Genomic DNA, 70,103 nt, shown 5'->3' with positions numbered 1-70,103 from the left:
GTCTGGTGGGGCTGGACCCACCCCCAGCACCAGGAGTGATCATATGTCTGGGGCCTGGCCAATGAGCACATTCCATCCTTTCTGGCCACAGCGATTGGTTTCTGAATGACATGTGACCCAGAGTCTGTCCAATGAGAGGTAGCCACCAGAGTTTTGCTAGCACTCTTGGCCAAGTGGCTTCTCTTTTTTCCCTGGAGTTTTCTGGCTGATCAAATAGAAGCCAGGGATTGCTAGGGCCATTTTATCCCCGTGGGAAATCGTTGCCTGAGAGTAAAGCTCCCCAGAGGAAAGCTTAGTCGGCAGGGGGACCTTACTTTGCTTGAGAGCCTGGATCCAGCTATTCCTGAAGCCAACATTCCTTAGACTTTTCAGTTACATGAAGAAATAAATTCTTTTTGTCTTAAGCCAGTTTGGGTTTGGATTTTTCCTGGCAACTGAAATACTCCTGTTCAATTCTTTCCTTCCTTCCTAACTTCCTTCTCTCCTTCCATCCTTCTCTCCCTCTTCTCCCTCTTTCTCTTCCCCTCCCTCCCTGTCTTCCTCTCTCATCCACCCCCCCCCTTCCTACACATCCTCCTTCCCTCCCTTTTGCCACCCTTCTGTCTCTAATTTAATTCTTATTCCGTCCTGGCCTCAACCCCACCCTGACAACACAGCTGAGTCAAAACTCTTCAACTTTCCTCCAAACAGCCCTCCTGCATGGCTCCTTCTCCTTACCTCCCCAGGCTACTCCTCTCCCATCCCATGTGGGGACTCTGCCAAATGGGGCTGTGAGTCCTGGCTCCCCCACCAGAAGGCTATGTGCCCTTGGTAAGTGCCTTCACCTCTTCCGTGAAACAGTGGCCTAACCGCCTGACCACGGGTCCCGGGTAGGCCTTCTCTCTAGCCTGTTCTGACCGACTGGGCCTCGGAGCCTCCCTTGCCTGCTCTGGTCCAGCTCACCAGTCCTCGAGCTTTTCTCAGAATCCCCTGGGTCTATCCTGTGACCTGCAGAAAGTCCTAGTGCATCTGGGGCCACCACAGTCAGCGGCCAGGACTCTGAGGGGACCACAGATATCAGGCCCATTTTACAGATGAGGAAACTGAGACTCCAGACAGGCTCCCTAGGCCTGGAGCTGTCAGCTCCAGCTTCTCCAGGAACAGCAGAGTTCTGGGTAGGACAGAATCTTAGGAGCCCTGGACCCACGGGGGATCAGGGCCCTTAAGACCAGCCCTCAGTCTCCTCCTCTAGGAAGTCCTCCCAGCTTTTTCTGGCCAGGGCCTTCCCTTCTCTGAATTCAGCTCTTGCCTGTGTCGAGCTCGGCAAGTGGGCTCTTTGAGGGCAGACTGGTGGTTTCTGGTTTTCCCAACTCTGCCCAGCTCACCACACACTTCCATACAGAGAAACTGAGAAGATCCAAAGTGGGGGCTGGAGGGACGAGAGTGGTGGAGGGACTGGGGGGCTGGCAGCTTCTGGGAGGGGAAATATTTTGGTTCTCAGAAGGCTCGAGAATTGCCTGATTCCCAACAGATTAGGGGTAATTAACCCTTCGAAAGGCAGTAATTAAGTCTGTGCCTCTGAAACCATAATTAGAGGCTCCAGGAGGCTCCGCCCCCTCCCCAAGAGACAGGCAGTCCCCAAAGCAGAAACCAGCCAGGACTGGGGGACGGGGGACGGAATCTGTTCCCCTCATGGTGCTGAGTGAGCCCCACAGCTTCCGTCATGGCACTCAAGGCAGGGATCCGGGGAATGGCATTCGTGGAACCCCAGCTTTTCCATGCACAGTCATTTGGGGGGTTGTCCGGCAACACGGGGGCGCACTTTGCTCTTGGAGGGCACGAAGGCAGGGGAACTGGGCTCAGCTGGGATCTGGGGCATGGGACTGGTGACAACCCTTGAGAACTTTGGTCCTGGTTGAGGGGAGCTGAAACAGAGACCCCAGCCTCAAAAGGGGTTGAGGATGTCAGGGACACAGGGATGGGACAGTCTGGGGGCTCCGAGAGGACAGAGGATGCCCTCTAGTGGGGGTGCTCACCTCATCCAAGGGGGCACTGGCACCAGGAGGCAGGCTGGCTCTGTGGTTCCTGGGTCTCCCATTCAAGCAGCCAGGGGGCGAGGTGGGGGCTTTGCCAGAAGCGCTGACCCCCTACCCCTGTGCCCATGAATGCCTGGCATGGGGCAGCTGGCATAAAAAGAATCCTGAAACATACTGGGCCACGTTTTGCCCTTATCCCAACAATCTAGCCCCTGGCATCCCCCAAGGAGACATTTGAAGGCAACTTTGGGTCCCCCACCAAGGCCTAGGCCACTCACCGAGCCCCATTTCTGTCCTCTGCACATGCCCCTTGGTGGTGTGACTGGAATGACTGTCATCAGAGGCAAAAGCCCAGGGGAGTGAGATGTGGTGTGGGGACGGGGCTTTTCCCTGCGGGGGCCACCTGGTTCTGGGCTGGCATTGTGGGTGGGGAGGGGGTGGCTGGAGGGGATCCGCGTGGAGAGGCTTGGTGAAGGATGGCTTTCGGCTCAGAGTGAGATTTATCCTTCTCCACTCAGTAGAGTGGGGGCAGATTTGCTTCCAAAAGGGGCCCTGCCCTCCTTCCCCACCTGTCCCTCTCTGCTCTGGCCACCCTGACATCCTTTCTTGTCCAATACACCGAACTCCTTGCTGCCCCAGGGTCTTTGCACTTACTGTGCCCTCCACTGGACGGCCTTGCCCCCCTGACTCGGCATGGCAGGGGCCATATCCCTCTCAGGCCTGCGTGCAAACATTGTGGCCTCAGAGAATCTCGTCGCTCACCTTATGCAGAGCGGACTCCCCTTCCTCAACCCCTAGTTCCATCCCTCTGTTTACTTCCTCCTTTAAAACACTTAACCAGCCATGATCTTGTAAGTTGCTGTCCCCTTCCTTTTCTGTCTTTGCCGCTGACGGTTAAGCTCCAGAAGTGCAGGGAGGTTTCAAGTTCTGTCTCTTCTGTGTCCCTGAATGCCCGGACACAGTAGTAGGTGCTCAATAAATGTTTATTGGTGGTGGTGGGGTTGAAGCGTGGGAACAGCGCCTGGGTAAACGGTACGTAGAGGAGAATTCCATGGGCGGGGGCTGTTTCCAATGCTGCTCCGGGAGGGGCGGGGGCCGGGTTCCCTGGGTGGGGAGAAACCGAGAGGCGACCCACTTTCCCGGAGTCGCACGCACCTCTCCTTGGTGACCCACAGGTGGCGCTCGCTCCCCGCGCTGCGGCGGCGGGAAGCAGAGGTGGGAAAATCCAAGCGGTGGTGGGGGGCGGGAGGCACCCCCGGATCTAGCCCGCTCCCCTGTCCGCCTCCTGGTGCCAGGCCCTGACCCCGAATTTGGACGCCAAGCCGTGGGACGCAGCACGGGTCCCAGCTCCTGGGGCCTGAGACGCACAGGGATGGTGTGCTGGGGGCGGGGGTGGGGGGGGGGGCGGGAGTGAGGGCTCCCCACAAAACTAGTTAAGCAGCCCCACGCTTGGGAGAAGGTGGAGGGCAGAGGGCGCTTACGACGACGTGTCCCTCCCGCCTTAATCCTGTATAGGCTGGAGCTGGGCAGGGGGCTGGGTCCTCAGCGGGGGCCCTTGAAGCACCCTCGTGCGGAATAGTGAGTGGGCGGACCCCCGCTTTACAGATGGGGAAACTGAGGCTCAGGGAGGCTACATGGCTGGCCCAGGATCACAGAGCCAGAACACGGTGAGTGAGGCAGGGGGTGGAGTCCCAAGGTTTGTCCGACTCGCGGGTCCGCTGGTGTAAAAAAAACAAACAAACACAAAAACGTTTAAACGTGGATGTTTTAGTTACCCAAGGGCTGCAGAATCCCTTGGGAAAGCTAAAGCCTTCCCTGAGCCTCCTCACCTCAGCCCCCAGGCGGCAGGCAGGGTCCCCTTGCAGCCTGCTTTCCCTGCCTTCACACACATGTGACATATCCTGCCCCCCGTGTCTGGATTTCTAGCTGGGTCACTGGGCATGCGCTTCCCCCCTCTGGGCCTCAGTTTCCTCATCTGTAAAATGTGCCTAACCGTCACTGAACCATCTCGGGGTGGGGGGGGGGGGGCGGTGGCTGGGCGGACTGAATGAGTTATTCTCACAAGAAGCCGTTGGAGCAGAACCTGGCGTGGGGCAGCGCCCCCCTGGCGGTCTACACATCCTTGTGGGGACCGTCCCAGGCTCGCACGTTCCCGCGGGTTCCCTGGTACGAGGGCCTGGCGCACAGAGCGTCGGTGCGGTCCGAGGCCGCCTGCGGATCCCTGTGCGTGTCTGCATTGGGCGGCCGCGCGAGCCCTCAGCTCCTTCCGCGTGGGGCTCGGCGAGGCGGGCGGCCCACGGGGTTCCTGCCGGCCAGGGTTTCTCAGCCGCAGCCCTTGACGTCGCAGGCCGGATCGGTCTCCGCGGGGTGGCGGGGCGGGGGCTGTTCTGGGCCCTGTAGGGTTTTTGGCGGCCTCCCCCCGAGGTGCCAGCGGCCTCCCCCGACCTCAACTGCGACGACTAGACATGTCTGCAGAACTCGTCAAACATCTAGCGCTGGGAACCTTCTGGCCAGCGTGCACGTGCACGCCGTGAGGCGGCTACAGTGTCGGTCTTGAACTTCCCAGGCTCCAGAACTGGGAGAGGTCCGTGTTTGTCGTCCCCAGGCCCACCCGGTCTGTGGCTGCGGCGGCCCGAGCGGGGACTAAAGCGGGAGGCCCTGGCAGGGAACTTGGGGAGGGGGCGAAGGAAGGAGGCTGAGGGCCTCTGGGAGACCATGTGGACCACGTGGGCCGTGCACCTGCCGGAAGAAGGAGTAGGGATATTTTTCCACCAGGTTCCTTCTGTCGTGGGCCGAGGGCTGCTCGGACGGGGGTAGGGGGGCACCCACGCCCGCGCTTGTGGCTTCTGGCCATGTGCACTGCGGGGGTGGGGGTGGGGAGCAGGGCCCAGATGTGGCTGGGGCTCAGCAGCATCCGGACGGGAGGTGGGGGGGGGGGGGGGGGGCGGGGGGTGTCGCCGTCTTTCAGGTGGCTGTTGCCGGGGGTCCTCCGGGCTGCCTGAGCTGGGCTGTGCCGGCCCACCCCGATCTCCGCAGCCGGCTGTGTGTGGATCTGGTGTGCCAGTGTGTGTTTATCTGCCGTGCGTGTGTTTGAGTCTGTATTTATCTGGCGCGAGTGTGCGCGTCTTTGTTTTCCCTTCTGCTCCGTCTCCGCAAACGTGGGGGAAACTTCTGTTTTTAATCAGGGGCCAGGGAACTGTCTCGTCGCCGTGCTAGCAATGGTGTGATTAATTAGGCCCTTTGGAAGTGATCTTCACGAGCGTTCCCTGAGATTGGGCCTGAGGTGCCCTGCCCCCTCCTCGTGTGCCTGAAAAGGGAAACTGAGGCACGCGGGGGCGGGGGGAGCTGCGCGAGGCCTCTCTGTGGGCAGCCAGGGAAAGGAAGTTTTACATGCAAAGCATTTTATACGCATGAAAGCTTGATGGGTCCCCTCACACATTGAAGAAAACGAATTCCCATCCCGTGCACAGAGGAGGAAACTGAGGCACGGAGGCGGGACCCGGAGCTCGTGGGTCTCCAAGGCTGGTCTCCTTGTCCTTTCAAGTGGCAAGCAGTTTTTTGAAGCTGTCCAGGGCTGCTTGGACCTCACCCGTGTCTCAGTTTCCCCTTCAGTCACTTCCCCTGCCCCACTAGCCAGCTTGTGCCAGTCTGAATAATCCATGTTTCTTGGCCGGGTGCCAGCGTTCTCATAGTTTCCGTTCTCGGATGCTCCAGGCCCAGGGGCCTGGCTGGCTCTGTGAACACAGATATTAATTAGCATTAATTAATAACCCCTGAGGGGTGAGGGAGCTGCCTGTAAATCCCCAAGCTCCGAAGGGCCTAGAGGCTGACTTGGGTCCTTGGTGTGTGGCTGTTGGAGCCTGAGTTGGGCCCTGAGGTGGGCAAGGTCGGCTGTGCCCTGGCTGCGGGATCCCGGCATGCTCTGAGAGCGGGACCCATGGATGGTACCACTTGTGCCCCCTTAACGGGTCAGGGCTGCTGCTCCCAGGCCCAACCCCCAGAGGCAGGAGGCCCTGTGTGGCCCCATGGAGGCAGAGCAGCGCCTGGGCCGGAGGGGACCCTCACCCCGTCTGCCAGGGGTTGGAGTCCATGGTTCCCCGAAAGGCCGCACGTTCAGCTCACATCTGCTCACCTACCGTGTGCCCTTGGCCAAGTTACTTACCCTTGGTCTCCTCGTTCATGACATGAGTGTGATTTCCAACGGCTGATGGAAAAAATAAATGGCCGTGTGTGCATTTCATGGCAGGTGCACACTGTCACCATGGTTACGGGAGTCATAACCAGGAGCCACAGTTGTGACAAAAGGCCCCGGGGGCCAGCTCTGCCGCTTACCAGCCGAGTGACCTGGAATTGGGATTCGGTGTACCTGGGTATCAGTCTCCACATCTGTCAAACGGGACCGACACGGTATGGACTTCACAGAATTGTTGTGAAAGCTGAATAAGATAATGCCCCTAAAATGCTCAGGACAGGGCTGAACACGCTGTGAGGTCGTGACGACTGGTGGCTGAAACGCAGAGAAAGGACGCCTTCTGTGGCTGCGTTAGAGCGTGGGGGTGTGGGGTTGAGGGCGGGAGGCCAAGTCTGGTCACCTTAAGGGAATGATTAGTGCCGGGGCACTGGGGCGGGCTGACTTACATCTCCACGAAAAATATGCTCAGGTCCTCACCTCCGGTACCTGGGAAGGTGACCTTATCTGGAAATAGGGTCTCTGCAGGTATAGTTAGTTAAGTCAGAGGTAGGTCATCCTGGATTAGGGTGGGCCCTGAATCCAGTACAGCTGGTGTCCTGGTTGGAAGAAGACAAGGGCACTTGGGTGGCTCAGTGGGTTAAGTGTTTGATTTCAGCTCAGGTCGTGATCTCGAGGTGCGTGGGGTCGAGCCCCGCCTCGGGCTCTGCGCTGACGGCTCAGAGCCTGGAGCCTGCTTTGGATTCTGTGTCTCCCTCCCTCTCTCTCTCTGCCCCTCCCCTGCCTACACTCTGTCTCTGTCTCTCAAAATTGAATAAACGTTAAAAAAATGTATTAAAAAGGAAAAAAAAAAAAAAAGAGGAGACAGGAACACAGAGAAGGCCGCGCGAAGACAGAGGCTGAGAGAGGAGAGATGTGGCCAGAGGCCAAGGAACACCCGGGCTGCAGCCCCTGGCCGGGAGGGAGGGAGGCCTGGGACCGATTCTCCCTCTGAGCCAGCCCGGCCCACATCCGGTTCCAGACTTCTGGCCTCCAGAACTGTGGGAGAATCGATTTCTCTTGTATGCAGCCACCCGGTTTTATGGCACTTCGCTTGGTCAGCCCTAAAATCCTACAGCAGGCATCTGTCCCGTTTTCCAAAGCTGCGTGGTGCCCCCGGCACCGTGGCTAAGATTTCCTCATCCTTTGTCCGTGGACCACGGGTCGTTTCCCGCTCCGCACGGTGGCCAACAAGCCTGCCAGAAACATCCCGGCTCCCACCTTCATGCTCGAGAGCAGCTTCTGCCAGAAAGGGAGCGGATGGGAGAGAGGGCCGGTGCACTAAATGGGGCGAAGCAGCCCCCCAGAAGTGCCAGGAAGTTTACCACCCCTCCGAAAGGGAGCACCCCAAGAGCCTGTTTCACATGTGGGTCACAGCTGCCCAGGGAGGCTGCGGCCTGGTTAAAATGACTCTTCCGTGGACCCCAGGAAGCACGGGAAGGGGAGAGAGGGGGAGGGAAGGGAGGGCTGTCGGGGAAGGCGTGCTCACAAGTCTCTACTGCTGACAGGTGGGGCTCAGTCCCCCGCTGGGGACTGGGGACACTGAGACACCAGGGTGAGCACACCCTCAGAGTTTTCCCACCAGGGGGCGAGGGAGCTGGGGTATTTATCCAGCACTCCCATCAGTCTCATCAGCGGGCAAGGGCCGCTCCGACACTGCGTTTGTTCTCCAGAACTTTCCACTGGCCCTGGGAACGGTCCGGCTGTGGGGGTTTGGGGTGGGGGCTGGCTGTTGGAGGAAGGGGGTCTGCTCCCAGGAGTGCCGTGGGGATATGGGCGGATGCTGACATTCTGGGAGAGTGAAGGTAGGTGATAAACAGACCAAATAAATCACAGGGTGTACCCGGAGGGGTGTGTGTGGAAGGAAAAAGATGAGTTAGAGCGGCCAGGGGTAAGGTGACAGTGCAGTAGGTCAAGGTCCCTGACACCCAGCTCAGCACCCAGTAGGAGACTCATGAATAAACCATGCTAGTCTCTAGTGAAGAGAGGGAGGGAGGGTGGGAGGAGAGAGAGAGGAGAGAGAGTGAGGGAAAGGGGAGGGAGAGAGGGAGAAGACAGAGAAAGAGGGAGGAAGGAGAGAGAGAGGGAGGAGAGAGAGAGGAGAGAGAGAGGGAAAGGGGGAGAGAGAGAGGGAGAAGACAGAGAAAGAGGGAAAGAGGGAGGAGAGAGAGAGGGAGGGAGAAGAGAGAGAGGGAGGGAGGAGAGAGAGAAGGAGGGGGGGAGGAATGAGAGAGGAGGAGAGAGAGAGGGGGAGAGAGAGAGGGAGGAGAGAGAGAGGGAGATATGGAGGCTGGCCGGTGTGGAAGGAACATGCACCTGGGCAGGGTGGGGAGGGAGGGAGAGGCTGGTAATGATGCTGAAAAGTAATCGGCCCTTCTCTCTGGGAGGCAGTGAAACTCTAATTAGAATGAAAATGTGGTTTAATGAGGATGAAAACGGTAATTGTGCTGGGCAGCAGTCCCCACGGTGCCACTTTCCCAGGGGGCCCCTCTGGGCCTTGGAGGGGCTGGGGTAGGGATTTGGGTGAGGACAAGGAGGGTCATTGGTGGGGCCTCATTTCCCCCCCTCCCAGGGTCCACCCAGATGGTGCCAGGTAAAGACGGGTTCCAGGTACCCCAGGGCCCTGTGTTTCCATCCCACACCTAATCCTCAATAATTATTACAATAAACAGGGGCGCCAGTGGTTTGAGGGTCCGACTCTTGACTTCAGCTCAGGTCGTGATCTCAGGGTCGTGAGTTCAACCCCCACATCGGGCTACATGCTGAGTGGGGAGGCTGCTTAAGATTCTCTCTCTCCCTCGGCCCCCCTCCCCTGCTTGCACTCTCTCTCTCTCTCTCTCTCTCTCTCTAAAATAAAAAGAAATAATAGTACAGCAAACAGTGACACTAAAACAGTGATATTGTTTACTGAGCACCTACTATGTGCCAGGCACCATTCCAACCCCTTTACAGAGGCTGACTCTTGTGATCATTCACATTGTCGCCACTTTGCAGATAATAAAACTGGGCACAGAGAAGCCAGATATAAGAGTATATGAAGAAGTGGGTGAGGGGCGCCCGGGTGGCTCGGTCAGTTGGGCATCCGACTCTTAACCTGGCTCAGGTCACGATCTCATGGGTTTGTGGGTTTAAGCCCCTCATCAGGCTCCGCACTGAGGGTGCGGAGTCTGCTTGGGATTCTGTCTCTCTCCCTCTCTGGGGTCCTCCCCCACTCGTTTTTCCCTCTCTCACTCAAAATAAATAAATAAACTTTAGAAACAAAATAGGGACGCCTGGGTGGCTCAGTCGGTTGAGCGTTCGACTTCGGCTCAGGTCATGATCTCAAGGTTCGTGAGTTCAAGCCCCACATTGGGCTCTGGGCTGACTGCTCAGAGCCTGGAGCCTGCTTAGGATTCTGTGTCTCCCTCTCTTTTTCTGCCCCTCCCCTGCTTGCACTCTGTCTCTCTCACTCTCCCCAAAATAAGTAAACATTAAAAATAAAATAAAATAAAATACACCGACACCTTGGTCCCACTCCCACCCAAATTGTCAAAAAAAAAAAAAAAAGTGGGTGAGAAAAGTAGGCAGGCCCAAGGAGGCGGGGCCTTCTTTCCTTTATCTGGAGGGTGCTGGGGGCACCAAGGGGTTGCCAGCCATGGAGGCCGGGGACCCCTCCTGCCTGCCTGCCCCTCACACAGTCTCCCAGACCATGCTGGAGATGCCACTCATACCTCTTCTGTCTGCCACTTCCGCTCTACTCTAGGAGGTGGGCGTGGCTTGGAGGAGGTGGGCGCGGCTGGACCGCCCTGGGTGGGACAGAATTCGCAACACCTCTGACCGAACCTGGAGGAAGCAGCTCAGTCCGTCATTGCAGTTGGGGCAGAAAGTTGGAGCTCCTGACTCCTAGGCTTGAACTTTCTTGCCATGGAAAGCTGAGGTGTTGTTCAAATGTCAGTTTGGATAAGACTGAGGTTTATAAGACCTCAGGGTCTCCCCTTTTGCTTCTGGAGGCACCAGTAAAATACAGCCTGCAGCAAAGACACGTCAGAACAAAAACATTCATTGAGGCCAGATGGGTAATCAAAGCAGACCTGTGTGGCCTTCAAAGTGGTCCCAGGTCAAGTGGTCCTAGAGTAGATTCTTGGCCACGTATATGGCAGACAAAGCGCTAAGAACCTTAATATACAAAGAGCACTTATGAATCAATAGGAAAAAGACAAATATCCCACGGGTGAAATGGGCACAGGTCATAAATAAAAGGCTCACAGAAGAATAATACAAAGTCAACAAACCCCTTGCAAGGATGCACAATCTGACAATTTATCCGCTAAAGACTCATTTTTATTTGTCAAGCTTATCAGCATGTGTGAAGTTTGGGGGATGCACACCTGCGCACCCTTATGGGAGTGTAGAATGATACAACCCTCATGGAGGGCGGTCCAGATGTTTGTGTTAAACATTTAATTGTGTGAACTCTCTGACCCAGCAGGTCCATTTCTGGGAACATGCAAAGATCTAAGTGTCATGCAGGCTGGTTAAGAGCCCCATAATCAGACGGCTGGGGTTCCAATCCTGCTGCTGCCATCTGTGAGCTGTGTGCTCTCAGGCACGTAAATTAATGCCACAGAGCCCCCATGTTCTCACCTGTGCATTGGGCACATCGTGAGGACTCCATGAAATGCTCAGCGCCTCGCTCTTATTACACCACGATGAAAACCCTTAAGGAAAGCTGGAAGACAAGGAAAGTGACCGTCTCTACGAGGTTGATTAAATAAATAGCAGAAAATGAAAATGAGCAAACGTACATTCGTCAATATCGTGTGACCTCACACCCCACGCGGCAAACGAAATAACAGCCGTATATTTTTAAAAATTATTTGTTAGTGTTTATTGTTGAGAGAGAGAGACACACACAGAGTGTGAGTGGGGGAGGGGCAGAGAGAGAGGGAGACACAGAATCGGAAGCAGGCTGCAGGCTCCGAGCTGTCGGCACAGAGCCCGACGCGGGGCTGGAACCCACGAACTGCGAGATCGTGACCTGAGCCCAAGTCGGCGCCTAACCGACTGAGCCACCCAGGAGCCCCTATAATGGCTATCTATTTAACACGTAAATGTTGAATACAGATAAATGCGATATGTGATATTCAAGGTTTACATAAGACATCTTTAAATTAAATGTAGGTGCTATAACAGATATGCGTGAAAATATCAATTGTTTGAACATTGTACGAATTTAGATTTACTTCATATAAAACCTAAACACAGGCTTCTCAAATACCAAGTGACTGCTGAATTTCTTCCAAACAGATATTCAGGGACCCAGCCGGGTTCAGTTTTGGGATATGCCGTAATAAACATGGGACTTCAAAAAAAGAAGAGAAAGGAACAAAAAGAACAAAGGTTTCAAACGTCATATGTAGCCACATATTTCAAGCATTTTGACCATGCCTCAGAGCGCTAATTTTTCACAACGCAAGGCAGTCTTACCCCGGTTCAGAACTGAAGAAAAGTTTCCCGGAGTATATTTATCCTATTTCTGTGCACTGAGTTCTGATATTTTCTATTCTCTTCTGTTCCATTTTGAAAGGCAGGTCGTTCTCACAAATACAGTATTTTTCTCTTCAAGGCTCTGGTTGATGTCACTGGACTCCTATGTAGCGACTGGGAGAAAGGACTGGGGGGGGGGGCAGGGTGACTGATGGTTCTGACCAACTGGTTCGACTTCACACCCGTTAGTGGGTTGTGGCGTGTGTGTGTGAACCCGTGCACATGTGTGCATAAGCGTGTGCATACAGGCGTGTGCACGCAGGTATGTGAGTGTGTACACGTGTGTGTGCACACCAGGGTTGAGATGAAGGAGTGGCAAGTGAGGAGCAAAGTCTAAGGGGGTGTCAGAAAACTCCACCATCAAGATAAATTTTAAAAAAATTAAAAAAAAAATTAAAAAAAATTTTTTTAACGTTTATTTATTTTTGACACAGAGAGAGACAGAGCATGAACGGGGGAGGGTCAGAGAGAGGGAGACACAGAATCCGAAACAGGCTCCAGGCTCTGAGCCGTCAGCACAGAGCCCGACGCGGGGCTCGAACTCACGGACCGTGAGATCATGACCCGAGCCGAAGTCGGCCGCTTAACCGACTGAGCCCCCCAGGCGCCCCCCAAAAAAATTTTTTTTAACGTTTATTTATTTCTGAGACAGAGAGAGACAGAGCATGAATGGGGGAGGGGCAGAGAGAGAGGGAGACACAGAATCTGAAACAGGCTCCAGGCTCTGAGCCATCAGCACAGAGCCTGATGCGGGGCTCGAACCCAGAAGCCATGAGATCATGACCTGAGCCCAAGTCGGATGCTGAACCGACTGAGCCCCCCAGGCGCCCCAAAGCACCACATTTTCAAATACAGCCAGGACTGGCCCCGGTTTCAAAGATCGGCCTCACTTCACCCTAACCCTGGTCCCGTGTACATGCACGTGTTTGCACATGTGTTTGCATGCACGAGTGCACGGGTCCACAAGCATCTGTGGGTGTGAATGCACTCGTGTTTGCATGCTTCTGTGTGTGCATTGTGTATGCATGGCTGCCAGCATGTGCACATATGTAGGCGTCCGTAGGCCTGTGTGCACGTGTGTGTGCATACCTGTGTGTGTGTGTGCACACGCACGCCTGCACGCCCAGAGAAACATCCAGAAAGATGCCCTTTGAGCTAACCATACTTTTCTTCGACGAAGTGAGAACCCAGGTATTTCTCTTTCTTTGTCCCTGGTACGCGTCCTCTTACAACCAGAATAAAAACAGGGAAGCCATTTTTACTACGGAGGGAAGGTCTTGGGCAGAGGTGTTTCCCTCAGGGAAGCGCGCTGAGAAGGAGGGATTCCGAGAGATCCCCAAATATCCTGACCATCAGTAGTTGCTGACATTTACTGAGTATTTCGCCGTCACGGCTCTGTCTGCGGACAGTGAGCAGTGCTGAACACACATTTGTTGGACAGATAAGTGGATGAAAAAATGACTGAGTCCATCATCCCAGCCTTGGAACCAAGACTGCCATCGTTGGCCTTTCCCTCTGCCTGGAATGCCCTTCCCGATGGTTCTCACATAGCCAGCTCCTTCTTGTCATTTAGACTCCAGTTAATATCACCTCCTCCGGGAAGCCCTCTCTTCTGACCTGTTTACAGCAACCCATCAGCTCATTTAAATTCTCTAAATAGCACAGTTCTTGTTTTTATCACTCAGCTCCCCGCTGAGGACAGACCTCGTCCCTCTTGTTCGACGCTATCCCCACCCTTCACGCTCAGCTCCTGGCATATAGTAGATACTCAATAAATATTTGCTAAGTACATGAACGGCATCCCTCTCCCATTACAAATGAGGAAATTGAAGCTCAGAGGTTCAAAGCCACCTGCCCAAGGTCACCGTGTTTTTCGGGTGGTGAGACCGGGATTTAAACCCTTGTCCTTCCAATGCCAGAGCCTGGGCCATCCACTAGGACGCTGCCCTCTCCTCCAGATGGCACCAGACCCCGTTCCTGATGCTCTGGCAACATGAAGTCTGGCTCCCAGAGGCTGCTTACAAGTGGACCACCTGCCAGGAGAGGCCCTGGGGATGATGGAAACAATAGCTTCTGTTTATTGAGCACCTACTGTGTGCCACTGACACGGGCTCAGAGAGGCTGTGCCACGTGCTGGGGTCCCACGGCTGATTCGTGAGACGTGGCCTCATGGGTTGTGGGTTGAATTGTGCCTCCAAAAAGATATGTCCAAGTCCTAACCCTTGGATCATGTGAATGTGGTCTTTTTTTTTGTTTGTTTATTTATTTACGTTTGAGAGAGAGAGAGAGAGAGAGAAGGCACGGGGCAGAGAGAGAAGGAGAGACAATCCCAAGCAGGCTCCATTCTGTAGTGCAGAGCCCGATGGGGGGCTCGAATTCATGAACTGTGACATCATGACCTGAGCTGAAGTCAGGATTCTGACGCTTAACTGCTTAACCGACTGAGCCACCCAGGCGCCCGGTGAATGTGGTCTTATTTGAAAATAGGGTCTTTGCAGAATTAAGATAGGAACAATATAAGAGCATCCTGGATTATACAGGTGAGCCTAAATCCACTGGCAAGTGTTCTTATAAGAGACAGAAGAAGAAAAGGCCAGGACACCTGGATGGCTCAGTCGGTTGAGCCTCGGATGCCAGTTCACATCATGATCTTGTGGTTCGTGAGTTCGAGCCCCGCGTCGGGCTCTGTGCTGACAGCTCGGATCCTGGAGCCTGTTTCAGTTTCTGTGTCTCCCTCTCTCTCTGCCCCTCCCCTGCTCACGCTCTGTCTCTCTCTCAAGAATAAACGTTAAAAAAAAAATTAAAAAACAAGAGGGGAAAGGCCGTGTGAAGAGAGACAGGCAGAGATCGGGATGATGGGGCCACAAGCCAGGGCACACGGGACCCCCAGGAGCCAGAAGAGGCCTGGAAGGATCCTCCCCTACGGCCTTCGATGGACGTGGCCCCGAAGACACCTTGATTTCAGACTTCTGGCCTCCAGAACTTTGAGAGAATAAGAATCCTGTTGTGGTGAGCCCCCTAGTCTGAGGCCGTTTGTGACAGCAGCCACAGGAAATGAATACACTCTATTCTCCCATGATTTAGCGTAAATGTCAAATGTACAGACAAATGGAAAGAATTGTCTGGTGAACACCCATCACTTGGCGTCTACAGTTGACATCTGGCTTGATTTGTCATTATCTGTCCTTCTCTCCATCTATCCACCCACCTCATTAACATTTTTGTGAATTAAGAATTTAATTGCCTTTAGAGCTGTTTTAGGTTCACAGCGAACTTGCGGCAAAGGCACAGATATTTCCCATGTGCCCTCTGTCCCTGCCGATGCACAGCCTCCCCCGTCATCACCATCCCCACCTGAGGGTACATTTGTTGCAATTGATGAACCCACACTGACCCTTCCTAACCACTCAAGTCCATAACTTACCTTACAGTTCACTCTGGGTGCTGTGCGTTTTGTGGCTTTGGACAAATGGAGAATGACCTCTGTCCACCATTATCGTCACACACACAGGATATTTTCACTGCCCTAAAAATCCTCTGTGCCCCACCTGTTCATCCTTCCCAGCCCCCCCGCCGAACACTGGTGTTTTTACCGTCTCCAGAGTTTTGCCTTTTCCAGAATGTCATAGAGTGGGAATCACATGGTACCTAGGCTTTTCAGATTGGCTTCTTTCACTTAGCAATATACATTTAAGGTTCTGCCCTGTCTTTTCACCTGATAGCTTGTTTCTTTTTGGCGCTAATGAATAGCTTGTTTTATCCGGGCGCCTCATTTCTTAGCGCATTTCAAGGTAAGTCACGGCCTCTTCCCCATTTATTTTAACACAGCAGCCAAAGGGATCTTTCTTAACAGTCAGATCATGCTCCTGCCCCCTGCCATCCTCCTGGCCTGTGCCAGCCCACGTAGTCACCACCGGCTACATGTACCTACTGAGTGCTTCAAAACGACCAGCCCGAATTGAGGGCTGCTCCAAGGGACAACGTACCGGATTTCTAAGACTTAGTACGGACAAAAGGATGTAAAATAGCTCATTACTCATTTTTTTTCTATTGATTTGCATGTTGGATGGGTGATAGTTTGCCTAGATGGGGTTAAATAAAATACAGGATTACAATTAATTGCATCTATTTATTTTCCACTTTTGAAAACGTGGATGCTGGGGAATTTTAAGTTACCCATGTGCCCTTATCTGTGGCTTCGTCGTATCCGTTGTCCCGTGCCGGTCTAGGATGTCCACTCCACTAGGGCAGGGGGGATTAGACGCGCAATAAATATTTGGTGAATGAATGAATGAACCCAAGCCTGAATGGCCCCAAAGACGTGGCTCTAAGTCAAAGATTTATTCGGCCCGGGGCGAGGGAAGACAGCTCCTACCTTTCACGGAGCCATCTGGGCTCCCGGGGCCTCTTCAATGGGGGGAAAAGTGGGCACAGGCAGGGGCGTCCCCCGGCAGCCCCCTGCGGGGATGGCTGGTGCCCCCCACCCCCACCCCCGCCTCCAGCCTCCGGGACAAGGGTAAGTGTCAGGGGTGGAGAAGGAGGGGCGTTCGGGAGGGGGACGAGCGCCAGGCGCGGGGCTCCACCCGGCCGCCCCCACCCCCTTCACCCCCCCCCCCCGGGGGGCTGGGCTGGCGGGAAGGGGCCGGGCTGCCCGGCAGGCGGGACGGAGGGAGCCGGGGTGTCTGCTATCGACCGCCCGGGCCGCTGCAGGGAAGCTTTTAGACCCGCCAGCCAGCGCGTCCCGGCGGGGACTGAGGTCTGGGCTTCCCCCGCCCCGCCCCGCCCCGCCCCGCCCCTACCTGGGGGCGAACAGGGGCTTGCAAGGGGCGCCTGCACGGCCTGTGGACTCTGCCTCAGAGCTGAAATCGGAATCCCACTGCTCACACCGCCGCCTTCACACCGGGGTTGGCATCACCTTCCCTGGCGAGAGACCGTTTACAGCCGCTAGGTTCCCACGCCTGCGCGCCTCGACAGGTGCGTGGGCCCGGCGGCCGCAGGCCACGGAGTCTGCGCCCTTTGCATCCAGAAGGTCCCAGAGGTGTCCCAGCCCTCTCTCTGCGCCGCCCCAATCACTGCTCTGATTTCTATCGCTGCGGCTTAGTCTAGCCTTTTGGAGAACTTCGTGCCCCTGGGACCGCGCAGGGTGGCCTCTTTCGCCGGGCCCGCCGCTTCTCGGCCCCAAACATTGTCAGATTTGCCTCCTTCACTGCTGCCCGGCAGGCCGCGGGGTGAACGGACCTCGGCTTGTTCATCTGTGCCCCCCTGCTGGTGGACCTTTGGGGTGTTTCCAGCGGTTTGGAGATCACAGCGAAGCCGCCGCGAACGTTTGCCAACAGATCTGTCTTTGCGCAGACGTTATGTGTTCGTTCCTCTCGGGTAAACGTCCGGGAGTGGGGTCGCTGGGCTGTGTGTGAAGCGCACGACTTCATGAGACCGAAGGCCTGTGGCAAACTGTTTCACACCCAGCAGCGGCGGATGAGAGAGTTCTAGTCCCTCCACTGTCCTGTCAACACTTGGTGTTGTCAGCATCCAGTTTGGGCCATGTTGAGGGCTTTTAGCCTGGACTCTGGCAGTCACGTCTGGCCCGCTTCCGCCCAGGATCCCCCACTGTTGTCACACCCCCCCCCCAAAAACCAGATACATGATGTGTTATTACTTCCTTTTTTATTATAGAAAAACTTCACACACATGCAAAAATAGAAGCGTGTGAAAACCTCCTATGATTTGAGTGATAATCCTCGTCTTGCCCATCTTGTTTCACCTTTTACCTCCCAACTTTTTTTTCTTGTTATGGACTATTTTATTTTATTTTATTTATGGACTATTTAAAAAAAATTTTTTAACATTTATTTATTTTTGAGAGACAGAGAGAGGCAGAGCATGAGCAGGGGAGGGGGAGAGGGAGAGAGATACAGAATCCGAAGCAGGCTTCAGGCTCTGAGCTGTCGGCACAGAGCCCGACGCGGGGCTCGAACTCACAAACGTGAGAGTATGACCTGAGCCGAAGTCAGACACTCAACCGACTGAGCCACTCAGGTGCCCCATTTATGGACTATTTTAAAGCAAATCCCAGGCACCTATTACTTCTGTAAGTATGATATGAAACTTCTCAAAATGAAATCGCATGACATTGTAACCTGCCTTAAAATAGTCCAGTGGCTTCTTATTGTTCTCAGAGAAAATGTCAGCCTTCCTGTTCTACTCCTCCCTTTCCACAGTCCATGCTCCACCCACACTGTCCCTCTTGTCCTGACCACACTCCAAGCTTGTTCTTGCCTCAGGACCTTTGCACGCACAGGCTATTCCCTCTGCCCTTCCCCCAGATATCTGCCTAGTTCCTGTGGTAGGCAACATCAAAGATGGTCTCCCATGGTTCCTGCCTCTTGGTCTTCATGCCCTCGTGTACTTTCCTCCTCTTGAGGGAGGGCTGGACCACTCACTTCTAACCTATAGGATGTGGCCAAAGTGGGTGGTGTGTCATTTGCAAGATTAGGTTATAAGACTGTGACTTCTATCCTGCTGGGCTGTCCCCGTTACTAGCATTCCCTCTTTTCTTCTCACTTGCCTGCCCTGATGAAGCCAGTGACCAAGATGTGAGCCGTCCTGTGGAGGGGTCTAGGTGGCAAAGAACAGAGAGTAGCCTTCAGCTAATAGCCAGGGAGGAACGGAATTTTGCCAACAGCCCCCTGTGTGTGCTTGCAAGCTGACCACACCCCGGGCGGAGCCTTGAGATGAACACACCCCAGGGGGAGCCTTGAGATGACCACACCCCAGGGGACCCTTGAGATGACCACACCCCAGGGGGAGCCTTGAGATGACCACACCCCCCAGGGGAGCCTTGAGATGACCACACCCCCCCGGGGGAGCCTTGAGATGACCACACACACACACACACACACACACACACCCCCGGGGGAGCCTTGAGATGGCCACATCCCCCCAGGGGAGCCTTGACTGCACCCTCTGGAGAGACCCTGGGCTAGACGACCAGCTGAGCAGCACCCAGATTCTTGACCCACAGACCCGTAAGATCATCCATGTTGTTTCAAGCCTCTAGATTTTGGGGTAATTGCTTATGCAGCAGTAGATAACTAATCCAACTCTCTTACTTCCTTCAGGTCTTTGCTCAAAAGTCACTTCCTTCCTGCATGAGGCCTTCCCTGGCCACCCCATTAAATCTGCACCCCCATGCCAGCACTGCCCATTCACCTCCCCTGCTTTATTTTCCTTGTGGAACTTATCACCTTGGATTTTATTTAACTGATTCATTGCCTGCCTTTCCCCGCAGTGCCTCTGGCTCTTGGAGGACAGGGGCCTCTGTCCGTTTTGTTCATTGCTCTGCCCTCAGTCTTTTTTTTTTTTTTTAATTTTTTTTTAACGTTTATTTATTTTTGAGACAGAGAGAGAGAGAGAGAGAGAGAGCATGAACAGGGGAGGGTCAGAGAAAGAGGGAGACACAGAATCTTAAACAGGCTCCAGGCTCTGAGCTGTCAGCACAGAACCCGACGCAGGGCTCGAACCCACGAACCGTGAGATCACGACCTGAGCCGAAGTCGGACGCTTAACCGACTGAGCCACCCAGGCGTCCCATGCCCTCAGTCTTGAACTGAGGCACTCTGGGCACACAGTAGGCCACACTGGATTTTTTTTTTTTTTTTTTTTTTTTTTTTTTTTTTGTGCAAGTGGGGAGAGGGGCAGAGAGAGAGGGAGACACAGAATCCGAAGCAGGTTCCAGGCTCTGAGCTGTCAGCACAGGGCCCCATGCAGGGCTCGAACTCACAAACTGTGAGATCATGAGATCATGAGATCATGACCTGAGCCAAAGTCGGACGCTTAACTGACTGAGCCACCCAGGCACCCCAGGCCTCACTGGATTTAAAGGCATACCTACAACTGATTTAGCGATCACACTTCTCGGTATGTACCCCTCAACAATTGAGAGCCGGGTGTTGAAGAGATATTTGCACACCCATGTTCACGGCAGCATTGCTTTTTTAAAAAAAAAAGTTTATTTATTTACTTTTAGAAATCTCGACACCCAGCATGGGGCTTGAACTCACGACCCCGAGATCAAGAGTCACGTGCTGGTCTGACCGAGCCAGGCGGGCGCCCTCCTTACAAGCTGCGTCATTCACAATAACCGAAGTGTGGAAGCGACCCAAGTGGCCTTCAACACATGAATGGGTAAACAGAATGTGGGGTATTCATACAAGGGAATGCGATTCAGCCTTAAAAAGGAGGGGGATTCTGACGTGTGCTATAACACGGATGAGCCCTGAGGACGTTGTGCTCAGTGAAATAAGCCAGACACCAAAGGACAAATACTTGTGATTCCAGTTGTATGAGGACTTACTGTATAAAAATTATGGAGACAGAAAAGTAGGGTGTTGGGGGTCAGCGGCTGGCGGGAGGCAGAATGGAGAGCTAGTGTTTAAGGGGGACAGAGTTTCAGATTTACAAGTTGGATAGGGTTCTGGAGACGGACGGCCCTGATGACCGCACAGCAGTGTGAATGTGCCTTAGGGCCACCACTTAAAAATGGTGAACATGGTAGGGGCCCCTGGGTGCCTCAGTCGGTTAAGTGTCTGACTTTGGCTCAGGTCATGATCTCACAGTTCGTGAGTTCGAGCCCTGCACTGGGCTGCAGAGCCCCCTTTGGATCCTCTGTCTCCCATTCTCTCTGCCCCTTGCTCCCCTGCTTTGCACTCTCTCTCTCTCTCTCTCTCTCTCTCTTTCTCTCTCTCAAAGATGAATGAATATTAAAACAAAAATGGGGAGGACGCCAGATGCTATGATGTTGCATGCCCCAGGGGGCGGGGCGGGGCTAGCAGCTTCACGTTTCTTACAGGGTGGGGGCCTGGGCGTCCCCCTCCTTGAGCCGAGCTGTGTGCGACCGTTCCTGCCCTGAACCCGTCACATCTGCGTGCCTTTTACATCTTCCCAGCTTCGGGGGGAATTTTTCAGGGATGGGAAAGCCTCTTCCTGCCCAAGTGTGGAACCAGAAAGTATTCCTCTTTTGTCCACCGAGTGTGGACTTAGAGAGCCAGAGAGCCTGGCATGGGCCCCGTCCGCTGGGGCTCCCTCGTCCCTTCGGCAGCTGCTGGAAACCTGTGTCAGGAGGGGTCTTTGGCTCTGGGGACAGTGTCCTGCATGAGTCACACTTTGGGTGGGTCTCTGACAGCCGTCCTCTCTTTATCATTCCTCATGAGCCACTACAGCCCCCACAGGCCCCACTCAGCCCTCCTGCCCTTTGTCTGCAGGTGAATGGAGAGCCCACGTTCACAAAGGGTCTGTGTGCCCATATGACACTGAGAAGCTCACAGCCTGGCTGTGTCCTGAATATTCTTCCATTCGCCTCGGTGCGGAGTGAACCGTGTCCCGGCAAAATTCCTGTGTCGAAGCCCTAATCCCCCAACGTGACTGTATGTGGAGAGGGAGCCTTTAAGGAGATAATTAAAGTTACATTAAGGGTGGAGCCCTGGTAGAACTGGTGAACTGGTGTCCTTTTTTTTTTTTTTCTTTTGAAAGACGCAAGCTGGGGAGGCAGAGAGCGGACGGACAGAGGATCCGAAGGAGACTCCGCACTGCCAGCAGCGAGCCCGGTGTGGGGCTTGAACTCACGAACCTCGAGATCGTGACCTGAGCAGAAGTCTGACGCTCGACCACAGAAACCACCCAGAACTGGTGTCCTTATAAGAACAGGAAGAGAGACCAGAGATCTCTTGCTCACTCTTCACACACACAGAGGCATGGCCAGGTGAGGACGCGGCGAGAAGGCAGCCGTCTGCCAGCCGGGAAGAAAGCCCTCAGCGGGAACGGAATCTGCCAGCACCTTGACCTTGGACTTCCAGCCATCAGAACTGTGAGTTGTGAATCTGTTATTTGTTTACATATCTGTTGTTTATAAGGCACACAGTCTATGATACTCTGTTGTGACAGCCTGAGCCGAAAGGGGAGAGTAACAGTTCCTGTGGCTCCCAGTAGCCCTGTGGCCACCTCTCACCCTTCGCTCCTCTCCCTGGAGGTGACCCACACGGTGGCCGGGCCTTCCTCCATTGTCCCCTTTGGCTGTGCCACCTGTCACCCGTCACTGGTCTCAGCCTTGGCTGGACACGTGGATCCCCTGGGGAGCCTTGACAGTGATGACCCTTGACCCCAGCCCTAGAGAGTCTGAAGTCATTGGGTGAGGCTGGCTTTAGGGAGTTTTCCAACTTCCCTGGGTGATTTGAATGCGTAGACGAGGCGGAAAACCGCAAATCTACAGCGGTGTTTCCCAATAGGGGGCAGTTATGTCCCCCCCCAGGGGGTAGTAGGCAATGTCTGGAGACATTTTTGGTTGTCGCAATTTGGGGCATGGGTTATATGAACATCTAGTGGGCGGAGGCCAGGGATACTGCAAAGTGGCCTGCAAGGATGGGGGCAGGGCCTGCAACGAACGCTGACCCAGCCCCGAACGTCAGTCCCGCCAAGGCCAAGAAACCCTGCTCTAGAGCTCCGCGAATCAAGCGTTCTCCACTCGAAGGCACACAACACCGCATCAGGGGGTGGTGCTGGTGCCAGTGGGCTCCCGTTTTGCAGATGGGAAAACTGAGGCCCAGAGACAGCAAGTGACCTGGCCGCGCTCAGACAGCAGAGCTGGGTGCTCACGCTGGTCTTTAGCACAAACGGCGGCAGAGAGAATCACAGAATCGGGGCGGGCGCTGCTGAACCCAGCGGTTACGCATGCAGATTCAGCGGCCCGTCACCCTATGGCTCTGTCCCTTCATCCCTGCTTCACCCACCCCTCCCGCCCACCGTGCCTCAGCGTCTCTACTCATAAAGTGGGGATATGGCCGTCATGAAACCTGCACGGGTGGGCTTGGAGGGTGCTGGGAGCGTAGGGGGCAGGGCCAGGGTGGGATGAGGGCCACCCGGATCGGGAGGGGAAGGCCCTCCTGAGCCAAATTTGGAAAAGGGCCACCGCCAGGCCAGGCAATGGCACGCAGTGGTGTCTTTGGGCTGGGTCACACAGGCTCGCAGAGGCCCATTCTGCACATCTCTTGCTAGCCTAGGACTCGGTGACGTCACCGTTCACGGCTCGAAATCCACCAAGCTGGGGAAACTTACACCATGGAAACTGGCATACACTACAGATCAGGTCCCCTCGCCCGGGGCCAGTTTCCCTTGCGCCCCGCAGCTCACACCCCTGTGCACACCCCCTCACGCTCCCGTCTCTGTGTGTTCAGGCTGCTGTGACAAAGCCTCATGGACTGGGTGGCTTATTAACAGTAAACATTTAGGGGCGTCTGGGTGGCTCAGTCGGTTGAGCGTCCGACTTCGGCTCAGGTCATAGTCTCATGGTTCGTGGGTTCGAGCCCCATGTCAGGCTCTGTGCTGACAGCTTGGAGCCTGGAGCCTGCTTTGGATTCTGTGTCTCCCTCTCTCTTTGCCCCTCCCCCCACTCATGCTCTGTCTCTCTCTCTCTGTCTCAAAAATAAATAAATATTAAAAAAATATAAAACAGGGGCGCCTGGGTGGCTCAGTCGGTTGAGCGTCCGACTTCGGCTCAGGTCATGATCTCTCGGTCCGTGAGTTCAAGCCCTGCGTCGGGCTCTGTGCTGACAGCTCAGAGCATAGAGCCTATTTCAGATTCTGTGTCTCTCTCTCTCTGACCCTCCCCTGTTCATGCTCTGTCTCTCACTGTCTCAAAAATAAATAAAACGTTAAAAAAATTTTTTTTAAAAATATATAAAACAAAACAAAAAAACCAATAAGCATTTATTTCCCAAAGTTCTGGGAGCTGGAAATGCAAGATCAAGGTGCCTGGTAAGAGCTCTCTCCCTGGTTCCTAAATGGCCATCCTCTCGCTGTGTCCTCATGGGGCGGAAGGGGCACAGGAGCTCTCAGGGGTCCCTTTTATGAGAACGCCGATCTCATTCATGAGGTTCTATCCTCGTGACCTAATCACCCCAAAGGCCCTACCTCTTAATACCCTCCCTTTGGGGGGTAGGAGTTCAACATCTGAATTCTGAGGGGACACAAACATTCAGCCTATAGCACTGGCCTTACCCCTTCGCTGATTATCACCGCTGCAACTTGAAATTGACCAAGGTGGGGAAATTTACGTCTGGGAAATTGGCAAACACAGCAAATCCCAACTGGGTTTACCAGCCCAGGGGTGCTTACGCCCTGAGGGTGGCCCCATCCTTGGCTGACATCTTCCTGCCTACATTTCAAGATAAACAAAGCCCCTTGCCCTCAGGTGAGGCAGGAGGCCAGTCTGGTGGAGGAGGCAGAAGACCAACACATATCAGGTGTCATGAAGAAAACAGCAGCGGGAGAGGGGGGGTAGGGAGAAAGTGAGGGACAGGGGAAAGCCCCCTCTCTGCCCTCCCATCTCTCCCCCATCAGTCCCCTGGGTGCCTTGAATCTTTTTTCTTACAGCTCCCCCTCCCCTCCCAGACCCCTGAGTCCTTCCTAAGGCCCTTGCCCACTGCCCTGGGTCTACCCTGCTCCCAGAATTTTCGTCATGCAGAAATTTCTCAGCTCCAAGCTCATTTCTGCTCATTGAACTCATCTTTCACCTAAAATTGGCTTTGCTGCCTGCTCTGGGCAGCTTCCCTGCTCCTGTTAGAGAGGCGACATGGGCAGTGACTCAGAGGTCACCCTGCCCTTCAGGGAGCTCTGTGGTCACCACCTCACTCTGTCCACACCCATCCCAATGTCAGAGCCATTGAGGGTAGCAAGCCCCCCCCCGCCCCCGACTCCCCACAGCCTGGGGCAGACCCAAAGGTTGTCTGCCCCAGCTTGAAAGTAGATTAGGGAGGGTGCTGAAAACGCATCCAGTGGTCCAGCCTTCCTTTGCTCTGCCCGGACTTAGTTTCCCCATCTCCTCACCCCAGCCCCTCCTGGCGGAAGCTCTTTTAGAAAGAATTTCCAGACACACACGGATGAAGTAAGGTAGCCCCCCTCCCCAAAATCTTAGACACCCAGCTGAGTCCCCAGCCTGCTGTGCCCACCCTGCCCTCCCCCCAAATCCGGGGCTGAAGCCAGAAGCCATGTCTTCTGTTTATAGATTGAGGAGGGGGGAGAGGGGTTGGCAAGTTTTAAAAGCTCATTAAGGCCTGAATTCTTTTTATAGATGAGGTTTCCTGCGACTTTTCTTTCCTCCACCCCCTCCGCCCCTCCCTGCTTTCTGAATGCCGTATTTATTTGAGTTAGAAAAATAATGAGGTCCCTGAGGTCGTACACAACACCTCGGCTCTCTAATCAAAGTATTGCTGTGGAATTAGAAATATATAGAAATTTCTGTGTGCTGGCCCGCGGGCCACCAGCTGTGGACGCAGGGCGTGCTCACCCAACGCCACCCAAGCCCCACCAGACTGTCTTTGGGGGAGGGATATAATTAGCTGTTTCCCAGCAAAGTCTCTGTGGTGGAGAATGGGATTAAAATGCCCACGGTACTCCCTAGCGGGGGCTGGGGGATGGGGTAAAGCCCACTCAGAAGACATTCCTGGCTGAAAGGAAGAAAAATGGAGGGCTGGGTCCCCCCAGCGAGGGGGTTAGACACACCGGAGGCACTCAATCAAGTATGCAAAATGAATCGAACTAACAGTGACAAAGGACCCCTCCAGGCCTGAGGCTGCTGGGCCTGCCTCCCAGGCCCCTGTGGTGCTGGGGATGGCGGGGAGGAGGTGGGGGGGTCCTGGTTTCAGGAGGGCGGCTCTCGCTTTAAATCTGCGCAGCCCTAAAGCAGAGAGATTCGGGGTGCCTGTGGGGAGCGGAGGGCCAGCGCCCGGCCCACTGCCCCCTCCCGCCCTGGCCTGCCTGGACCAGAGCAGACAGCAGGTGACATTTACAGAGTCTTAGGGTGGCTTTGGCAGAGGGGTGGCGGGGGAGGGCGCCTGCGTGTGTCTGTGCGAGTGTGGGGGACCCTCGTGACTGTGTGTGACCATGTGGGAGTGAGGACGTGTGTGACTGAGCACCTCCCGTGTGTCCACTCTGTGTTGGGCACCAGGTGAGCAAGATAAACATCCCTGTCTGCACTGCGCTCCGTCCCGGAGGGACAGACACTAACCTCACGTGTGTGTGTGTGTGTGTGTGTGTGTGTGTGTGAAGCTGCCATGGGATAGGAGGCCATGTAAGTGTGTGAAATTTGAGGGCACGTGAGGGCGTGAGTGTGCGTGCGGCTGTGTGGGAATTTAAACACACGGGAAGGGGTGTCACCGGGCGAGGGTGTGTTTGGGGCACAGGTGACCTGTTTGCCCCACATGCACCCGGGCTTTGGCCACCCTCCGTCGGGGCCCATCCACTGCCCCAGCCCCTTCTCTACATTCACCCCCTTCTCCTGAGGGTTAGCCCTTCCCTCCGTCCAGCCTCGTACCCCCTTCTTCTGTGTGTTTGGACTTCACACGTCAGGGTCCGGGGACGGCCCACCTTGTCCGCCATCTCCCCTGCCCGGCAGAAGGGTCAGAGGGCTGGGCCACCTCGGAGCCCTCTGCTCCCTGGAGGCCCTTCCTGTGCCCTTCTGGTGGGGGGTGGGGTGGGGGGCTTCCACTGCTCTTTGGGTTGGGGGGTGTGGGGGTGGCCCGGAGAGCCCACAGGGGGGTGCGAAGGGGGATGGGAGCCTGGGGCTGTGGAGGGGTTTCCAGAACATTCTTCCGCCCCCCAGTTGACAAACTCAGGCGCCCAGAGAGGAAGAGGGAGGGGACTGAGAGCAGACCCTCTGCTGGGGGGTGGTTCTCGGTCCTGGCTGCCCAACAGGGTCGCCCAGGGAAGCTACAAAATGTCTCTGATGTCCTGGCATCTCCCCCACCGAGGCTGCACCCCCAGCAGGAAGGAGCTGGAAGTACAGGGCAGTTCTCAGCAGGGATACGGGTGACAGTGGGCCCGGATCCTTCTCTGTGGCGGGGCGTCCTATGCTCTGAAGGATGTTGAGTGGCCTTTCTGGCCTCCACTCACTCACCGGATACCCATAGCACCCTCCCCCTCCCCCCTGCCCTGAGTCATGACAACTAAATATGCCTCCAGACATAGCCAAATTGCCCCTGGAGGGGGGGCAGAACCGCCCCTGTGAGAACCTCTGGGCTCAGGGCACACGTGGGCCTCGAATGGGCACCATGATGCCAGCCCTTCACCGTCTCCCAGTGCCCCCAGAAGGCTCTGGTCTTTGGCAGGGGAGGGGGGCTTTCCTTTTGCCACATTCTCCCCCTAAATCCTTGGGAAAGGAGAGCAAGCGGGCGAAGCAGAGGGCAAGTGGGATGAGGGTCAGTGGGGACTGCGGGCCCAGGTCTGCGAGCAACGGGGGGTGGGGCGGGGGGCTCCCCTCGGATGCCCGGAGCTCGGCTGGCGCTGAAGGAAATGATTTCCACCTGCCTTCTCAGCAGCGCTGCCCCAAGGCTGCAGATTAAGAATCAATTAAGAGCGGGAAGAAGGATTTGCCAAGCGGAGGCGGTGAGAGCTGGGGGCTCGGGGCCGCAAGATGGATGGATGGGGGCGACTGGCAGGGGCGAGGGGCTCCGTGGGCCCCGGGCAGGGGGGAGGGCTCAGGGGGAGGCTCCCTGAGACCTCAGTCCAGGGTAGCGGTAAAACCAGTGCTCGCTTCGGAGGTCGTTGTGAGGATTGAAACGTGTGCGGCTCTAAGAATAGTGCCTGGCTACAGATGACAGATCGGCGTTTGCTAAATAAAAATAAGACGAAGGATGGCGCCGGGCCTCCCCTGGCCGTACGTGGCCGGTGGCCGCCGCGGGAGACCCTGCGGGTGCCCCCACCCGGACCACATCCCCTTTCCGGGGCCAGTGCACCTGTCTTCCACCCGCTTCGGGTTCGGCCATTAGCTGCCAAGGACTGACACCTGCCCCTTCTCTGGAGCACGTCTTGTGCTGGGAGCCCCCTCCTCTGGAGATGCCAGGGGGCTGCTCCCTCCCCCCAGGTACAGCCCGCAGCCAATCGCGGTCCGATCTGGGGGTGCTAAAGGCCAGCCCCCCCCCCCTGCCGCCTCAACTTGTCACAACCATATGATGCAGTTCACGCTCCAGAGCTCCCGTGGGATCAGGCTGGGGTTAGATCCAGCTGAACCCACGTCCTGGCTGAGCCCATCCATCTGTCCGTCCTGCTTCCCTCGCTCTCTTCTCTCCTGAGAGTCCTGCCCCCCACATCACCGGCATCTGAGTCCCTGCCTCAGGTTCTGCTTCCAGGTAGGCGCTATGGACCGAATGTTTGCGGTCTCCCCACATTCACGTGTTGAAGCCCTAACCCGGGATTGGGTTTAGAGGCGATCGTGAGGGTGGGGCCCTCATGATGGGATTAATGTTCTTAGGAAAGGTGGGGGGATGCCTGGGGGGCCCAGTCGGGTTAAGTGGCTAAGCACTCAGCTCTTGGTTCCGGCTCAGGTCATGATCTTATGGTTCGTGAGTTTGAGCCCCACATCAGGCTCTGTGCTGACAGCTTGGAGCCTGCTTGGGATTCTCTCTCTCTCAGTCTCTCTCTCTCTGCCCCTTCCCTGCTCGTGCTCTCTCTCTTGCTCTCTCTTACAAATAAATAAATAAACAAACATAAGAAAAGAGGGGTGCCTGGGTGGCTCAGTCGGTTAAGCATCTGACTTCGGCTCAGGTCATGATCTCACAGTTCATGAGTTCGAGCCCCACTCCAGGACCTACACTCTCTCTCCCTCTCTCTCTGCACCTCGTTCACTCGAGCTCTCTCTCAAAAATTAATTAATTTTTAAAAATTAAAAAAAAAATTTTTTTTTAAGAAAGAAAGACAAGAAAGAGACCAGAACTCCTCTGTGCCTGCCCTCCCTCTCTCCTCTCTCTTCCTCTGCCACATGAGAACACGTGAGAACACAGAAGGTGTAAGCTGTCAGCCAGGAAGAGAGCTGCCACGAGGGACTGAATCTGCCCAGACGTTGATCTGGGACTTCCCAGCCTCCAGGACCGTGAGAAAGGAGTGTCTGCTGTTTAAGCCACCCCCCTCCCGGCCCCTCCTGCATCTATGGTATTTCGTTACAGCAGTCCAAGCTGTCGGAGACGGTCGTCTTCCTAGGAGGCCGACCCAGCTACTCACACACCAGCTCGAATGCAGTCTTAGAACTGAACCCCACTCCCTGTGAGCTCCAAGTCAACCTTCCCCCGCCCCCGTGATTCCAACTCCTGTTTCAAATCAGATGACACTCCTGTCACCCCAGCCTTGCCTCTCCAAATGCCCCCCCTCAGTGGCCAAGGTGATCCTTTTCGATTTCTAATTATTTGTCTGATCAGTAGCACATTCACACGTTCAAAAAAAAAAAATGTAAATACACAAAGAGGTATTCTTTGACAGGTCCCCTTTTTACTTTTTTTTTTTAAGTTTATTTATTTTGAGAAAGAGAGAGAGAGAGCACAAGCAGGGGAAGGGCAGAGAGAGGGAGAGACAGAATCCCAGGCAGGCTCCGTGCTGTCAGCATAGAGCCTGATGTGGGGCTCAATCTCACAAACCACGAGATCATGAGCTGAGCCAAAGTCAGGAGTCGGACGCTTAACTGACTTAGCCACCCAGGTGCCCCAGAAGGTCCCCCTTCTTACTCCAGGCCCCACTGGCCCAGTTTGCAAGCTGCCAACAGATACGCATTATTACCAGAATCAGATATATCTTTCCATAGTGTCTTCATGCAAGTCTGGACAAATATGAATATATTTTTCTGCCCCCATCTACAAAAAAAGGTAGCTGACTCTGCATTCTACTCTACACAGAGAAATCTTTTTTTTTTTCATAGAGAATTTTTAAAATGTTTAGTTTATTTATTAGAGAAAGAGAGAGGGAGAGGGAGAGAGGGAATCCCAAGCAGGCTCCACATTGATAGCAAGGAGCCCGATGCGGGGCTCGAGCTCACGAACCATGAGATCGTGACCCGAGCCGAAATCAGGAGTCTGACGCTCCACCGACGGAGCCACCCAGGCGCCCCTGGGTGGACATGTTTTGTTTTTTGTTTTTTTAAATTTTTTTTTAATGTTTATTTATTTTTGAGACAGAGAGAGACAGAGCACGAGTGGGGGAGGGACAGAGAGAGAGGGAGACACAGAATCTAAAGCAGGCTCCAGGCTCTGAGCTGTCAGCACAGAGCCCGACGCGGGGCTTGAACTCACGGACCGTGAGATCGTGACCTGAGCCGAAGTCGGACGCTTAACGGACGGAGCCACCCAGGTGCCCCTGGGTGGACATGTTTTAAAACCACCACGTTCTACCGTATTTTTTTTTTTCCTTCTCTTCCCGTCTTTAAATCATACATATCGCTCACTTCCTTATTTGTGGGCTCTCTCCTCTACAGCTACCCTGTGAGGTCCCCAAGAGTAGAAACCACCCTCTTTGTTCCCCTGCACAGAGTAGCTGCTTGACAACTAGGGTTTGGGTTGGGCTTCTGGGAAGCAGAGCCTGAGATAAGGATTCAAAAGCAAGTCGTTTATTTAGGTGGTGACCCGGGGAAACACCAGCAGGGGGGCCGGGAAGGGAGACAGATGGAACACAGCTGGTGACTGACGGGCGTGTTATGGGGCCCGTTACCACTGTGGGTGACTGAAGCTCATTCGCGCTGGGGACCTCCGGGGGGGCGGTGCAGGACGGCGCCGGGAGGTGAAAGAGACAGACGGCTCGTTTGCCCACCAACTGCCCGTCAGGTCGAGAGGCGATCCCGGGGAGGGGGGCCGTTCCCTGGCACTTGCAACCTGCCGGGCTCGGGGCAGAGGAGGCTTCAGAAGCTTTGGAGAAAGCCCCAGGGCCGAGAGCCGCGCGCGGAGCGGCAGCTGGACCGCAGCCGGGAGCCTGCTGAGCCGGTGAGGCTGGAGGGGTCTGGATGGGGCATCGACAGCTTCCACTACAACCATCAGCTGAATAATTGAATACACATTTTTCAAGAGTTCCCCATAGCCTAAAGGACACTTCTGAGCTGGCACATAAAACCACTGTGACCCAGCCTTAGGTCCTGATGCTACATCAGCGATGGCAAACTCGAACGTCTACAGGGTCCGCTGGGCGGGAAAGACAGAGGGCAAAGCCAGCTGGGGGTTAGGAACAGGGAGTCCTCCTGGATTTCATTTTCCTTTTTTAAAGAGATGTGAGTATGGCTGGACCTTGCTCTATTACGGGGAAAGCGGTAAAACGCGAGCCAAATGTTGAGATGCTAAGGGACCCACAGGCACAGTGTTGGGAGGCAATAGGGAGTGGTGGGGACCGTGGAGGATGCGAGAGCCCGTTCCCCTTATGCTCTGGTCTCTTACTGCCTTGTGGGGATGCAGGTCCTGGCTAGGTTACCCGCTTTTCTGGGTTTTCTTGGAAGGGCAGAAATCTGGATTTTTATACAAAATCGTTAATTAGTTAGGGACACCTGGGTGGCTCAGTCGGTTAAGCATCCGAGTCTTGGTTTTGGCCCAGGTCACAGTGCCCAGGGTTGTGGGACTGAGCCCCGCATTGGGCTCCGTGCTGGGTGTGGAGGTTCCTTGGGATTCTCTCCCTCTGCCCCTCTCCCCTGCTCACTTGCGCGTGCGCTCTCTCTCTCTCTCTCTCAAAATAAAGATATACAATATAAAAAACGTTAATCATTAATTTTTAAGCCTTAGGAGTTCGATCCAGATATTTCTGAAAATATTTGTGGACTGGTTTTGACTAGTTATCACCCTCTGCGCTACCCTTTTGGAGCAACTTACAGCTCCAAGAACCTGGCATATCCTTTAAAAACCCTAAGCCTTTGCACACGTTTTTCCCTCTGCCTGGTCTGCCATTCCAGTCTTTATGGAAAACTCCTATTCATCCCACAAAACCCTACTCAGAAATTACTCAAAGCAGAACTCCCCTGGAACGCCTCCTGAGCATTTTCTTATTTTATTGAGTAGATTTATTTGTTTCTTCCTCCGCACCCCACACCCCAATCCCCACATACAATCTATGTGCCCTGTGGGGGGTAGCTCTGTGAGTCCCGGTCAGCACTGTATCCTCAAGTTCAGGGTCCAGCACCACAGGGCACAAACAGAGCTGGTTGAAGGCATGGCCTTGTCATGTTTCACCCTGTTATCTATATCCAGTGGTATAGTGGGTGTGTGTAAGCTGGCTCTTTATTATTATTATTATTATTATTATTATTTATATTTTCAAGGTTTTACTCTTTATTTATTGAGAGAGAGAGAGAGAGAGAGAGAGAGAGAGAGAGAGAGAGAGAGAGAGAATCCCAAGCAGGCTCCGCACAATCAGGGCAGAGCCCAATGCGGGGCTCAAACTTGTGAATGGTGAGATCACGACCTGAGCTGAAACCAAGAGTCGGACACTTAACTGAGCCTCCCAGACACCCCTGCCAGCTGGCTCTTAATTAAATTTTTTTGAAGTTATGGTGCCTGGGTGACTCAGTCAGATGAGGGTCCGACTTTGGCTCAGGTCATGATCTCGTGGCTCGTGAGTTTGAGCCCCGCATCGGGCTCTGTGCTGACACCTCAGAGCCTGGAGCCTCCTTCAGATTCTGTGTCTCCCTGTTCTACCCCTCCCCTGCTCGTGCTCTGTCTCTTAAAAATAAACATTTAATTTTTTTAATGTTTATTTATTTTTGAGAGAGAGAGAGAGAGAGAGAGAGAGAGAGAGAACAAGTGGAGGAGGGCAGAGAGAGAGAGAGAGAGAGACAGAATCCAAAGCAGGCTGCAGACTCTGAGCCGTCAGCCCAGAGCCCGATGCGGGGCTCGAACCCGCGAACCGCGAGATCGTGACCTGAGCCGAAGCCGGACGCTCAACCGACTGAGCCACCCAGGCGCCCCAGTTCTAAAAATCTTTTACTGGAGCGCGACAAACACACCGCCTAGCGGGCATGTCAGAAGCAGACCACGCGATGAATTCTCATGAAATGAGTATAACGTTTTACCAGCACCAGATCAAGGATGGAACACTCCCAGCCCCCAGCGACTACCCCCCCCCCAGTCCCTTCCAGCGGCCACCCCCCCCCCCCCGCCCAAGGATAACCGTTGTCCCAGTTTCCATCATCACAGAATACTTTTGCCCGTTCTAGAACTTCGTAGAAATGGAACCAGACAGTTTTTCTTCTCCTGTATTTGCTTCTTTTTGCCAATATTGTCTGCGAGATGCGTCTGTGTTGCAGTATCCCAGTGTTGGACTCCCACAATTAGCCCCGCCAGTCTACTCTTAGGGACATTTGGGTGGTTTCCAGTTTGGGACTACTTCCCCGGGAGCGGAACTGCTCCGTCATGGGGGCGTGAAGAATCAGCTTTCGTGGGTGTAATGAAACAGCTTTCTAAAATATTACCACGTGCCCTCCCACCGCCAGGGTGTGGGATGCTGCACAGAATCTTCTTCTTAGATGGCAAGGCCATCTTGTTAAAATGTACATCAGGGGGCGCGCCGGGTGGCTGAGTCAGTTAAGCCACCAACTCTTTCTTGACTTCAGCTCAGGTCATGACCGTAAGGTTCACTAGTTCAAGCCCTGCTTCAGGCTCTGCGCTGACTGCACAGAACCTGCTTGGGATTCTCTCTCTCTCCCTCTGCCCCTCCCCTGCTCTCTCTCTCTCTCTCTCAAAATAAAATAAACTTAAAAAAAAATCATCAACCATCACTGCACAAAACCTGCTTGGAATTCTCTCTCTCTCCCTCTGCCCCTCCCCTGCTCTCTCTCTCTCTCTCTCAAAATAAAATAAACTTAAAAAAAAATCAACCACCACTGCACAATAAACAAATAAAACACATGATTAAACCAATTAATTTTAATTTTTTTAATATTTATTTATTTTTGAGAGAGAGAGAGAGAGAGAGAAACAGAGCACAAGCAGGGGAGGGGCAGAGAGAGAGGGAGACACAGCGTCTGAGGCAGGCTCCAGGCTCTGAGCTGTCAGCCCAGAGCCCCACGCAGGGCTCAAAATGTCCCCATTTCAAATGAAATATCTCGAAGACATCGTTCCCCGTTTCCCTCCTAATCTAAATTAGCTCCCTGGTTATTCTCCTAGCTTCCTGTTCTTTTCCTTCAAGGCAACGATTACAGTTTAATAACGACAAATGTGTGTGATTTGGGTGTTTATTTCATCTGTGCCCAGGTATCAGTCATGTTCTATTTCCTGACTGGGCTTGTAGGTATACGGGTGCTCGTTGATGAAATTATACATTAAAAAATATATTGAACACACATACAGCCCTTAGGCCCCTGTTAGGCACTGTTCTATGCATTTCGCAAATATTAATTTATTTCATTGACATGCATTCATTTCACTTTTCAAACACTCCTGAAATGAATTAATTTCAACGTTCAAATGTTAATCTGTTTCATTTGATCCGCAAAACAACCTTATGAAGTGAGGCGGTTATTATCCTATTTAGAGATAAGAATATAGAGGGACATGGGGCGCCGGGGTGGCTCGGTCGGTCGAGTGACCCACTCCTGATGTGGGCTCACGTCACAATCCCAAGATGGTGGGATCGAGCCCCACGTCGGACCCCATGCTGGGATTCTCTCTCCCTCTGCCCCTCTCCCCCACTCACGCTTTCTCTCTATCATACGGGAGGCTGGGGAAGGCAGTCTTCCTGTGTGTACGGGGAGAGGAAACAGGTTTGGTGAGACGGTGGCTTCGGGGTCACCCTTTTTCCTGAGCACCTACTAAGTGCCAGATATTTATCCATGTTTTGCTGTTCAGTGCTGGAAATACATCCATCCATCCATCCATACATACATACATACTTGATTTAAAATACAAGTTTAAATTAGCAAAACTTTACAAAGTTTTTGAATAAATACATTTTGAAATAAATTACGGTGAAGTGATCACACAGCGTGTGTGCATGGAGAGCGGGTGTGGAGTGGGGATGGCCCTGTCCATCTGTATGGGGCCAGCAGTCCTGGACGGCAGAGCCCCTTCCCAGATGAAGCAGGTCCTGCCAACCCGCTCCCCGGCAGCCATTCTCCTCTTTCTTTTGAGTATCAGTCTTTTCAGTTTTAGCTGGGTACATGGCTTCCCTGTTAGAGACTACAACTCCCAGTCTCCCTTGCAGCTAAGTGTGGCCATATGACTAAGTTCTGGCCAATGGGATGTGAGCATTCGTGCCGTGTGCCGCTTCCGGTATGTCCTTCAAGGAAAGCTTTTGCCCTCCACTTCCTTTTCCCTGATTCTCCTGGAAACTCCAGGAGGAATCCACCAGTGATGTGCATGGCAACACTGTGCCCCTAGCCCTGGACCTAGGCTAACCTCTGGACGCTCACATGAGCAAAAAATAGACCCTCATCTTAGAGCCACTGACATTTTGGGCCTCTTTGTCATAGCATCGTGGCTTGTGCAGGACTAATGCAGCATCAGCCCTCTCCTGCAGGCTAACCCCTTGGGTGCTGACCTAGCTCCTCCATTCCTGTCACCACACTCCCTCCCTCCCTCTTGTGACTCTGACGTCCCACACAAGAATGCACAAACCTTCCTAGGTTGTGTCCCGAGTAAACACCAGCATGTGAGAGACGGGAGTCAGATAGACAGGTTATGTCGAGACTTCGTTTGTTCAAGATCTTAATGCTCTGGGCTTACCGCACTATTTCAATCACCAGCCTACAGAGTCTAGACTCATAGAAGTCTGATATTTTTGTTTTCCTGGCATCCCTTTCCTTTTCTACAGTTTCGCTTGGAGGAACCATGTCTTAACCCCCTTTTGGTCAACATGGAACACCATGGCAGGATTGAAGCCCTCTTTCCCCCCCCCCCCGCCCCTTACCTCCAGGGATGAGCATGTGGCCCAAGATAGGCCTATCAGAACATTTCCCCCTTCCTGGTTGGTCCAGGGATGGACCTGTAACCCAAGATGAGTGGATGAGAGACAGTCCTTAGACTTTTGCAGCAGTTGTTGGAAAAGAGGTATTTTCTGCCTGCCAAGGTTGCTAAGTTGTGGGGATATAAGTCAGGAATGCATGGAACCGTCTCACCACTATTTATTGAGAGCTGGCCTGAGAGAGAGGCTAACACAAAAGAAATCTGAATTAGGAGATGGGCAGACCCAGACTCCTGGTGATATCATCGAGCGCCTGGATCCAGCCATGACTGAAGTTATACTGCTGTTGTACTTTTCCCTTGTATGAGCCAATGCCTTGTCTTTTTGAATAAGTGATGGCAATTAAGGGTTTCCTTATGTGCAAACAAAAAACGTTCTGGCTGCTGCAAAGATTTCACCTCTGACCTCACCCAAGGGTGATAGCCCAGTGTTTACTCCATTAGGCTGATCATCTCCCTCCCACTCTAGGTCTTTCCATCTATCAGAAAGGAAGAAGAAAAGCCCCACTCAAGCCAACTAAAGTAATAATAATAATAATAATAATAGTCACCATCTTGTAGAACAGTAAGTTCAGAGTCAGGGCAGCTCCTGGGTTGATTAATTCAGTGGCCCGATGATGTCATCGACTCAGGGCCTTTGCTGCCCTCCCTGCATCTTAGCTTTGTCCTAAGGCTGGCTCTCTTCATGGTCTGAAGTCAGCTTCCAGAACTCCGGGCGTCATGTGCAGAAATGACAGGTTCCAGCAGCAGAAGAGCCCATCTCTTAATCGCATCTCTTTTCAAGAGGAAGGAACCCTTCTCCTGGTTCTCCCTAACCCGAAATTTGTCATGTGGTGTCTCGGTTTGGGGTCCTCCAGAGGTGCACTCAGAGGCCCAGTTTGAGTGCAAGCAGTTTATCTGGGAAGTAAATCCAGGAAACACTGGCGGGGAGATCAGAAATGACATAGGAAAAGGAGGGCAGCCAAAGCAAGGGGTAAATGAGCAGTCCCTGCCAAGGGCATCCGGGGTTCAATTCCGCTGGGCTACGTTGTGCGGACGCGTATTTCTGAGACGTCTCACCCAAGTGGAGAGGGCCCTGCGAATGCATGCTCCAGATCCCATCCATCATAGATTGAGGGCTGCTCCCAGGGTCACTTCCGACCTGTCCCACGTGTGGATCAGGAGAAAACCCCCCAGGTAGAGAGCCGCACACACGTGCCCAGGGGTCGGCAAACTCTGTAAAGGTCCAGATAAAAGTATTTTTAGCTTTTCAGATTGCATAGTCTCTTTCGCAGTTAGTCTGCTCTGCCCTTTGAGCGCGAAAGAGCAGCCCGAAAAGATACGGAAACAAACGAGCGTGGTTGTGGGCCAATAAACTTTATTTGCAAAGACCGGCCTCAAGCCCTAACTTCGTCCCTGAGCGGAGCCGGCAGGATGCCCACAGCTTCAGAGGCCATGCCCTAGCCAATCGTCAATGAAGAAAAGGGAACGCCCGGTAGATTTGGACCAATCAGAGCCCACCTTCTGAAGCACCCGCCCACTCAGCCTGGAAATGGATTGGCCGCTGCCTCTTCCTAGATCGTTGAGGGTCAGGCGCGTTCAAGGCCACGAGAAGACGTCAAGGGGCCACGGCGTGGAGGCCCACAGAGCAGGCACTTGGCTCTGGGGTTTGTTTGGCTTTTTATTTTCCCTGCCTGGATGGTTGATGGCCGGAGCAGGAATCTCAAACTCTCACCCTGACCCAGGCACAGGCTCAGGTGTGGCCGAGTCCCGCTCAGGGGTGGCTGGCCAGACACTGTGTCCAGGTGGATCCCCAGGGCACAGAGGAGCTGGAAAAGATGGGAGAGGAATTGGAGTGTGGTCCTCCATCGCATTAGCTCAGGTCTGGGACTCCCAGGCGGAGCCTTCCAGATAAATCCTTTCTTCCTCTGAAAGCACATCTTCCAATACTCTGCAGTCATTAAGCAGAATGAGGCGGGCCTAGATGCGCCCATTTGGGGCGGGTATCCAAGCTACATAATTAACTGGAGAAAAAGCAAGGGTGGAACAGTGCGTCTGCAACGATCCCCCATTTGTGAAAGGCAAAGAGGATATTCGTGCAGATGCTGGAGTGCGAATACAAAACACCAGAGTGGATGCACCGGGCAGGTCTTAGCCGGGCAATATTGAGGCCAAGGGAGGATCAGCACAGAGAGAGACTCAACTCAGCATGCTTTCCCTTTGACAGGCCCTGAATTCTTTTCATTTAATCAGTAGTGCGTATTGCCTTTATGAGAAAAGACATTACACTCATTCTCCCACCCACTCACATTTTGCTGCTGTAGGGATGGGAAAGAAGGTAAAGAGGACTGGGTTTCCCCTAAAGCCGTCCCTGGACTGGGGGATTTAGGTGCAGGAAGTTTAATCTCCAAAGTGATTCCAAGAAACACAGGTTGAGAGGGGACGGGGGGGGGGGGTGGTGAGGCAGGACAATGAAGGCAGCCAGTATAGGGGGTGTCATTGAGCAGGTTCCCAATGTGATAAGTGGGGTGCAGTTCTGCTGGGGACCTCCAGGGGCAGCAGAGAGCACACACTTCAGAGTCCTATCTGCAGAGGAGGAGGGAGCTGGGGTATTTATCCTCCAAAATTCTGTCTCTTGTTGATGACAGTCACTTCTGGGAGTGTCCCCTCCCAGCACTTTGGGCCTGCAGCCTTCCCCCCCCCCCCCCCCTGCTTACTTGTATAAAAGCCTCGGGCAGAGAGACGCAGGGATGTCTGGGCCAAGGGGATGTAAAAATAGCACCAACCACACTTGCTTTACTGTAATAGGAAGCAAGAGTTTGGAGTGGATGGTTGGATTTTATGTCAACTTGGCTGGGCCACGGTGCCCGGATATTTGGTCAAATATTATTTCTGAGAAAGCCCTCTCTTTGGGTGAGATTAACATTTAAGTCAACGGGCTTTGAGGAAAGCAGATTACCCTCCATTTTGTGGGTGGGCCTTATCCAATCAGCGGAAGGCCTTAAGAGAACAAAGACTGATGTTCCCTGAGCAAGGAGTTCTGCCAGCAGACCGCCTTTGGACTCAAACTGCAGCACTTCCCTGGGTCTCCTGCCTTCTGGCCTATTCCGCAGATGTCGGGCGTGCCAGCCTCCACAACTGCAAAAGCCAATTTCCTAAAATAAGTCTCTCTCGCTCCGTAGACATATGAGAAGTTTCCTTCGTGAGCGACTTGGTTTAAGTTTGAAACAAAGTAAAGTCGGTTTTGTAAATAAAGTAAAAAAGCGTGAAGGGGAGCACCTCTGCCATGGTGCCTGGCAACCCTGTGTGTATCCCCACGGCCACACTGGCAAAGGCTTGAACCGCAGCGAATCACATCTCTTCCGTTTTGCGGTTGTCTTTTTTTTTTTTTTTTTGGAGTGTGGGATACAGGCCTCAGGGGGCTTCTTCTTCTGCTTCACGTAAGTAGCTGTCAGAATTTAAAAGTGGTTTGTTGTGTTTTTACTGGGTCAGACTATCGGGCTGCGTGCTTGGCAAGGTGGTTTGCAAAAGGCAGAGGCGAGTGACTGAGCTTCAAGGGACACTGGGGTGACAACCTGGGCTGCTTTGCCCTCACACCCTCTCCTCATCATCCTGACTTGCTTCTGTCGGGTGTGGGTCTAAATATTCTAGATCTAAGGGCACCTGGGTGTGGCTCAGTGCAGAAGCATCTGATTTTGGCTCCGGTGATGATCTCATGGCTCGTGAGTTTGAACCCCACATCCGGCTCTGCGCTGACAAAGAGGAACCTGCTTGGGATTCTCTAGCTCCCGCTCTCTCTGCCCCTCCCCCCTCTCAAAAATAAATAAACATTCAAAAAAGAACAGTAAACAAATATTTGAGGCTCAGTCGTTTGAGCGTCCGACTTCGACTCTGGTCATGATCTCGTGGTTTGCAAGTTTGAGCCCCGCAGCGGGCTCTGTGCTGACAGCTCGGAGCCTGGAACCTGCTTCGGATTCTGTGTCTCCCTCTCTCTCTGCCCCTCCCCCACTCGTGCCCTGTCTCTCCCAAAAATAAACATTAAAAAATTAAAAAAAAAAAAAGATATAAGATGTTTCAACAGCACCTGCCACCCATGTTAGGTTTTACTACTGTGCCAACACTTTCCCCTATTGGAGCTCGTCTCCTGGGGCCCCGGGCCAGGCGACAGCTGGTTCCCTGATCGGGGCCTCCCCAGGCTGCCCACAACCTGCGGGACGCTCCCACCTCTCCCCTTCCCTGGCTCCCGGCTGCTCCTGTCCCAGCTTGGGTCCCAGCGTCATCTCCTCCCCTCTCCTTTGCCCCTCAGCCCCAGGGTGACCAGAACCCCTGCCTCGTGGGACAGCTTTCTAGCACTTTCCCCTTTTTAAGAGATTGACTGCAATTTCTCTAATAACATCACATTAGCTAGAAATTAATGTCCTCATTAAGACAGCAATTAGGCACATTAGCGCGGCAATAAAAGAGAAGCTTATGAAATAATTGCTGGTTCCAAAATGCCTTTAATTTAGTGTTTTATATTGCGCCGTGTTATTAATTTTTTCCCTCGGCAGAAGATAATAAGAGAAACATTTGAATTGTGGGAAGGTTTAAAATAAAAAAAAATTTTTTTTTAAAGGAAAGCGATGTTGATGCCTATAGACGGATGATCTTTCTTTTCCACGAAGCCCCCGGTGATTCTCGAACCCCTGGGATGATGGCGGGGATGGGGGGGGGGCAGAGGGTCGGGCCGTGCCTGGGGACTCTTTTCGTGTATCTGGGACGCGCTCATCCATGGATGGGGAGATCACGAGGGAAAAGGCGGATGAGGAGTAAATTTGTGGAAGGTTCTTTTGCCCCCATCTGAAGCCCTGAGTCGACCTTAGCATCCCTAAGTGTGGCGCAGCTGGACAGGAGGCGGCTCCCGCGGGGAGCAGCAGAATTAGCTGGCACCGCTGAGTGTCCTTGCCCCAAATCCGGAATCTTCTTTGGCTGTCTTAGGTTGGACTGGCTCCAGAGGCAGCCCCTGAGAGCAAATGGCCCCAGAGAGCACCAGGAGGGACAAGGGGAAGTGAGACAAGGAAGGGAAGAAGGCAATTTCGGGTAGTGGTAAGTGCCGTGAGTAACAACCATAAAAATTAGAGGAAGCAGCTGATGAGGGGCCGGAGGGTGGCACGCCTGTCTGAGATAGGGACGGCCTCTCAAAGGAGGGGACGCGTGAGCAGGGACATCATGAGGCGAGGGAGGGACCCACCCTGGGGAAAGAGGGTGCTTCCAGGCAGGGAAGCAGCAGGTGCAAAGGCCCGGAGGTGGGTGCAGGCTTGGAGAGTGGGAGAATCTGATGTAGCTGAATGGAAGTGGGGGGGGGGGGAGGAGTGAGGGGGATGTGGCTAGAGATCAAGAACGGAAGGAACGGGGAAGAATTTGTAAGAAAGGGAAGGAGATGGTAACCGAATCCGGGCCCATTTCTTCCGTGAGGAAGGGCAAGGTGTGCCTGATGCACCCGCGCTAGTCAGGCCTTGTGTCAGTTACCTGTAGGCCATTGTGCTGTGTGACAGACAACCCCCCAGTCCAGTGGCTTAGACAATCGGCCTTAATTATGGCTCACAGTCTACGCATCAACCGGACATTCCTTCTGGCTGGGCGCATTCAGGAGTCTTTGGTCAGCTGGGGGTCCGGAGGACACTCTTTATTCAACCCAGGTTGGGCCCTGTCACATGTTTGGGGTTCAGCTGGCCGTAGGTTGGTCTAGGATGGCCTCGGCTGGGACGACAGGGCTCGCCTCGATATGCCTCGGCCGGCTGGCCCGGGCTCCAGTCAGGTGACAGAGGCAGGGTAGGTGGTGAGGGCATCGACCTGGGTCCATCTGGCAGTCAATCTACACCAGCTGCATTACCTCTTTGGGACTTTTGATTATCACCCTCTGTCCCTCTCTGGCTCTCCCAAGACATCCTACGGTCTTTGACTCCAGCTCCAGCCCCTCTAGAATTCTTCCCGCCCAAGTTTGTTCTCTTAAGGTCCCAAAGGAGCTGTAGCCTGTGTTGTTCACAACCTCAAATTTCTGGCGAGGCTCGCTTTCCTCCTCTGCTTTGGGGCACGACTGGAGCTGAAATTCATTATTGAAATAACTGACTCTCTTAATAGTGAACTGTGAGTTGGTGTCAGCCACAGCGGGTCAGAGGTTTGTCCATAGGGAGCCCCTGAGCAAAGGAGAAAGGGGCACTCACAGCATGACGAGCACACTCTGTGCCCCCTTGTGCAGTGTCCAACCTGCCCAACCATACCAGCCTGGCCTGATTATGGGAGTGGAGAGGAAGAGGGAAGAGAGAAAGAAGGGAAAAGGGATTCCACTGGGATCCAGGGCACCATTTAGCCTTAGCACTCTGGCCAAAGGAAGAACCTTCCTCAAATGGATGAGGGACCCAATGGGGAGCCAGCCCAGCAAGCCAGGATGGGCACCCAGACAGGCAGCCTACTCTTCTAGTGGACCAAGGCTGGATCAGGCCCTGTGGGGGAGGAGGATCAGAAGAAGGGAAAGGAAGAGGGTAGAAAGGTCCCAGTTGAATATACTCCCCATCCCCTTCCTGTATCCCCAGGAAATAAAGTGCAGCTGGGTTCTTGGTTGCCATAGTGACTGCCACACAAAGAATTTGGGGGGAAAAACACCCCGGGGGCATGAAGAAGCAATTTGCTCTCAGCTCTGGGAGGCAGGGGGTGGAGGGAGGACACGGGGATGGGGATCGGAATCTCCTGGGGAGAAAAAGTTAAGAGAGGCCTCCCAGGGTAGGTGGTGTCGGGGAGCCTGGAACCTTCCATGCCCCCCCACTTCTACCAGTGATCCAAAAGAAGAGTGGGTGGAGGCACCCCCCCCCAGCTCTGGTGTGGGTGCTTCCAAATCCCAGGCCCCCCTTCCGGGGCCCAACTGGGCAGCTGTGAGCTCCTGGTGTCCACAGAGGCAGGACCTCCATGTGGATTTTTTTTTTTTTTTTTTTGAATTTCCAATTCCACCTCAGGACAAGGCACTATCTGGGGCAGTGCACAGGCCTGACACCCCTCAAATCCTTCCTCAAACTCAGGAAAGGGCCCGGCCTCACTGCCCAGCCCCTCCCCCCTCCTCCTTGGCTACACACGGAAAGGTCTACATATCCCGGGCTGTGGGGAGGAGGGTGGATTGGATTTAACCCCCCCCCCAGAGGGACCTACAGCCCAGTTTTCCTCCCTCCAGCTTCTCTAAACCTCCAAGAAAGCAGAGAAGGCACGGTGTGGTGGCAGCTGCATTTTTTTTTTAATCTGTTAATAAAACCGCAAGTGAATCAAATCCGCTCGAAGGGAAAGGGTGGGGGGGGTGCGGTGCAGCGAGGCAGGGGCCATGGTGTTTGCAGAAGTTGGAAATTTAATAAGAAGGGAAAATAAAAATAGCCACTGTGCCGGAGACACAGAGAGAGGGTTGGGAGACGTAGGTGGGTGTGGGACTCCAGGCTGGGTGGAAAGCATGAAGAAGAGACAGCCAGAGGGTCCCAGAGTCTGGAGAGGCAAGTGGGGGCACAGCTAGGGGCAACAGGAAGGAGGGGACTTGGAGTACCCGCCAAAACAGCCCGATTCCCTGGCAGGTTTTCCGCAGGGGTGAGCGGGCCAGAGAGGTTAGGGATTGGCAGTCTGAAAGCCTAGGCGAGGAGGGGCAGCTCCTGGTTCCTTGGTCTTTGAGCTGGTCAGGATACGCATCACACTGTTAGGGCTGCCATGAACAGCTGTGCAGGTGGCTCACTGCACAAGAATGCTAGAAAGAAGCCAGAGCAAGGGCTGATATCATCTCTTCCCCCCACCGTGCTCTTCATCCGCCCCGAAGAAAGGGTGCCTTTTAAGGATCCACAATAAAGGTGCAAACACCCTAAATGTCCATCACCAGAGGAGTGGATGAACAAATGTGGTCCATCCATACATTGGAATATGATTCAGCCGTAAAAAGGAGGACAGATCTTGACACACGCTACAATGTGGAGGAAACTTGAAAACGTTAAACCCAGTGAAAGGAGCCAGACACAACAGAGCACACATGACCCGATTCCATTTACGTGAAATGTCCAGAATAAGTAAATCCACAGAGACAGAAAGCAGACGGGTGGTGGCCAGGGGCTGGGAGGAAAGGGGAAGTTGGGGAGCGACTTAATGGGTGCCGGTTTCCTTTTGGGGTGACGGGGATGTTCTGGAACCAGGTAGAAGTGGTGGCCGCACAACGTGGTGAAGGTGCTAAATGTCCCTGAAGTGTATACTTCAAAATGGTTGATTTTGTGTTAGGTGAATTTCACCTCAGGAAAGAAAGAAAGAATGAAGGAGGGGCAGGGAGGGGGAAGGAGGAAGGAAGGAAGGAAGGAAGGATGGAAGGAAGGGGAAGATCCACATAAAGACGATAGCAGGGTCCCTGCACAAGAGTTATGACACCCCGTGTACCCCCAGAAAGCCCGGGATTGCCCACAGCAGTCCAATTCCAGAGCAGCTTTGGAATGCATTCGTTCATTCGTTCAACAAGAATTCACCGAGTGTTTATTTCATGCCAGGTGCTGTGCCGGGCGATGAAGGGGCTACACCCCTGCCCTCGGGCTGACACGCCAGTGAGGTGGTCAGACCGACCCAGCAAACACAGCCTCCGGTACATTAGGTGGGGGTGCGTGCCCGCTCGAGAAACAACAAAACCGCGTGGGTGGGGCAGGCGCTTTTAACTGGGTGTCCTCACTGAGGAGGTGACATCTGCACGAAGCTCCGGAGCAGGCAAAGAGGAGTCACGTGGTATGTGGACGAAGAGCATTCCAGGCAGAGGGAACAGCCAGTGCAAAGCACGGAGGCTTGTTACCTGCAACGAGTGACGCTAAATGTGAGTTGTTCCGCAGGAGTTAAGGTTCTGCTAGAGCCTCCCCCCCCCCCCCCCCCCAGTTCGGACTTGGATGAGGCACCAGCTGGACGAAGGCATAGGCAAGATCCCCATCACCAACCCCCCAAGAAGTCAGAAGTCTTGGATTTCTATCAAGAGTTGATGATCTCCGATGTTTACCAGAGGCAAGGCAAGGGTCACAGTAGTACATCCTAGAAACTACTTATTACGTGCTTCACGCTATCACATTCACTGATGTAATCCCCAGCGGCATCGAAAATGGTATGTATTATCTCTACTTTCCGGGTGGGGAAACTGAGGCACGGACCGATGAAGTGGCCCGGCCAAGTGAGCAAGACGCAGCTGTGAGTTTGAACCCAGGATGGCTTTCTGCGGATCCAGACGAACAAGGATCTGGGAGTTCCTCTCGAGGCCGCACCTTGAAGGGTTCGGAGGCCTCCAGGCCTGTTTTTGAGTTGCCGCTGGCCCCGGGGCTCGCAGACGGGGCGGAGGGTCCCAGGTGAGGGGTGGCTGTCAGCATCGGCGGGTGATTGATGGTTTAATCGCTCGCCCCGTGACCCTGGCCCTTCTAGCCCACGCTGCGCTGCGCTGAGGCAGGCGGTCCCTGGCGACAAGCAGAGATGGGGTAATTTGGTTACCGTAAAGAGAACGAAAATTCCAGAGGGAGACAGAGAGAGCGATGCGCCGACCGGGGGCAAAATGGGAGCCGGTTAGTCTGGGCTCGGATGGGAGGGAGGAGGCAGATCCCCAGTCCTTTTGGGGGTGGGGGCCCTGACAGCTCTCCGCCCCTCTCCAGCCTCATCTGACTTCCTGTCTTGAGAATGGAGAAGGCAAATGCCATGCGTGAGAGGCCACAGGGCACGGCCAAGGCCTAAGAGGCGAGGGCAGCATGTGGCCTCTACCTGAACCATCTGAGGGGGACACAGGAGCGAGGCGGGAGGGGGCTGGAGAGGGCGGGGGGCTCCAGGTACCGCGGTCAGAAGCCTCGTGTCATCCTTGACTTGACCCCTTTCTCGCTCTCTCTCCACTCACATCCAAACCTTGGACTTCTGCCCACCTCCGCGGCCCCGCCGGGTCCAGCCCAGCGTCGCCCTCCTGCACCTGCTGTCGCGTCCGGCCTGGTCCCAGGCTCCTGGTCTCGCCTTGCGGTCTCTTCCCCCCTCGGCCCCCAGGGGGCGCAGGTGAGCACCCGAGCCCGCTTGGGCTCCTCTTCTGCTCAGAACTAACGGCCACCTTGGCTTGCTCGCGAGTTCCCACAGACTTAGCTGCTTCAACAACACGTATGCATCATCGCGGGCCCTGGGGTAAGATATCAGCTGACTGCGAGGCTCGGGGGAAGGAGCCCTTACCTCCTTCAGGTGCGGGCAGAATTCAGTTCCTTGCGGTTGCAGGGGGGAGGTCCCCCTTTCCCCAGTGGCTGCCACCTGAAGCGGTGGCCTGCAGTCCCTGGCTTGTGGCCTCTCCCACCACCTTCAAAACCAGCCAGGAGAGACCTTCTGACATGGCCGTTCTCTGACGCCCTTTCTGCCTCACCCGTCTGCGTTTAAGGATTTGTGTTACGAGATTGGGCCCACCCCGTAGTCAGGATGATCTCCCTGCCCAAAGAGCCTTAATGTAATCACATCTGCAAAGTCCCTTTTGCAATGTGAGGTAATACGTGCACAAATTCCAAGGATTCGGACGTGGACATCTTTGGGGGGCCGTTGTGTCTGCCAGCTTCCTCACTCAGAGCAAAACCCAAGTCCTCCCTGAGGCCACAAGGCCCTGCACACCCCCATCACCTCCCTGCCCTTGTCTCTGACTTTCTTCCCCTCCCGCTACCTGGGACTTCTCACTATTCTGCAGACTCCCTGGGCACATTCCTGCCTCAGGGCCTTTGCATAGGCTGTTTCCTCTGCCTGGATTGTCTCCTCCCCGATATCTGCAAGCCTCCTCCCTCACCTCCTCCAGGTCTCCCTTCCCCAGGAAGCCCTTCTCTGATACCCTCCCCACACCCACCCCCTTATCACCACCACAAATCCACATTACTGCTTTATTTACTTGCACTCACTGGGATGTACCGAGGATATTTACTCGTTCGGCTGTCTCTTAGCTGGCTCTCTACTAGGGAGGTTCCTTGTTTCTGCTGTTCCCTGCTGACTCAATACGTTTGTTAAATGGATGGAGGGCAGGCAGACGGGGCCCCAGGGCGAAGGAGGACCTGGGGGCCCAGTGGAAGGCAGAACGGGCAGGTAGAGAGAGGTCAGTGCGGGGGAGGGGGGGACAAAACGACTTCTAGAGGAACCTTGGAATCAAGACACTGTAACAAAAATGAACAGCACGGAGCCACCCTTAACTCACGGGGTGGTTCCTCCTGCTCCTATAACGTGCTTTTACAGCGGGGTGGTGGCAGGGGTGTTAACTGCATAAACTCTCAGCTTCCTGACTTTTCTGCGCATCTCAGATCACAGATGCTCTAATGGTCACCTGAGGTCAGAAGGCAGGCTGGGCACGATTCAGAACGAGAATGTCCAGATCCCAGCTCGGATGGTGCTTTAGACTTAAATATTCTCCTCCTTGTTCTGGGGGCCCCGGAGTGGTGTGGGGGCCCGCCCCTCCCTCCTTCCTTCCTAGCCCTTCCTGTCACACTTAAGGAAAACCAGAGCTGGACAACTGTTAAAGGGATAAAGATAAATTTTTTTTTTTTAAACTATTTCAATAGGGAAAATGATATCTCAGGGTAGAACCAGGCTCGGTTCTGATTTACAGCCAAGGAGCCGGGTGGGGGGCAGTGGATGGAAAATTACTAGGAGGAAACATCAGGAATAAGGGGAGGTTCCAGCTCCACTGACTTAACTGGATTCTTGCTAAAACTGGATTCTATACGGAGGGACACAGAGAAGCCCAAGGTTGACGACCGGTCAACGCTCAGGATCTGAGCTCAGGGAGGGAAGGGGAGTGTAGGGGGGGTCACGTGGCGGTCCCCCAAGGGACATGTGCCACGTTCTCACCCCTGGAACCTCTGACTGTGACCTTATTTGGTAAAAAGAGTCTTTGCAGATAGGATTAAGTGATGAATCCTGGGGGGCCGAAGGAGCATGCGACTCTTGATCTTGGGGTTGTGAGTTCGAGCCCCACTTTGGGTGCAGAGATTACTTCAATAAACTTTTTTTTTTTTTTTTAATTTAAGAATCCTGGGATGAGATTCTCATCTGGGTGAGCCTAAATCCAGGGACAGGTATCCCTGTGAGGGACAGACATGAGAACAGAGACACCCCGGGAGAAGAGTTTGCAAACAGGCAGAGATTAGAGCAAAGCAACCACAAGCCCAGGCGTGGGGGCAGTGCCTGGGTCACTGGAGCTGGAAGAAGCCAGGGAAGATTCTGCCCTGGACCTCCCAGAGGCGGCTGGCCTGGCCCACACCAGGATTTCCCATTCTGGCCTCCAGAACTGGCAGAGAAGAAATTCCTATTGTTGTAGTTGAAGTCTGTGGTCCTTTGTTATGACAGTCCCAGGACACCAGGAGCCAGAGGGTCCTGGTGGAGCTGTTTCTGCTGTCGAAGGAGCCCTCTCACCCAGCCCCTGGTTCTCCCTTAGGACCTGCTCTCTGCTCAGCCTTTCTCCCCACTGAAACCAGTCATATGCTTGCGGCCGGAGTCCCAGCACCTCCTCCAGGAAGCCCTCCTGGAAACACCCTGTATTTTGATCTACCAGAGCAGTCACCAGCCCCTTTCTTCTGCCTTCCACGGGTCACAAAAGTCCAGGGGACCCACAACAGATTCTCCCGAACATCCTGCCAATGTTCTTCCTTTCCTGGCTTGAAGTGAGGGGGGCACCCGGCTCTGACCCTTTTCTCTTGATGGGGAGAGCACGAAGCTCACAGCACAGCCTCCTCCGGAGAAATCCTCATAAAACCCTCTCCAAACCTGCCTTCTTTCCCAAGCCTTTCAGACCCCGCTCACGCTGAGTCATGAAACCCATCGGGAGCCTTCGACTTTGGAAATGTTCACTGCGGTCTGGTGCCTCTCACTGGGCACTATATTTACTTATTTGGGGCCTGAATGAAAAAGTCCATTGTAGCATCCTGTTACTCAAGTAATATCCAGTTCCGGGGGGGGGGGGGGGGTGGCGCGGGGGTTACTGATGTTTCCCTGCTCTCCACCTTCTGGGCACCTGATGGGAGGCACTTCCGGGCTCCCCTGGGGTTGGCTGGAGCCATGCGATGAGTGCTGGCCAATCAGCTGCAAGCAGACGTGATGACGTCATTGCCAGGTTGGCGTATTTAATGGCTGAGGCAGGACCCTCTGCTCTCTTTCCTCTGCTGCAGTGACTAAGAACATTCTAGATAGCTGCTGCCTCATCAGCCTGGATCCTGCTATGAGGATGACCCAAACAGAGGCCCCAGGTGGTTCCCAACGGTCATGTAACATGAGCAAGAAATAAACTTTGAAGTCACTGAGATGTTGGGGTTCCCACAGCATGACCTCCCGTCTCAGCTGGTGTATCAATAGTCTATGGCCGCTGTGACAAATCACCACAAAGTTGGTGGCTTAACACAACAAACATTTCTTCCCTTACAGTTCTGGAGGTCAGAAGCCTGAAGTCAGTTTCAGTGGGTTGAAACAGGCGTCAGCAGGACCCTGCTCCTTTGGGAGCCCTTTGGGAAGAGTCTGTTTTCTCGACTTTTCCAGCTGCCAGCGCTGCAGTGCTGTGTCCCTCGGCTCAGGGCCCCTTCCTCCATCTTCAAAGCCAGCAGTGTAACATCTGACCTCCTCCCTCTCCTTCCCTCTTATGAGGACACTTATGATTGCATTTAGGGCCCTCCCAGATAATCCAGGATAATCTCCTATTTCAAGAGCCTTAACTTAATCCCATCTGTAAAATCTCTTTTGCCACAGAAGGTCGAATTCACAGGTTCCAGAGCCCGGGAACTAATATCTCTGGGGGGGGGGGCCGTTATTCAGCCTGCAACAGTGGGTTCACCTAGAAGCCAGGTTGCAAGGGCAAATCATTTATTTGGGAAGTGACCCTAGGAAGGAGAGTGAGGGAAATGACGGAGCCAAGAACGAGCACACTGTTGAGGTTACTACTGTGGGCAACTGAGGCTCAATCCCACAGGGGAATTCTGGGAGACACTGTAGAAAGGTGCCGTAAAGGATTAACCTCACCCAAAGAGAGGTCTAGTCTTTGTCCTTTGCTCCTGAGAGGTGGCCTGGAAGCCCTAGAATGTCTTGCTTGGTTAGAGTATCTTTGTTTACCTGGGACCTTGGGCCACACAGTCTACTCGATCAATATGATTTATACGAGGGAGCTTTGGTCACACTAGGTAGTAACAATGTGATTTATGGTGGTTGGGGCGGGGGGGGGTGGGCGTGGGTCACCCAGTGTCAGCCCGACCTCTAGAGGGGCTGGAGACTGAGGTCAGCCACACGGAGGGTCAACCATGTCTATGTGATACGGACTCAAGGAAGACTCTGGACACCAAGGCTGGGTGAGCATCCTAGGTTGGCAGTACACCGTGAGTGTCGTCACGCGCGGTCACTGGGAGAAGTTAGCGCTGTTCGCACAACTCCACTGGGAGGGGCCGACTGGATGTTCACACCTGGCGTCTCCTGGGTCCTGCCCCACACGCGCTCCTTCCCTTGGTTGATGTTAATCTGTATCCTTTCCCTGTAACAAACCATAACATGTCGCGTATGAGAGCTATCAGTGAGTCCTCGGGGATTATTGAAACTGGGGTAGTCTTAGGGACTCCAAACTTGCTGTTGGTGTAGATGTGAGGGTGGTCTTGGGGACTTTTACACTTTGCAAGAACACGCCTCAGCGTTGTTCCACCAGAGGCGTGAGGGATCTGGGGTGTTTATCCTCCAGCCCTATCTCTGCTTTGCCAAGGCTGCTCCTGAGTGCCACAGGTGCCAGCAGTAATGGACCAGTGTCATGGGGACAACCCACCGTGTTGGCTTCATCAAGCCTGTGCTGACTGATACTCTGACATTTGCTGAGAGCTTTGGAGGCGCTACGCACTGTTCAAATGCATTCTTTGCTTACAGAGCCTCAAGGTATTCTATGGTGTATTTATAAGCCCATCTTTGTGATGAAGAAACTGAGGCATGGAGAGGTTAAGTCACTCAAACAAGGCATATCGGTCTGCTGGGGCTGCCATAACAAAACACTAGAGGCTGGGTGGGAGCCGGGCGGTTGTTAAACAACAGAAATTTGTTTCTCACGGTTTCTGGAGACTGGAAGTCCAAGATCAAGTTGTCAGCTGGTCTGGGTTCTGGTGACAATGAGCTTCCTGGTTTGAAGATGGCTACCTTCTCACTGAACCTCATGTGGCAGGAACAGAGAGACAGAGAGAGAGAGAGAGAGAGAGAGAGAGAGAGAGAATGCATACCCTCTCCAGTCTCTTCTTTAAAGGACACTAACCCAGGGCGCCTGGGTGGCTCAGTCGGTTGAGCGTCCAACTTTGGCTCAGGTCATGATCTCGTGGTTTGTGAGTTCAAGCCCCATGTCGGGCTCTGTGCTGATAGCTGAGTCTGCAGCCTGCTTCAGATTCTGTGTCTCCCTCTCTGTCTCTGCCCCTCCCCAGCTTGTGCGCTCTCTCCGTCTCTCAAAAATGAATAAATGTAAAAAAAAAATTTTTTTAAGGACACTAATCCTACTGGGTCATGGTCCCCCCCATGACCTCATGTAAAGGCCCAATCTCCAAATACAGTCCCGCTGAGGATTGTGGCTTCAACATATGAACCTGGGAGGACACATTCGGTCCACAGCACAGGCTCACAGCTATTCAGTGCTAGAGCTGAGATTTCAACACTGACTCCACAACCCAAGCTTTTGCCCACCGCTCCTTGCAGCCAGCCAGGAAGGGCACAGCCTGTGGAGGGGAAGGGAGAATGGATGAGGGAGGCCTGGTGGGAGCCCTGGGAGGCCTGGGTTATCCCCAGGAAGCCTGGGCTTGGGGAAACCTGAATTTCAGCCTTCTTAGGGTGCTGAGAACACCTGAAGGTATAGTGGCTTCAGTGATTGCTTTAAAACCTAAGTTGGACCTGGTGACTTTCACAGTCAGAATTCTCCATCAGCTTCTCATCACTCGGGAAAAAATCTGGGCTCCTCCCCACAGTTTATAGCCCCTGTCACCTCCCTGCCCTCATCTCTTACCACTGTCACCCTCTTTCACTCCAGCCTCCTCGATGTTTCTCAAACACATCAAGCAAGTCCCAGCCGCAGGGCCTTTGCATATGCCTTTCCTCCCTCCAGGAAAAATCTGTGCCCCTGGTAGATGCATGCCTTGCTCTCTCTCTTCCTTCGGATTCCTGCTTCTGTCTCCCAATATCCCTTTTCTTGTCTTTTTTGGTAAGTAAATTATTTTTTATTGTGATAAAACACAACACCACCTAAAGTTTACTATTGTAATCATTTTATTTATTAGATTTTTTAAATGTTTTTTTTTTTTTTTTATTTTTGAGAGAGAGAGAGAGTGCGAGTCAGGGAGGGGCAGACAGAGAGAGGGAGACACAGCATCCGAAGCAGGCTCCAGGCTCCGAGCTGTCAGCATACAGCCCATTGCAGGGCTCGAACCCGCAAACCGCGAGATCATGACCTGAGCTGAGGTCAGACGCTTAACCGACAGAGCGACCCAGGTGCCCCTATTATAACCATTTTAAAGTATACAACTCAGTGGCATTAAATATATTCACCATGTTGTGTATGTTAGAAATAAGCCCATCAACCCAATCAAAGGAAGGATGTGAAGACTCAAATCACAGTGAAATGAGGCTTTAATCAATGTTCTTGCAAGCGCAGATGTCTGGTGGACAGGCTCCCTCGGGGGAGTCACAGCAGACAATTTATCCCCGGGCGTGTGGGTCCCTCCCTGGTTCCTCACTGGCTGAGGACTAGAGAGGTTCCAGCCTTCCCCGGACGTCAAGTATGCCCATGGCAGGCAAAAAGTAGTCTGATTGGAACAAATGTCCATCCCCTGAGGTGACGCAGAGACTTTCGGTCCCTCCTCCCTTTGCTCTTTGGTGCACGCTCCTTGCAAAGCCCACGAAAATAAGCCCCCAACAATAAGCCCACGAAACAGAGCGGGGGTGGGGTGGGGGGTGGGGGGGTGGAGGGGGGGGCGGGGGTGGGGAGAAGAACCGGGAAGTGAAGCGTCTAAGTATTTGAGACTCCATGGGTTGGGGTGGAGTGGGGGGTTCGTACATATTTCCAGTAGGTTGTAAACCTATTGTTAATGAGACAGTGCAGCTTTTATTTGGCATTTCTGAAAATGAATCATCTCTCTTACTTTTCAAAGCGTAACCTTCACTCCCCATTCTCCCCTCCATTCTCCTTGTCTTTTGTATTAATAAAGAACCTATTTAAAAAAATTTTTTTAAGTTTATTTATTTAGAGAGAGAGGGTGCAAGCGGGGAAGGGGCGGAGAGAGAGAATCCCAAGCAGGCTCTGCACTGTCAGCACAGAGCCCGACGTGGGGCTTGAACTCATGAACCGCAAGATTATGACCTGAGCCAAAATCGAGAGTCAGATGTTTAGCTGACTGAGCCCCCCAGGCACCCCAAAGCACCTCCATTTTCAACCTGGGCACATGGCCACCCAGGAAAACGACTTCATTTGGCAGCCTTCCTTGAAGCTATACCATGTGACTTTGGCCAACGGCAGCCACCTGTGCACCTTCTGGGCTCTGCCCTTGAAGGGAAGGAGTGGAGTCCCTCCCACTGGCTGGAAAGAGGACATGTTGGCGAGTCATCTCGGCCCCCCCTAGAGGTGGCAGATCAGAAGCCAGAAAGAGCCCACGTCCTCACTACAATGTAGCCAATCACCCCAGCCCCGGACCATCGACAGCCAGACTATCAAGTAAGTCGTAAATGAAGTTATCTCTGGGGACACCCGGCTCACTCCGTTGGAAGAGCACGCAACTCTTGATCTCGTGGTCGTGAGTTCAAGCCCCACGGGGGGTGTGGAGATGACTGAAATAAAGAAAGGCACTTTAAAAAAGTTACCTCTTGTTTGAGCCGCGGTAATCCTGGATTTCTGTTCCAGCAGCCCAGATGCTATTGTAACCAACAGTTCGGCCATAGGATCCCAAATACCTGGCATTATCTTAGCAGGTGGGCAGCTGGTAAGGACTCCCACCTGACAGGCTGGGAAGCCGGCGGCCCTTGTCACGCAGGGACAAAACATCCAGGTGGCCGGCTGCTATAAACCGCATGTGTGTCTTCCTCCAAATTCAGGTGTTGGAACTGAATCCCCAGGAGGGGGGCAACCGGAGGCGGGGCCTTTGGGGTGATTAAGTTATGAGGACGGGGTCCTCATGAATGGGAGCACTGGCCTTCTAAAAGAGACCCCAGAGAGCTCCCTTGCCCCACCCACCATATGAGGACGCGCTGAGGAGACAGCCATCCGTGAGCCAGGAAGCAGGTCCCCACCAAATACCAAATCTGCCAGCACCTTGACCTTGGACTTCTGGATTCCAGAACCTAGATATACATGTCTTTTGTTTATAAGCCACCCAGTCTATTGTAATCTAACAGGCCCAATGGACGGAGACGCCTGGCCTCTGTGAGATCCTTGAAGACAGCCTGTGACTCCAGGGAGAGTGGTTGGCTTTGCAGAGCACAGGGCATGCGGCTGTGGCCGGCACGTGAGTCAGAAGTGACCTGTGTTCCAGGGGCGCCTGGGGGGCTCAGTCAGTTAAGCGTCCGACTCTCGGTTTCAGCTCAGGTCATGATCTCGTGGCTTTGTGGCTTCCAGCCCCACATTGGGCCCTGAGTGTGGAGCCCGCTTGGGATTCTCCCTCTCTCTCTCTCTCTCTCTCTCTCTCTGTCTCTGCCCCTCCCCACTTGCGCTGTCTCTGTCTCTCTCAAAACAAATAGATAAGCTTAAAAAAATAACTTCTAAAAATAAAAACTAAAAAAAAAAAAAAAAAAATGACCCGTGTACTTTAAGCCATGGTATTTCCCTTGCTATCTGCACCCTTTCAGTTCCTGGCTTCGATGGCAAGGGTCTGATGTCAAACTCGGGTAGTGGTGGAGACTGCATGTTCCAAATAGCAACCATTGGGAGAGTGACGGGGGCGGGGAACCTGCATTTGGGGGCCTTGTGGCGACACAGCCTCGCATTTGCCTTAACTGATACCCACAGAAGAAGAAGGCTTCCTTCGGCAACCGCGACGGGGATTCAACGCACATAAAGCAAGCCGCCAAGGTGCTCAATAAACGTTCACTGTGTCCCCAACCACCGCCGCCTCTGCTTTGGGGAAGGAGACGCCCCTTCCCAAAGTGCCGGGAAGCTCCCTTGATATCTCTTTGTTGCCAGACAAGAAGCCTGGGTCCCAGACTGGTTTCCTCCAGCAACCACAGCTCCCGTCTGGCAGACCCTCTCCCACACGTTGTTCCCCCTCTGGTCCCGGTCACTCCGTTCCACCCCCCCCCCCCCAAGCCCCTTCCTGCCTACTCACTTCCCTTCGGCCTGCCCACCTGGCTTCCTTAAGTGCTTGTCCGCTAACCCCCAAAGCACACAGCCAGCAGCTGGCTGCACGGGGCCGGGTTTCCTGCAAAACTTTATACGATCCTCCTCTGACTACTAAGTGGTTAAAAATATCCACTCCGCCCAGGCAATTTTGCTAAGCTGGTGTCAGGGGGAGAAAGGGAGACGAGGGAGAGCTCACAAATGAAGCAAATTGCTGAAAATCGGATTTTTACTGTCTTATCTAGGAGCCACATGAGAGGAGAGGAGATTGCAATTTCTGCCGGAACTTTCTCACATCCCCGAGTCTGGGGCAAGAAAGTGGCGGAGAGCTGGGGAGGAGCAGGATGGAGGAGCCTGGGAGAGAGAACAAGAGGAAAGACAGAGGCTGAAGAGGGAAGGAGCAGGTGGGGGAGTGAGCAGGGGGCAAGGACAAGAGTCACATGAAAAGGGAGGGGTGGCAGCCGAGAAAGGCTGGAGGGGCCCCCGGGGGTCTGGATGCCAGACCTCAGCCAGGGGCTCCTGCAGGGGCTGTACCTCTTTCGGAGCCCCTTCACCCACCCACAGAGTCCGATTGTAATTGTCCAGCAAGGGCGGCTGGGTGGCTCGGTCGGTTAAGCGTCTGACTCTCGGTTTCTGCTCAGGTCACGATCTCACGGCCCCGCGTTGGGCTCTGTGCTGACAGTGCGGAGCTGCTTGGGATCCTCTCTCTCCACCGCCCCCCCCCCCCCGTTCCTCCCCTGCTCACTCTCTCTCTCAAGAATAAATAAATAAATTTTTTAAAATAATAAAAAGAAAAAAGAAATACAATCTATTGATTAAAAAAACAAAACAGTTGCTTTTGGGGGCTGGGTCATGCTCCAGTCTACAGGTTTTCTCTGACGAACAGACCATTGATTGCTTGAGCTGCCCCGGGTGTGCCAGGCATTGAGCTTCCAGCCCCTATGGCTGGCGGCCGTGAACCTCACACTTCCGGCAGACGAGGGAACCAGCCGGGCCTGCTCCCCCTGTCAACCTTGAGAGTCTATCCCTACGATCTGGGGCTCCCTTTGCCAAGAGCCATCTCGGTCTCCCCTGGGTTCGGAAGCAAACCGGGCTGCCTCGGGTTCACCTTCTGTAAGTGGGGATATAATATGTAATCGTTACCACAGCCTCGGTTATGCTGCACGACAAGCGAGCCCAGATTGCTGAGCTGGAAGAGGCCATGTCTCCGGGTTCCAGACAAGCTGCTTGTCAGCAGTCTGGGAGGTGGAACTCTCAAAAGACACTCAGTTATGATTCCAGGGCTGCACAAGGCCAGCACGGCAGGGGTGGGTCTTTCTGGGTCCCCGTCACAGGGGCAGGCCCCACACAGATGCCGACGCTTCTGCAAACACGGCTGCCGGCCGCCTGCCCCCTGCCCCCTGCCCGGAGCCAAACACTTTTCCGTCCTTCTCCCTGCCCCACATTCCTTCAGAGCTGGAGGTTAATAAACTCATCACTGATGAGCAGGGAACGCGTCTGCAGAGGTTTTAATTACAGCAGAAAATTGGCCCAATTGGTATTTAATGTAGAGTAAGTGTCGAGTTAACCGGTCAGGGCAGGACGAGCTGAGGTTTGCGTGAAGGTGTCCTGAGCCCCGCCTGGCCACGTTTTCCCGGGGAGCCTCCGAGGGCAGGGGACGCTGGAGTGCTGGCTCTCTGGGGGCTGCAGCCGGACCTCAGGGACCCCGGGAGAGCAAAGGAAGCCGCGTGGGGTGAAGAGGTGAGAAGACATTTCTGAAAGCTCAGCTCGGGGCTCGGCCGTCCGGCCTCAGGGCTTTTCTCCTTTGCAATGTTTGACCTCCATCTATTCCAGGCGGCCTTGCAGGGCGCGCTGGGGCTCCCGTGGACAGGGTGTAGGAGGAGCTGGGGAATGGGGTGCAGATCCGCTAGGACTCGGGGAATTTGTCCCCGGAGGGGGGCAAGGAGGAGCTGCAGAGATAGACTAAGTGAGGAGGGGGAGAGGAGAAAGCCCCCTCTCTGCCCCCCTCCCGGCCTCCCCCAGCCTCCCGGGTATGGCGCAGGGGAGCTGAGGAGGGAACCTTCTAGGAGAGTCCGTGTTCAAGGGAGAGGAAGAACAAAAAGCCCCAAATAATCAGAGGCCACAGAAGCCAACCCCACCCAGAATCCACTACAGTTTATGAATTTTCCATACTTTCCAGGCCCCCCAGGGTGACTGCGTCCCATCCAGAAAGACCGTTTAGAAATAAAACGCACAGATTCTGGGGACGCCTGGGCGGCTCAGTCGGTTAAGCCTCTGGCTCTTGATTTCAGCTCAGGTCGTGATCTCATGGTTCATGGGATCAAGCCCTTGTCCGGCTCTGTGCTGGCAGCATGGAGCCTGTTTGGGATTCTCTCTCTCCGTCTCTCTCTCTCTCTCTCTCTGCCCCTCTCCAAATCGTTCTCTCTCAAAATGAATAAATAAACATTTTTTTTATTTTAAGAAAAAAATTTTTTAATGTTTATTTCTGAGACAGAGAGAGACAGAGCATGAGTGGGGAGGGGCAGAGAGAGAGGGAGACACAGAATCGGAAGCAGGCTCCAGGCTCCGAGCCATCAGCCCAGAGCCCGACTCGGGGCTCGAACTCACGGACCGTGAGATCGTGACCTGAGCTGAAGTTGATCACTCAACTGACTGAGCCACCCAGACACCTCTGGACTGCCCAGCTTCTAACTCTGACTGTCACTTACTAGCTGGGTGACTTAAGGCAAGTGACTTAACCTTGTCTGTGTCTCAATTTCCTCAACTATAAAGGGGGGGGGATGTAATTTCTGATGGTTAGGCTAGGCTGCAGAAAAAGAGAAATGCAGCATCTCAGTGACTGAAAATCACAGGCTTATTTTTCACTCATGCTTCATGTCCATTTGGGGCCATTGCAGGGAGGGTCTGCTTATCAGAGTCACTGGCAGAGCAGTCACACTCTGGAACATTCTGGAACATTGCTTGCCGTCATGTCAGAAGGAAATAAGGGCCTTGGAAAGTCGTGCACGGGCAATAAAAAGCTCTAGTTGGGAATGCCAGGTGTCAGCTCCACTCACAACTCATTGGTTAGAAGTAATCACATGACCCCCCCCCCCCAGGTGGGCAGGAAGCATAATTCTTGGCCAGCACCACTGATGGCCTCCAGCTCGCAGGTTGTCGTAAAGTTAAGTGCCGTCATGAGTGTGAGGTGCTCAGGACAGTGCCTGGCATTCGCTGAGCGCCCTTTACGTGTTCCAGTTTTTGTGTTTTCTCAGGAAAGGAGACCTCACCCAGGGACTTAGTGCCTCTCTGATGCTGGTTGAGCCGGGCCAAGATGGACCAGTCGCTGGAAGCCTGGAAGATGTGCTCCAGGTACGGTCCAGATGTGTCCCGGGTGGGCCACCCGGATGGGCACGGGTAAACCTCCACGGGTAGGAGCCTGCTGCCACCCCCTCGTCGATCTTCACGTATCTGTTGGTCGATAGCCTTTTCTCTTGGCCGGGAGGGGCCCTCGCTCCGAGCCTTTCATTGACTCGGTTCTTGACCCAAAACAGAGGAGGTGACAAGGAACGGGAGGAAACAAGGCCCTGAGAGGCAAAGTCACTTGCTCAGGGTCTCCCAGCAAAAAGTGGATTCAAACCCAGACTTCTCCGTCTTCAGAGCTTTAACAAGCGCCACCGAGCTGCGTGTCTGAGGCCACCTCTGTGCCCCACCCACTCCACTAGCCCCCCCCCCCCCCACATGCCCCACAGCCTCCGTTGACCTTCCCTCGGGACCAGGCAGCTCCACAGAACCGCTGGGCTCCCCACCCCCCACCAGAGCCCACTTCAAGGGTGGGAACTGAGGCCTGCCAGGCTCCCAGGGAGCCCCCTGAACGATTGGCAGTGGCCGGAAAAGCACCGGTGACCCCAGGTAAGGCCAGGAGCCCCCGCAGACGCTAATCACCCCAGCAGAGCCCAGGCAGGCGGCCTCTCCCTGCAGCTTTGGCTTCTGCAAGAAGACAGAGCAACAAAGCAGTGCCCTTCACCAGCTCCCAAATCCTCCTCCAGCCCCCTCCCTCCCCCGCCATGGGGCACCACGGCTGGCTGTCTGGGAGAGGCCACTGACCGGGTTCCGGACCCGAGGTGGGGGGGGGGGCAGTGGGTGTCCTGGTCCCCTGGCTGGCAGAGGGACGAAGTGCCAGCCTGCCCTCCCCCCATCTGGGGGACGTCCCCTATGTACACACCGCGCTGTCCATCTTCTGTTATGAGGGGCAGAGATGTCCCCCCAAGCGCTCCGGCTTCCCAGGCCTCATTCGCTTCGAGCTAAGCCCTGCCTGGGGCCTCCTTGCCCAGCGGGGGCAGGAAAGGAGTAAAGAAGGATTTAGAGCCCCGCCCGCCTGCTGAGAGATTAGATGAGATCAATATACAGAGGGCCGGGTGAGATCCCGCAGAGGGGCTCCTTAAGACCTGTGACCCTGAGAGGTAATTAACGTGCTTGCTGGGGGCGGCCAGACCTCGCAGCACCTCTACCGGATTTGGCAGCCCCCATGAAGGGGAGGCTGGGGTCCTGGCTCCCTCCTACTCCTCCACACCAGCCCTGCAGGTTCAGAATCTGGGTCCTTCCTCCGGCTACTTTCTGGGGGCCGCGGGGGGGGGGGGGAGGGCCTGGCTGGATCATCATCATAATCTCTATCACTTACTGAGTGCTTGCTTTGTGCCCCGAGCTGCCTACAGCTTTATAGAGCTCCCTGATTTCACCACGATTCTAGAAGACAGGTTGCTATCATGAGGTCTATTCTGCAGATGGACTCACTGAGGCAAGGGAGACGAGGGGGTTGCCCGAGGTCACACCACAAGGAACCATGAATCTGGGATTCAAATCCAGGCATTCGGGGGCCAGAGCTTGGGCCCCCAAACTTTTGGACTATAGTTTCCTCCCCTCCGCCACCCCAAATTGGCTTTAGCTGTTGATAAAGCAACACTAATAACACCAACGTATTGTCCCCCCAGTCCTTGTTCCAACACCTTTAACCACCCGGAGCCTCCAAATGCAAGGGGAGACTCTGTGACCCGAAGCACATAACACAAAGTCCGGGCATCAGTGAAAGCATGTGAACCCAGAAGGTCCATATGCTCGGGAAAGAAGGGCATCCCATTAATCTTGTCTTGAGAAGCATAACGCCTGGCATGCAGTGGGTGGTCAATGTATTTTTGTGGAATTGAATCGAACTGACGGTTATGGCTCTTTTTTAAAAATTATTTATCTATTTATTTATTTCGAGAGAGAAATAAAGAGAGTAAGCAGGGGAGGGGCAGACAGAGAATCCCAAGCAGGCTCCGAGCACCGAGCCTGACTGGGGGGCTCGATCTCACGGTGCGTGACATCACGACCTGAGCCAAAATCAAGGGTCAGACGCTTAACCGACTGAGCCGCCCGGGTGCCCCATGGTTATGGCCTTGGCTTATCGTGTCTTCGTTGACACAATAACAAGATTGATTATGTTAAATGGGTCCAGGGAGTGACTCAAGGCGGCCACAGCAGCTAGCGCTGAAGGCAGGGAATGGGAAGAAATCTTGCCTCGTCCACCTACTAGCTGTGCCTCCATTCCTGCCTCTGTGAAATGGGTTATTGTGAGGGTTACAGAAAATTATGTCTATCAAGTGTCTAACATGGTGCCTTGCACCTAGTACTAGACAAACGTGAACTTCAATTTTTTAGGGCGCTGGCCGAAAAACTATATAAAAAAAACCCAAACCTAAGACCTCAAAAAAAAAAAAAAAAAAAAATCCTGGCAGCCTAGCAGCAACCTTGTGAGGTTCTAGGACTGTTGAAACAAAAGCAGAACTTGTTTTGACCACAAAAGGCAGGGCCGGGATCCTATTATATATAGAACGCCTGAATGGGGATTTGGAGAACTACCTGTGACACTGATATATGTAGAAAGGGCTGGTATCTGTCAGTCCTGGGCATTTGCACCTCCCAGCAAGCCCACCAAGTGGGTGCTACGATTACTCCATTTACAGATGAGGAAACGGAAGCTCAGCGAGGTTAAGACACTTGACCAAGATCACACAGTATGTCGTGGCCAGGCTGGGACTCAGGCCCGGCTCTGTCTGACCCCAAAGCCCTGCCCCAAGAAAGACTGGTAGACTAAACACCTAGCGATCAACAGTGATTTCCTCAAGGCTGGGAATGTGCGAGAACGCTGTTGTCTTTCCGTGTGCTCTGAGTGCGTTTCCTGCCTGTGATAGTTACCACAATAATAAAGCTAAATCTTTTTATTGTTTAAATTTTTTTTATGTTTATTTATTTTTGAGAAAGAGAGAGAGAGAGAGAGACAGAGCACGAGCAGGAGAGGGGCAGAGAGAGAGGGAGACACAGAGTCTGAAACAGGCCTCAGGCTCTGAGCTGTCAGCATGGAGCCTGATGCGGGGCCCGAACTCATGAACCGTGAGATCATGACCCGAGCTGAAATCGGATGCTTAACCAACTGAGCTACCCAGGTGCCCCAAAGCTAAATATTTTTAAATTCTTTCTAAATATAACCCTTTGAAGGGGAAAAAATAGCTACAGACAGAGAAGGAGGGAGGCAAACCACAAGAGACTCTTAAACACAGAGAAAAAGCTGAGGGGGGATGGGGGGTGGGGGAGAGGGGAAAACGGGTGATGGGCATGGACGAGGGCACTTGTTGGGATGAGCACTGGGTGTTGTACGGAAGCCAATTTGACAATAAATTACATTGGAAAAGAGAGAGAGAGAGAGAGAGCACAATGCGTGAGCCAGGGAGGGGCAGAGAGAGAGGGAGATAGATAAATCAATCAATCAATCAGTCAATCAATCAATCAAACCCTTTAGGTAAGAGGAAAAACTCAAAAGGAAAAGCCCTTTGCGGTTAGGGTCCCCCTGAGAAACAGACTCTGTTATGTGGGTGACTCGAGGTCCGTTACAGAAATGGGCTTCAGGGGCTGGGTCACAGAAGAGCGGACCGCTGTTGCACGTGACCCTAGGGTCCTGGGAGGCTGGGGAGCTGTTACCACCCCCAGGAGCTGTGGTCCTGGTCAGGTGAGTAACCAGCTCACAGCTGACCCCTCTGCCCTCCCTCCTTCCATCTCCTACCAGCGCCCCCTGTTGGCGAGATCCGGGGAAGCCGGAGGACCAGGGAGCCCCATCGGGCTCCCAGCACCCTGAGGCGGGTGGAGGAGGGTGAAGGGTCAATCTTGAAGGCCACAGGGGACTAGCTTATCCTATCCTCTTTAACTTAGAATTCAGAACCAGCTCTTGTACCGGTGGGAACACCTTTTGGAGAAATATTTGTTCTCCTGCACAAGATGATACAGACAAGGACTTTGGCGAGAACAAAAAGTCAGTAACAACCTCAGATAAAGCCAGGGGGAACGATGAATTATTAAGCGAATTATGGTCCCGACTATGGAGAACGAGACCCAAGAAAGGTCGTGCCAAAAGCACCCAAATCTTCTGTGACCGTAGTGCATTGAGTCGTGTCCCCCCGCGCCCCTCCCAAAAAGGATGCCCAAGTCCTAACCCCCCAGTACCTGTGAACAGGACCTTCTTTGGAAATAGAGTCTTTGCAGGAGTGATAAGGATCTCAAGGTGAGATCGTCCTGGATTTTAGAGTGGGTCCTAAATCCGCTGGCTGGTGTCCTTGCACGAGAAAGGAAAGGGAGCTTGGGGAAACACGGGGAAGAAGCTCAAAGAATGCCAGGAGCCCCCAGAAGCTGGAAGAGGCAAGGAAGGATCCTCCCCGAGAGCCTAGAGCCTTCCAAGGGAGTGTGGCCCTGCTGTGTCACTTTGATTGCAGACTTCTGGGCTCCAGAACTGCGAGAGAACACATTTCTATTGCTTTAAGCCCCCCAGCTTGTGCAGCCACAAGAAACTAACACAGTGATAAAAGCAAGTTTCAGAGCGATGTGTGCCCTATCATATAACTGCTGTTTAAAATGTTTTTTAAAAGCACGTGTAGTGTTGTGGTTGATGCCCTGGGTCCATCTGGGGTCACCTGAAGCTTTAGTGGACAGTTCCCATAAAGCCTTGCAGCATCCCACCCCAAACAGCTACATCCCCACCTGGGGGAATTTTCTTAGGGGTCAGCAAGGCAGGGATCGCACCGAGGAGCAGGCCTCTGTCAGGGACGGATGGGAGCTGGCGGCTATGCCCAACTCCCTCACCTGGGTGGTGGTGGCGGGGGGGGGGGGGGGGGACAACGCTGAGATGTTCAATCTACTCCCAGCGCCTTCCAGAGGTCCCCAGGAGGACTGAGCCCCAGGTGCCCACAGGGGTCCCCTGCTCGTTAATGCCCCACCCTGCTGGCTTCCTACCTTCCCTGTTGTATTAACTGTCTAATCCCGATTCACCAATTACCCAAGTTCAGTGCCTTAAGATGATGATCATTTCTTATCTCTCATGTTTCTATGAATCGGGAATTCTGACCAGGGCACAAGGGGAACAGCGTGTCTGCTCCTCAGTGTCTGAGACCTCAGCTGGGAGCCTCAAAGGTGGGGGCTGGAGTCATCCGGAGGGCGACACTAGCAGGACTGCTGGCTGACCCTGGCTGTTGCCCGAGGACCCCACTGGAGCTGTTGTCTGTAACACCCGCATGTGTGACCTGGGCTTCCTTACAACATGGCTGGGGTCCAAGGGTAAGGATTGAAAGACAGAGGAGAAGAGGAGGAGGGGGAGGAGGAGGAGGGAGAGGAGAAGGAGGAGGGAAAAAAAGCCAAGAGGGGAGCCCCAGGTGGAAGCGGTCCTCTCTTCTGTGACCCAGCCCCTGAAGCCTGTCAGAATCACCTCCTTTATACTCCATTGGTCAGAGCAGTCGCAAGCCCCGCCCAGGTTCAAGGAGCGTGCACAGACCCCGCCTCTTGTGGGAGGAGCCTCAGCCTGTTGTAAAAAGAACCTGAATAGTGGTATAAATACCAAGGGTGGACATCTTTGAAAAATCACAAGCTGCCCCTCCTTTTTCACTTCCCCAACCCCCTACGGCTGTTTCCTCGGGTCGCCTCCCAGACCGACAACTTGCCCCCAAACCCTTGCTTGTCTCAGGGTTTTTCCTTTGAGGGAACTCAGACTAAGCCGTCACACAAATCAGGGGCGCCCGGGGGGCTCCGTGGGTTAAGCGTCTGACTCTTGGTTTGGGTTCAGGTCGTGATGTCACAGTTCAGGGGTTCGAGCCAGGCATAGGGCTCTGCGCTGAGTGCAGTGACAGAGCGGAGCCTGCTTGGGATTCTCTGTCTCCCTCTCTGTGCCCTGCCCCCGTTCTCATTCTCTCTCCCTCTCTCTCTCTCTCTCTCTCTCTCTCTCTCTCTCTCTCTCTCGAAGTAAATAAATAAGCATAACAAAAAGACATCACACAAATCAATACTACATTTATATAGGTGGGTATAGGTGTATGTAAATGTTCAAAAAAAAAAAAAAAAAGATTTGTAAGGATATACACCAAACAGACAACAGTGGGTCCTCTAATGAGGGAACTGGAATGGGGGACAGGAAGGTTCATCTGTAATATCTGATTTATTTGTTTGTTTGTTTGTTTATTTATTTATCTTGCCCCAAGGAAGGATTTCCTGCATCCCCTGTGGAACATAATAGACAAAGGGACAAGGTCAGGAAGCGCTCACAACTTACTACTTATGGTAACACTAGCCCTGAAGCAGCTATGACTCTCTGGATACACACACACACACACACACACACACACACACAGGAAGCAGGACGAAAGGGGCTAGAGGCAGCCCCTCTCTGTACCCTAGTGGCAGGGTGCCAGCAACCCGTTTTACCGCTGAGCTGAGGGCTTGGGGTGGTTCAAGGGTCCAGGATTTCTGGGAGACTGGAGAATGGCCTCCCTCCAAGAGCATTCGAGCCTCGGTTACCCAATCTTTGAAAGGGGTATGATCACGGCTAGCCCACAAAGCTGCTGGTGAGGGTGACATACCTTATTCCACATGAAAGTGACCGACACGACACAATAACAGATGTATTGAGTAGCAGCTATGTGCCAGGAGTTGTCTTAAGCGTTTTGCATGTGTGAGTCGATGCAAGTCCTCACAGTAAGCTCTGAAGTAGGAACTGGAGTCTCAGTTTTTGTAAAAGAGGAACCAGAAAGGTTAAGGAATGGGTCAAGGTCACACAGGAAGGCTGCCAGACCCTCAGCCTTCCTTTCCTTCTGACACCAGATGCAGTGCTCCTTCTACCCGTCATTTCTACCCATTTTTCCCAAGGCAGGGGGAAAGGAATGAACACACAGGAAAAGTCAGAGCTACAGAAAGACCCTTTTCTTGGGCCTTGAAAGGACTCGGAGCCGGGTGGCTCAGTCGGTTAAGTGTCCAACTCTGGATCTCAGCTCAGGTCATGGTCTCACAGTTTGTGAGATCGAGCCCCATGTTGGGCTCTGCGCTGACAGTGCGTAGGCTGCTTGGGATTCTCTGTCTCTCTCTGTTCCTCTCCCTCTCTCTCTCTCTCTCTCTCAAAATAAATAAACTTAAAGAAAAAAAATCAATCAAATTAGGGAGGAGGAGGGCTGGTATAACCCAAAGAGCAGATTCCATCCTTAACCACCGTCTGGGTTCCACCCGGACCCTCCTCTCCAAACCAGTGGTTTGGGCCAAAGCTGGTGGGGGACGTGTCTCCTTCAAGATCAGAGGAAGGGGTTTCCCCCTCCCCTGACTCCCATTTCCCTTTAAAGGGGGGAAAAGCTCCCTGTGCAATGAGGCAAAGCAGCGGGTTCCTGGGGGCCTCGCAGCCCTGTTGCCATAGCAACCAGACTCACTAGCAGTTTCTGGTACAGGAGTTGGCTGGGTCCACAGCTTGGGCTGTTGGGGATGAAGGGGTAGGAAGGAGACCTCAAGGGCATCCTCTTGCCCTCAGACTGGACCGCCCACACCCCACTGCCAGAGGAGGCTAGGAGCCCTCATCGCCCCAGAGACACAGGAGGGGCCACTCCCACCCTTGAACTTCCCTCCTGAATCTGGGGCAGCTGTTTAAATTTTCCAACTTTTGGGGCGCCTGGGTGGCTCAGTTGGTTGAGCGTTCGACTTCAGCTCAGGTCATGATCTCGTAGTCTGTGAGTTCAAGCCCCGCGTCGGGCTCTGTGCTGACAGCTCAGAGCCTGGAGCCTGTTTCAGATTCTGTGTCTCCGTCTCTCTCTCTCTCTCTCTCTCTCTCTGTACCTCCCCTGCTCGTGCTCTGTCTCTCTCTCTCTCTCAAACATAAATAAACATTAAAAATTAATAAATAAATAAATAAATAAATAAATAAATAAATTTTCCAACTTTTGTCCACCCTGGAAGACGATGGTGAAACCTCCCAGGACTCACACAGCATATGGACCATACCCAGCTCTAGGGCACATTTTCTTTTCTGTTTCCATCTTCCCCCTCCTCCCCCGCCCTTGACTGAGGTATTACTTGGATAAGGTGAAGTGCACCGATCTTAAGTTTTCGCTCAATGAATTTTTATGCAAGTATATACCTGTGTCTCCACCACCCAAACCAAGAGAGAATATGTCCATCCCTCCAGAAAATTCCTTCATGCCCATTCCTGGAAGCCCAAATCCCCTAATCTGACTCTGTCACCATAGATTCGTTTTGCCTGTCCTTGAATTTCACATAAATGGAACCCCACTGCGTGCCCTCGTCTGTCTTGTGTCATTCACATAACATCAAACCTGTGGCAATCATCCTTGCCATCACAAGTATTATTAGTCTGTCCTTTTTCTTTGTCGTGTAATATTCCATCGTCAGACCATGCCACAATTTGCTCCTGTATTCTGCTGTTGATGGATATTTGAGTTGTTTTCAGTGATTGCTTCTTGTGACAAAGCCGCCATGAACCTTCTTGTATATGAACACAGTTTATGTTTCTGTTGGGTAAATACCCAGGAGTGCAAGGGCTGGGTCATTGGGCAGGTGCGTGTGCAATTTTAGGAGACACTGCCAGTTTTCCAGAGTGGCCGTATCATTTTACATTCCCACCAGCAGTGCATGAAAGTTCCAGGGGTGGCTGGCTGGCTCGGTTGGAAGAGCATGTGATTCTTGATCTCAGGGTCATGAGTTCGAACCCCACATTGGGTGTAGAGATTACTAAAAAAAAAAAAAAAAAAGTTCCAGTTGTCCACATCCTTGTCAACACTTGGTACCATCAGTCTTTGTCATTTTAGGCATTCCAATTGGCTATGTTGTGAGATTTCACTGTGGTTGTGTGTGCATTTCTCTGATGACTTAGGACATTGAACATCCTTTCGTGTGCTTATTGACTATTTTGACACTTCTACTTGGCAAATTGTTCAAGTCTTCTATCATTTTATAAATTTGGTTGTCTTTTCCTTATTGATTTGTAGGAGCTCTTTATGTGTTATGGATATGCATCCTTTGTCAGATATACCTGTTGCAAATATCTTCCTTTTGGGAGAATATTTCCTACTCCAAATTACCTCCCCAAGTTCTGGACTGAGAGAGGGCACAAAAGCAAAGAGTCACAGGGTCTCCTGGGTGGCTCAATCGGTTAAGCATCTGACTCTTGATTTCTGCTCAGGTTGCAATCTCCTGTTCATGATATCGAGCCCTGAGCAGGGCTCTGTGCTGACAGTGAGGGGTCTGCTTGAGATTCTGTCTCTCCTTCTCTCTCTGCCTCTCCTCTGCTCATGCTCTCTCTCTCTCTCAATAAATAATTTTAAAAAGCAAAAAAAAAAAAAAAAAAAAAAAAGAGCAAATAGCCACAGATTATTTTCATTTTCTATCTTCATGAAGAAGGCCGTTCCCCGGTTTATTGAATGCCCGTGACATGCCAAGGACTTTCCATCACTTACATCCTTAAATAGTTACAACCTTCTTATTTAATTCATTTAGTCAACCTATATTGGACATCTAATAGATGCCAGATATTGTGGGACACGATGAGAGTGAGAGTCAAGGGCCAAAAAGGGACTGTGCTCCAGTGGAGAGTGGCGAGGCACTGCACACATGAAGACAGAGAAACAAGGCAATATTGGAGGGTGGGAAGTGTCAAAGAGGTAGTGGGCGGGGGTTGGGAAGGTCCCCTGGAGGAGGTGCCATGGAGCTGGGACTTGAAGAAGGCAGTAGAGTTAGCCATGGTGAGATCTAGGAGGAAGGGTGTTCTAGGAAGGGGAACAGCCAGTGCCAAGTGTCTGTGAAGCTGGTGTGCGGTAAGCAACGGGGAGAAGGGTCCCGAAGAGGCTCAGCGAGGGATTTGAATTGAATCTAGGAGCCACCGGGATGGAATGCAGGGTTCTGAACAGAATGACAACTTTCTGGTCTTTTCAAAGACCCCTCTGGGCCCCTGCAAAGACGGATAGGAGTAAAGGCAGAAGCAAGACTCCAGGGCAGAAGTAACAATAATCCAGGTGAGCCGTGAGGGGGGCTGGGCTGGGGTGGGGGCCACAGAAATGGGAAGAAGTGGGTGATGTCTAGGGGACATTTTCTTTTCTCTGTTTCCTTCTCTTTTTTTTAAATGGAGTGTTAAGGGGCACCTGGGTGGCTCAGTCGGTTAAGCATCTGACTTCGCTCGGGTCACGATCTCGCGGTTCGTGGGTTCGAGCCCCGCGTCGGGCTCTGTGCTGAGAGCTCGGAGCCCGGAGCCTGCTTTGGATTCTGCGTCTCCCTCTCTCTCTGCCCCTCCCCTGCTCATGCTCTGTCTCTCTCTCTCAAAAAATAAATAAACATTAAAAAAAATTAAAAAATAAATAAAATGGAGTGTTAACTTGGATAAGGTAAAGTGCACAGATCTTCAGCTTCAGCTCAGTGAATTTTTATGCACATACATACCTGCGTATCCACCACCCAAACCAAGAAGGAATATGTCCATCCTTCCAGAAAATTCCTTCATGCCCATTCCTGGAAGTCCAAAGCCCCCAGTCTGACTCTGTCATCATAGATTCGTTTTGCCTGTCCTTGAATTTCGTGTAAATGGAACCTTACTGTGTGCCCTCTTCTGTCTGGTCTCTTTCACATAACATTGAACTTGTCAGGATCATGCTTCGTGTTCTAGTTGAAGATGGTTGTTATCCTCGACTTAGAGGGAACTGAATCTCAGCGAGGTTAAGTGACTTGCCCAAGGTCACACATCTAGGATATGGGGAAAGGGCAAAAAAATCCAGGTCTGACTGTTCAATTATATGCAAGATGTCATCTTGTGGGTGGCATGACCTCGGGAAACCTAGAGACACGGGGATTCCAGATGGTGGGGGGCTACAGGGTCGGGACCTGCAGGCCCAGAAAATCCACCTGTCTTTATTGTTGTGCCTACTTGCCCCGGGGCTGCAGGGCAGGCAAACGGGCAAGCTGCAAATGGAAAGGAGACCCAGTGCGGCATGAGATGTCCCACACTAGCCTGGGCCCTGTCTACCCAGCAGGACCCATTCAGAGAGATGACAAGGATCCATGGGCCCTCCAGAGAGCCAGGAAGTCCTGGTTGGTTGTCGAGTGTTGGCGGCTGGGGGGGTGGGGGGTGGTGCTTGGGAGCTGCGGCTGCCAGCCCCATCAGCACCACCGTCATTATCCCAGATTTATGTGTGTATAATTCTTCTCCCCCCACCCCAGTCTCTCCAGCATCTCCCCTGGCTGCAAACCCGACTCCCCCGGAAACAGGCGAGGAGCCGCCTGCCTGCCACCGGGCCATTAGCAAGCAGGGAAGGGGGTGTGGGGGAGGGAGCAGTCAAGCAGTCGGCAGCAGGGAAGGGATGGGGAGGGGGGAACCGGGAGAGGACGAGGGAGGAGGAGGGAGGCGGGAACTGGGAGTTAGGTGGCAAGATGGGAGAGGAGAGAGGAAGGAAACCGGGTGGGGAGGGGAGAGGGAGCCCAAGCTGGGGTGGGGGGTGGGGGGGAACACGTGTCCCGTTTGGCCGCACATCGTGGGCCCAGGAGCAGCCGAGGCTCTCCTGCGCCTTCTCTGGCCAATGCCAAGGCCGAGGAGGGACTCTCGGGGCGCCCCAGGTCCAGGAATTGTTCCAAAGCCACGCTCCCGGACCCCCGTCTGGGAACCGGCCCACTGCGTCCCTCTGCCGAGGAGCCCACTTTCGGGGGCTGCCTCTGAGCGGGGCCCGGACCTGGGGAGGGGGGGGTGCCGGCTGCTGGGCTCGAGGCAGAGCCGGGAGCAGACGATCCCCCCCCCCCCCAACACACAGCACGGCCCCCTCCTCCCCAAGTCCCACCCCGCCTTCCAGCCCCTCTGGGGGCGCACGAGAGGCCCTTCCATTCCGAGGGAAATCAATGCCACGTTAATGTAAGATTTCCAGGCGGGGGGGGGGGGGTGCTTCATAAAAGATGTATTGTTTCCATTGCCTGCTCGCGGCTCCCTCCCCAGCATC

At 53.6% G+C, this 70,103-nt stretch overlaps 3 long non-coding RNA genes across 4 annotated transcripts; 1 reads left to right on the top strand and 2 right to left on the bottom strand.

The window, feature by feature from the left end:
• Positions 1–15,884: 15,884 nt before the first annotated feature.
• On the bottom strand, positions 15,885–17,098 carry LOC122236605. The gene is made up of 3 exons (XR_006214690.1): positions 17,008–17,098; positions 16,569–16,689; positions 15,885–16,011 (listed from the first exon to the last, which is right to left on the bottom strand). It is a non-coding gene; the product is annotated as an uncharacterized LOC122236605 (long non-coding RNA).
• Positions 17,099–43,986: 26,888 nt separating this feature from the next.
• LOC122236603 lies at positions 43,987–45,561 on the bottom strand. Of its 2 annotated transcripts, none has more exons than XR_006214688.1 (3): positions 45,407–45,561; positions 44,768–44,953; positions 43,987–44,310 (listed from the first exon to the last, which is right to left on the bottom strand). It is a non-coding gene; the product is annotated as an uncharacterized LOC122236603 (long non-coding RNA). The 2 variants fall into 2 exon arrangements; XR_006214689.1 differs by having other exon boundaries at positions 45,451–45,561.
• A 4,159-nt stretch (positions 45,562–49,720) lies between these two features.
• LOC122236602 lies at positions 49,721–55,397 on the top strand. The gene is made up of 3 exons (XR_006214687.1): positions 49,721–49,987; positions 54,478–54,540; positions 55,050–55,397. It is a non-coding gene; the product is annotated as an uncharacterized LOC122236602 (long non-coding RNA).
• The last annotated feature ends 14,706 nt before the right edge of the window (positions 55,398–70,103 follow it).

The sequence above is a fragment of the Panthera tigris genome, chromosome A2, assembly GCF_018350195.1.
Source record: "Panthera tigris isolate Pti1 chromosome A2, P.tigris_Pti1_mat1.1, whole genome shotgun sequence".
Lineage (NCBI taxonomy): Eukaryota > Metazoa > Chordata > Mammalia > Carnivora > Felidae > Panthera > Panthera tigris.
The sequence above is the reverse complement of the archived record's forward strand: the minus strand, read 5'-3'. Positions and strand labels throughout refer to the sequence as shown.